Genomic DNA, 72089 nt, shown 5'->3' on the forward strand with positions numbered 1-72089 from the left:
GTGTCGTGCCGTGTCGCGTCGTTACGTGTCGTGCACCGCTGTCTGTGTTCCCCTTGAGCACAGCTAACCAGAAGATAGAAGAGAGGCAACGCTTCCGGCCTGTACCTTGCCGTCACATGTCCTTCAATGCAGTTTGGTGGTTGCTGACAAAACTCGGCGAGAGTTTAACATATGATTTAGATAAGACCCATTTGCCCACTTGTCGGTCTTGTGGACATTGCTTTGCATCTGCAGCCCACAGTTGCGCCTGAGTCCTGTGAATGAAAATATGGATGGATAGGAGAGAAGCCGAGAGCACAAGATGAAACACAATAAGTTAACCAAGTTACTGCTAGTTACTGTAAGTTTCGCCTGCCTTTCGCCAAAGTTAGACTTCCAACTAACACCGCAACTATTTTGCCAATCGCGATAATCACCCTTTGTTGGAACTGGAACTAGGCAACGTACAGCAGTGGAGGCCATGCTCAACAGCCCGCACGTCCTTCCATTTAATCCAAGATGGCAAACACACACCCAATGTAGACGATACAAGTGTCCCAGCCAGCCAGCCAGCCAGCCAGCCAAACTCTCTGGCAATCTAATGCCTAAGATAAAATTCAAAATTTATAATATTGCACAGTTTGCCCGATATAAAACGTAAACTTATGGCTCTCGAGGAGTACGTGCCATATTTTCTGTACTATATATATATTTGTATGTGTGTGTGTACCAGAGCCAGCCACTTCTAACTCCCAACCCTTGCTACATAGAGTCACGAGCTCGTTATGCTTGTGAGATTTCATTTGTGTGTTCAGCAATAAGGTCCAACCCCCAAGTACAGTGGGCGAAATAGAGCAAAGAGCAACTAAAAAACAAACGAGCGATACGCAGATGTCTTCAATGCTTACATTAAGATCAAGTTTACTTTTTATAGCAATATACATAAAACTTATGAAACCTCGACTCGACGATATCTGATGTCAGTGTGCCAAGTACAGCAACAAACCCAAGACTTATCTTGGCTTGTGCCTAAAATAATTATATGGAACTTATGCAGAAGATACTTAGTGTGGAATTACTATTGAGGCACGAGATGTGTAATGCACAGAAAAATAATTTAATTATTATGATTATTAATTGTCATAGTTATAAAAATAATATTAAGATGTGAAGTGAAAAATAAGTTTCATATCTGAGATACATCAATGAAGTTTGCTATGTCCGAGTTACTCATTCTCTCTGCAGATAATACGAATCCTTAACACATTCTGAATACGCAGATTTATTAAGTTGATTACATTGAGAGAATCTTTTTTTACAAGTCTTACTTGCCGTCCTATCTATTGCAGCCAAGTCCCTAATATGTTCCGTTTATAATTTATTATTATATTTATATTATTATTATTATTATATTATATTAAGTGCTTCTACTTATTTCTATATTTAATTCTATATAACAGAGTCTGGAGAATCGTAGACTGTGTCTATTTTTTTATACTTTTTGCGAGCATCAACTGGAGTCTTAGCCATCGTATCCAGGCCTATGTAAATATGTCTGTGGGCATGCGTTTTTTCTCGCCCCCTAATAATAGGGGTTGTAGCAGCGGAGGTGGAGGCGTACACACACAAAACGGCCGTTACAACCATAAATATCATTTTTTTATTGGCACAACCCTAAATGGCGGCATTTGGCAAAGCAAATTCCAATGCAAAAACGCTCGTCTATACACGGAGGAAGCTAAGCGATGCAGGAACAAAAACATTGGGGGAACGGACTGACAAATGGACATATAGTCAGGCGGGATCCGCATAATGAGCGTCAAGGGCGGGTTTATCCCTGAAAGTGGAATTCGGGCTTGGGGCTGCGGTTGGTTCTGGTCGCATAGACCACCTTTAAGAATGTGCGACAATTTGTAAACGCAACGAGCCGTGTGGAGACATTTCCAGCATAGCCCAGCTGGAGATGGCGAAGGAGATGGAGATAGAAACGGAATCTGCTGGCCACTGTATGAAAATCTTTTGCCTTAGAAATCGCACAGCATAATGGTACGTGACTTTATGGCAATAGCTGCCCATGCTTGCCAAGGTGTGCTAAACGCTACTCATGGCCAGCCGCTGGGAGGTGTTGGAGCTGCAACAACTTTTGAAATTTGCACGCTTCGTTCAGTCACTGCGCAGAAACTGAAACGCAGGGAGCAAGCGACAGACAAAGACGACATAAACGAGGGGAAACAATTGCTTGAAATTACAGACGCCATTGCGCCATTGTTGGCAGCAGCCACATACCACAGGGCATCCAGCAAACAACCCCCAGCCCTCAGCACAAACTTCTATTAAACTTACTTGCTCTTCCTACCTGTTACCCCATGGAGGCCATCAGCGCTTTTCAGTTGATTGTTTCCTCGCTGGGCGAACAGTTTAACCGCAGCCACACCCTTCGCCCGAATCGATTCAAAAGTTACCCTTCCCCTACCCTAGCCCAGAGCAACTGCTGCTTGATTCTGCATTTTTTACCTCTGCTCTGTCTTTGGGGCGTAGTTTCCAAATGAGTTTCTTTTTCTCTCTACTCAATTATTTTCTTGCATTTGGATTTTGCTTTCTTTCTTACTTGTGAGTGAGACTGCGCGTACATTTTTTTATTATTTTTTTTATCACTCATTGGGGATTATGTCTTGATGATTGAAGTTAAATTTAGTTTTTAAATTAGTTTCACCTCGCACTGACTTTGGATGCAAATGCCAAAAATGTACTCACCGAACTTACATTCTTTAAGCTGAGTTAGATTCATTGAAAAAAGCAAGAAACACGTTAACGGTTCCGCCGTTTAATTTCACCAATCTCTAATCTAATCTAATGGTCACAATGATTGGCGCATAGCCGAGTACAGCTGCAGCACGGTCCGAGTTTGTTTGATATCAAAGTAATTTAAATTTTGGATCCTTCAATGGGTATGTAGCAAATGTGTTTGCGGTTCTTTGAGCGTATAACGTGTCCCAGTCGTAGCTGGGGTGGGTGCAGATGCGGGCTCGGGATTTGGGTGAATGCTGGCCAATATTGCGTCAACGACTTGCAAACAAAATTAGAAAAGAAAACCCAAGCGGTGGGTAGCATATGCTGCTGAGTGTGCGCCGGCACCAAAATGACTACACAAACTTTTCAAATTAGATTTCACACCCAAACTAAACATAAGGCGGAGACGGGTACTCATCTTGAGACTGAGACGTCTTGAAGGTAAGGATGGGCCAACAAGCTCAAGATGTGGCTAAAACTCAACTTGAACCTGAAGCTGAACCCGAAGCTTAGGCTGAGGCTGAGGCTGAAGCTGATGCTGAGGCTGACGCTGACTCTGATACTAAGACAGACGCTGAAGCCGAAGTGGCAGCAGTCCGACACTTGTGCTCAGAGTATTGCCACCGTATTTGTATTTTAGTTTAATGGTTTAGATGGGGGGATGCTGCTCGATGCTCAGTGTGCGCGACAGCTGTGATAAACTTCAAGTGGAAACTTAGAAATGGACACAATTAGTGTGCAGTTTATGCGCCATGCAGCAGCAGCAGCAGCAGCAGACAATGACATGATTGTCCTGCTTGTGTCTTGTCTATTATGTATCGTGTCTTGTCTGCCTCGCATTTTGAATGACCAAATTAGATTTGCCACAGCCACTCCCTCGTCGCCTCCCTCATACCTGTCTCTACTCTGTCTCTGAGCAATTTACACATTAAAAGCAGCGCGTGGGCAGCAGTCACACAACACCCACATATACATACAAGTACAATGCATATGTATGTGTACTTGTGACGAAGCTAAGCTCGAACGGGAACTTCTTCGCCCTCTCCCACACAGCCATTCATATTTGCATCCGTCTGGAAGTCTCATTGTGCTACGTCAAGCGCATGGCATTAAATTTAATGCACCGTGGGGTTGGCAGCTACTGCTGCTGCTCATAAATGTAAATTATGTGGCTTGTCCAGGGCATTTCTAACAGCTTCATTGTGAGACCACCACCAGCAGCAGCTTCAATGCCTATCCACATCATAAATCACGACAGAAAAACTATCGTTTGATAATTTGCGAAAAATGGGCCTGGCAGACAGCGCCATATTGTGCAGCAAGCAATATATACCATGTACATATGTATGAGTGGTACTATATATATGTAGCACACACACATGCGACACTTCACGCCTGCATCTGTCGCATCCCTAGCCAAAGGGAAACGAATCAGATCGCAACATCGCAAATAATCAAGCAAAGCATCCACCTTCATGTTTCAAATCCGCCCCTGTTCGCTCTCGTAGGTGCGAGAGTGCGTAATTATGCGTTCGCAGTCGTAAAACTTCACCTTATGGCCGCCGCAGCAAGTAAGTTTGGCTGCACCTCATGATTAGGCTTCGTTACTGCTCCCCCTCTCCCTGCCCTAACCGCTGCCACTCGATTGATTTATGCGTGTGTGAAAATTCACTCTACCCCGCCTGCAACACATAAACCAAATGGCTAGTTGTCTCACAATTGAATGTAATTTCATTACACACAACGTTCTCCTGGCAGTCTAAAAACTTACAAGGCGGCAGCTGCGCGCACTTTTTGGCGCGCATACGCCCTATTGGCCGTATAGACTTTTTTTCAAAATGGGGAATGGAGGTGGCTGTGCATATTTATGTGATTCTCTTTATACTAATTCGTGAAATACTAGTTGATGGAAAAATATTGAAAAATGAGATAGATATACATACATATATACGTAATTATATATATATAAAAATATGGGTCATAAGCAATCAAACAAAATTGTTGGCGACTTAAGCAATAACTCACCAATTAGTATACATCTATTTGCTTTAACAGTTTGTCGCAACCATCTTCAAGTGGTCCATTAAAATACCTTGAATTCAAGGAAAAGGCCTAACCTACCCCAACGAGAAAATAGACTTAGCTAATGCACAAAATACGCAAAAAATCAAGTCAATAAAAAATGATGCTAAAGAGAAATGAAAAATAATTGTTATTATTATATTATTCTTGGTCGGAGACACACACTCGTCTGCCTTCTTGCCCTTCTTCTTCTCCAGCCCTCATGGAACAGACAGTCAGTTGTTCGTTCGTAATGCCTAAAGCGCTTAGTTACCATAGAAAACAAATGGCATCTACATCTTTATCTTTTTGTCTCGCTTTCTGCTGCTCTCTTGTTCTTCCACGCTATCTGTCTCTCTCCATCTCTCTCTCTCTATCTCACTCTCTCTCTCGCTTGATATCTCTTATTGTACGTCATGTAAGCTACACGTAGGCAGTTTTGAAGCTTCTTATTTTTAGCTGTTTGTTTGTGTGTGTGTGCGACGTTGTCGCGGCGAATTGACGGACAGAAGCAAAACAAACCATAAACGTGCGTAGCCAGCCAAAATGCGAATCCGAAGACGAAAGCGAAGCCGAAAAAGAAGAAACTAAACGAAGCGCAAAGCAAAAAATTCAACCACAGTTTTCGTCAAAGGGTCGACCTCAAGCCCTGGTCGTCGTCAGCCGTCAGCCGTTAGCCGTCAGTCGTCAGCTGTCCGGTGTCCCCTCTCCCACCCAGCGAGTGCCATAAGTCAATGTCAATGGCACGCAGACAGACAAACTAGAACCCACACATACACACACACAGGGCACGCAACTTTTTTGGGGCAGTGCTTGAAGAGAAGTTCCATGTTTTAAAGGGCCTTGACACGCGACATTCACCTGACAACTGAAAATGAACACAAATTTGTTATACGATGTTTATGGGCGGTGCTTTAAATGCAATAGGGCAAAATGCTTCGATCTGTAAGAGAAAAGTGCAAAAATCAGAATTCACTGCGTACAATCGAAAATAGTTAGACTAAACTTCATTGCAGCCAAAAAATCACACAAAATAAACAAAACTCTTATCATTCAATACTGAGACACGCCATAGAACAAGTTACTTATGCATGTCTTACTTAAAGTCACTCACATTCATACATACATACAGGCGCATACACGAGCCCACACACAAACACACACATACACACACACACTCTCGTGCGTGTTCGCTCTCTTACACTCTCACTCACATTGCAGCTGTGAAATGCAAACTCGTTTTTGCGCGACGCTTTTAACGGTAAACAAAACCATTTATCTATCAACTAAATAATTCAATAGATCACAACAATTTAGCACAGATAACACACGTTTTAAACTAAGGAATTAAGGTTTTAGATACACTTATTACTTATTCAAAGATTATAGCAATTAAATTTAAAGATATAGCAACTTGTGAGTGAAAAGTACTTGAAGTTAATGTTTTGCTGCCGCAATTTTGGGACGTTTATTTTTTTGGCGGATGTTTGCTTTTCAACGTTTTGCGTTCATTTGAAGCCGTCGCCCGACGATTTCTTTTGCGCCGCTTGGTCGCTTGGTTGCTCTGCCTCTGCCAACAACGCCGACGTCGCCGGCGGCTGTAGCTGCGACGCGCACGCGGACTCAGAGGCTTCGCCCGTTTCTGTATCTGTGCGTATCTCACAGATATTACCCCACGGCTTCACCGAGTATCTGTGTGTATTGCGGCGTATCTGTGTGACACTAGTAGACTGCCTGGCTTCATGTGTGTGTGCATGTTTGTAGTGAATATATGTGTGAGCATATAGATGTGTGCGAGTATCTGTGCTATCCATGCGCGTAGCGACTCGGCAAATGTCCCACGTCTGGTACTTTTTGAGCCAACTGCATGGCAGTTATTCCACTAACAACCGTTTACCGTCACCGGTACTTTATGTGCATTACAAATTCGAAATTGGGAAATTTCCCATGTCGTGCGCCGGCAACGGCTGATAAATTTCCCAGCCACGTGCTTGCTCACATTGTTATTGCTTTAACTTTGTTTTTGGCCTGCTGGCTTTGTGCTTTTTCGCAACAGAGCTTTCAGCTTTGTGTATGTTTTTGCTGTTCTTGTACATAGCATAGCCTTGCCCCCGTCGCTGACGCTGTTGATTTTGCCTTTGTTGTTGCCAATCGCCGGCGCGTCTTTAATTCATTTATGGAGCATTTTTAGGCTGTCTGCGACCCATTTGGAATTGGGTTTCTCTTATTTGCTTCGGCCTGTTCTGCACATATATAAAGTTGCTGTTGTTGTTTTTGCAATTAATGACCATTTGAATTATATTTGTGCTCGTAAAATTTACAAGAATTGTTTGCTGCCATTTGCTTTGCACTCATCCTCTCGTCAGAGGCTCCTCCAACAGAATCCAGTTTTCCCATTCACTTTGTACGCAGACAGCACAAATTTTTACGACTTTTCTGTACAATGCGCAAATACTTTGACAATGGACCAACGCCCAACATTCATTCGCAGCAGCATTCTGACCCGGACATAGGAAACCAACCGACCCGGCCCAGCCCGGCACAGCCTGGCCCGGCCATTGCCAGGGAACCGGCCAGAACGTGAAACCATTTAACGTTGGCCCGGGTAAAAAAAATTGGGCATTTTATTATAGGTTTTCTAATTTCATAAATCGTTTGTAAATAATAAACTTTTTCAATCGCCTCTTATTAAAATTCACAAAAATAGTTTCTAAATAAAAATGATTTTCTGGACTTATTTTTCTTTTTGTAATATTTTGCCAAATGCGAAACGTGCTTTAAAAATGTTAATACTCGTTTATATATAAATTTGTAACACAATGCACATATGATAGATAGATATTAGATGGATTTGAACCAATATATCTGATATCTAATATATATAAATATACGACACTTGAGGTCTTGGCCACTAACATGTTTATAATATATATAGGGGCGTGACGGATCAAAAAAGAATTGTAATTGAGATGGAAAAAAGTAATAAGAAATCGTATTAGAAATGGTAATGAATATTTGTCGATTTTGAATCGAAATAATAATTAGTTAAATAATTTAATTAAAGAATTATCAACCAACTAGGCTGGAAAAGCAAAATAAAGTAAAAAATTTCTTCAATATTTATCTTAAAGCTATATCTGAGGAATATGCATTTAAATACTATAACCGAGATAATTGTAGCCTGGCTACAGAGATAATAATAAACTACCCTGAACTAAATGCTTCGACCACCCTTACAGCTTGCAACTGCAACTGTGTAAGTAAATATTACCTACGCGCATGTATCTGTATGTGTGTGTGTGTGTGTGCATTGGTGTGTGTGCATACTTCGCAGGGCTAACCCCTAATTGCACTGCCATAAAAAACTGCAATTTAAGCAAAGGACAACGAATAGGAGTAGCTCTCAGTGAGACGAGAGATGAGATACTGTTGGCAATAGCGCTTGCATTTGACAATGATAACGATTACAGTCTAGCGCAGAGTAGAACAAGGCACCAGGCACCAGGCAACAACAGGATACCAAGGATTAGACATTAGCCGCAGAAGCACTAAAGAAGAAGAAAACGGAACACCCCAACCAACATCAAATTATGCGGAACTGCATTTTCACTTTTGGAGCAGAGAAGTGGACTCGATATGCACTATGGGGATCGGGTCAAGTAGAGGGAGACTGAAGCAGCATCTGTTTCTGTCTGTTGCCAGTTGGCAGTTAGTCGTTATGTGTGCATACAACGAGTGTCCTGCGTCGCGCCTCTTGCCTCCTGCCTTCTGCCTTCTGCCTCCTGCATTTGCGTCACTGTCAAGATGCAAATTTTGCTAGCACATGATATCGAAATCTCAAGAACTGCACCCAATCAACTGGAAATTACCAAGCGTCAAGTTAAGTGCCCTGCAGCAGCAGCAGCAGCACCAACTCACAGTGCGCAGCTGAATTGATAACAGATTCAGTGAAACAACGACAACAATAGCAGACAGCAAGAAAGCTAGGAACAACAACTATGAAGGGCGATAAGCGGCGCAAGCGGCTCGCGGCTTGCGGCACGCGGCCCGCGGCTTCGCGGTTGTCGACTGCAAAACTTGGAGCCAGCTGGTGGGTCGGCCAGTGCTTGTGAACGACCGTCTAGCGTGGGCGTGGCAGCAGCAGCAGCAAACAAACTGTGCACTATAGTGCACCCTGTTGCGCCAACGGCAGCCTGCAAATAAATGCCGTTGGTGAGCTAGTCGTACCGCACAGAAAATCCATAGCCGGGCGAGACGAGCGAGTCAGAGCGATACAACGTCGCGTTAGAGTGAGGGAGGCAGATACGACTGCTGCGGCCATTTTGGTGGGAGCAGTCCCGCTATAGGTAACAGCAACAACAACAAAGGCGCAATCATCTACAGCAGCGGCAAAACAGCAAGCGTCAACGTCAAAGTCGACCGCGGCAGCACTCGCAACTGCAGCTGGTCAGCGGCCCGGTCTTTGGAGACTTTGCCGCAACTTCAGAGCGTACGCTCGGGTCTGTGAGTAATGGAATTTGACGTCTGCGACTCTAGAGAATCTACTGCTGCTGCGGTCTCAGTATGTGTGAAGCTTGAGCGAAAAGTTTTGAGTGAAAGAATGGCAAGTGCCCAGAGATTTTTTCCAGAGGTTTTCACTCATTCTCCCGACTTGAACTTCATTCAAAAAGTACATTTGGACTAAAAATTGATTTTTCTTCCTTTGACTTGATAAATTGTAAATCAGTAAAAAAAATGTAGAATTGTTATCAAACATCGTAGGCAAATTGCATTGCATTGCTGACTTTTAATATGTTTTCGTCTCCGACTAATTAAAGTTTAAACCTTCTTCTCGTTTCAGCTTATTATAAACTATATTTAGGTCTTATTATTTTTTCTATTTCATTTTGCTTTGTAAAGTTTGCAGATTAAGTTCATAAGATATCCGGATTATGCCTATAAAAAACACACACAATAAATACACAAATGGTTAGTATACAAATTTATTAACTATATAAAAGATATATGCATATATTTAATTCGCATAAATATTAGCATGAAATCTGTGGGCGATGGGTGACATAAAATAAAAATAAAATCTTGAGTCATTTGAATTTAAGTTTCCAAAAACTATGAACGCTTTTATTTACTCCAATAAAAAACGAGACAAAATTAATTCGATAATGATTTAATCCCTTCCGTCGGCTTTTGCGCATAAATCGATCATTATTATGCGAGTCTTCTCAAATAATTTCCCGCCTTAAGCCGCTGTTAACATGGCCGTAAAACATGCAATGTCTAAAAGACCGAAAGTTCCGTCCGCTCTTCCCTCTATGCTCACTCTCTCTCTCTACCTCTCTCTCTCTCTTATAGTCAGCGACTCAGATTTGTCGTCTTAATTTGATCAATTTGATTTTGAAATAAAATTCTTCTAAACTTTCGCATTCAGATTAACGTTTCGAAATTTTGCTTCACGTGTTCATAAGTCGATCTGAGCTCTGAGTTAGTCAATTTCATGAGCTCATTTGGCAGCTGCAGCCATTTCTAATTTAATTTAAGTAATCAACCGCAAAGATGGTCGACGCTCTACTTTAGCCTGGGGCTGTTGCCCATTTATGCGATTCAAAGTGAAGCTTTATTTTGTAGTTATACTCGTTTACGTAGTAAAAAAGAGTATATTGGCTTTATCTGTATCTAGACATTTTGAATATATGCTGATGAGATCTTTTGGCAATTTAAATCACTTATATAATACAAATAAATATATATGGAAATTGAAACTTGGTCAGATTTTGTGACAGTCTAAGAGCCAGGATCACATTGGCAGCTAGATTTCTGTTGACTTATAAATAAAGTGGGCTTAGGCTCATGGTTTTAATTATGTAATAAAATGAGGTGTTCGTGGACCGTAAGCGAGCATTGCACAGTCAGTTGTGGTCAAGTGCAACGTTCTCACTTTTTTTGGCTTGACTGGATACCGCACAGAAATTACCCGATTTGTGTAATTCTCGCTGTGTTTCGATTGTCTCAGCACATTATGAATGGGCCGATAAAATGCATTCATTATTGCTATTAGTTGACCGTAAATTGGTGAATAAATGTGACACAATGTCGGTCCGATCTCCGCCCTCTCTTGCAGCCGTATCCCAAAGCTAAAGCGCGTCATTGGTGGAGCCGATGCGAATCCAAATCGCGGTGCGACTGGCATGGCTGATGCTGTTGGAGCATGCTGACAGAGACGTTATTCCAGTTTTAAATCTGCTACGGAATGCAAGGAGGGATGCTGGAAGGGGCATAGCAATTAATACAATGCACTTAATGCCGTCATAATAAGGTGTTTTTATTATGGAGCAAAGATCAACAATATATTTGAAAACACTTAAACCCGCTGATACACTTGTCTGTTCTCCCATAAACAAATAGCTAGACCCGCCCATGAGCAATTTGTGACGAAAACAAGAAATCTGCAAATTCCGAGAAAATGCATATTTATTACAGTTTTATGGTGCGTGATTACCCCTACGTGCAGCCACCCTAAAAGCAGAAAAGTGCCCTGAAAAAACATTACAAGGCCTCCTAAAGCCATTTCGGGTAAGAGTAAGCAAATGAAACACATTCAAGTAATTCATTATGGACAGCATTTGTAAATTTGTAATTGCTATGTGCAATCGTAAATGTAGTTATCATCGCTGAGTTCGAGCTAATTATCAGGCATACGCAGTAGCTGCTTATCATCAGCTAATGAATTTAAATGTCACTTAAATACGGATTTAATTACTTTATTAATTCAATTAATTCAATTTGATTCTCCCCCGTCTGAGGCTGACAGCCGCCAGGGGACACCTTGCGATCAGCTCGTGGATTCTGCATTATCAGTTCACTTTCCACTCGCAGTCCGCAACTGCGAAAAGCGCTGCTAGGGCGAAACAAAAACAAAAATAAAAAGCAAAAAAACACTAAAAAAATTAATAAATTGTTATAATAAAGAAAAATCCATTAAAATGTTTATTAATATGTTATCAATGGCATTTGCTCTGGCTCATTGTTTATGCAGCCCTATAAATATTAAATAATCATTTATAACGGAACGGACACTCGAATGGTTTATGATCAGTACAATGTGTATACTAAATTAATCTGAGATTCGTCTGTAAGAGTCCGAAACATTCTCCGACTAAACGATTTGGGTGTTGTTCCCTCTAAGAACAAGTTATTGCTGCCTAAAAATGTATTTTCTTTTACTTATTTGAATTAAGATATGCTCACAGTATTGGCAGTAAAAACAACTTTATTTCCTTCATAATATTTCTTTCATATATCGATCATTTTCAGTATTTCTAAATATCCAAAATTAACTCAAGCAAAATAGACTTTCACGCGTCTTTTTATTTTCCCCCAAGGCCATTTGTTAGCTTTAAACTTACCACAGGCTACATAATAGTATTCAATCAGAAAAGATTTATTAACTAACCTTTGCTCTTATTTTATGGTAATTTACTATTCACAATAATTGTAACATTATAAAGATCGAAATAAGTGAAATGCATATAGAAATTCAACTTATTTAGTTATGCTTATTGAGATATGGTTTCTTATTCTTTTTATACATATGTGTAAAGAAACTACATCTATCTTTGAGTATGTTCTAATACTTCTTATGTAGGTGATAGTAGAGTCTGAGAATTGTTTTCTTTCCTATTCCAATAATTATAAACATTTCATAACATTCAAAGAAATTATCTTTCATTGTTAGTTAAATTGACAGAATGCTGAATGCTTAGACCAGTTATAAAACAACAATAAGAATCAAGTAAAAGCTGCATAGAGTCGTCTTTGCAGCAACTTTCCACAGCTGCTGAACTTGTGTTCAGAAACCATTCTCGAAATTCATTTTCGGGCAAATGAATGTCGCCAGCATTGGTAGAGAGAATCTTAAAGTAGTTATAAATAAATAGCTAAAGGTGAAAAGCTTTAACAAAGGTTCAAAGCATCTATATGCAGACACGACATAGAGAAAAACAGATTAATACTCAATTCATTTAAGTCTGCATTGGACATATTATTATGCAATAAATCATAGACTCAAATTTGTATTATTCACATGATTATATATAACGTGCCTTCTATGGAAATATATATATATAATATATTTATAAATAAATAAATTTATATCATAATACCATCAACTACTAATATTACACAATCTTATAGGTTTAGTTTCATATACAATTCTAAATATATATATATATATAATATATTTATATATACAAGGAAAATATACATGTATAAAGATAATCGCCATTGCTGAGTAATGCATCTTAAAGCTGTATAAATTATATTAATGCGAGAATGCGAAGTTTATTAGAATGAAATTTGGACTCAAACTATAGATCAACAATATTATGAGTTGTCATGCATATAGAACATGTGCTAACTTCAAACATATACCTCGAGAGTGTAGATGCTGAGTAAAACTAATAGGAGGGCTCGTGTCGAGAACACCCGACTAGCAGAACTCTGGCCGAGCTGCGTTTCAAACACGCCATACAGCTGACATCTATGCATACATACACAAACCGTAAAATATTCATATTTCAAAATGTCCGAGTCTGTAGCTTTTGAAGGCGTGTCAAAATACCTTTTAAGACGCGGCTACACATGACTAAATATTTCAAAAGGCAAGTCTCTAACTGCGATGGCGACAGCTAGAACATTGCGCAAATTCGTTCAATGCGAGAGAAATTGTTTTATAGAAGTGTTTGGCTTATATAATTTGGCTTATATAATAATGTGAACAACTAGCGTGCTCGGGAGAATTGGAGTCGATCGAATTTAATTAAATGCGGAACAATTATAGCTGAAGTAGATATTGGCAACATTTCCATTTAACAATATTAATATGGCAATTCACTCCACTTCACTTCGCTCGCTACTTCTCAGAGTGCGGCATGGCATGGCTTGGCATATGGCAGGCAAATGTCCCATAAATTGTGAGCGAAACACGAACTTGGTTAGAAAATCGTTAGCTAAGTGACAATTAAATAAATCGAAAGATGTCACAATGACAGCTACAACGACAGTGACTGCAGCTGGCGAACAACTCTTTTTGTGTGGGACTCGAACCTGCAGTCGCATTCGGATTTGCATGACTCGAACTTCGAGTCATGTATTTGATGTGCATAGCGTTTATTTGGCTGGCAGCCAAAGGCCCAGAAGGAGTCGAGTGGCCGCTAGGCTGAGGAGGCGTTGGCGATTCGCGATTTAGTTTGTTAGCATTTCGCACGCATCCTACATAAATTAGCGAGATTTATGCGACAGTCGCTGCGCTTAGATTTTACTGGAAAATAAAGCATTAACAAGGCGCAGGGAGCGCAGGAAGCGGGCACGTTGTGGAGCCGTCGTCATCAGAGCACATTGAACATAATGATAGCGCATGGCACACGAGATAGCAAATCGATAATAAATTAGACTCTTTGGCGACACGTTTCCTCCGCACCTGCAGACACACCCAGAAAAGAAAAGTCACAGCCATCGCAGTCTCTCGCTCTATCTGTCTCTCTTTGACACTCTCTATCTGTGTGTCTCTCTTTCTTATTCACTCTCTTGCCGACTAGCTTTAGTTTTCTCGTTCTCGCTCTGATTATGCACAAACTCATTTTGTAGTCGACAAATCGATGGAATATGCAAAATATTGTTTGGATATTTAGCCAGCAACAGCCTGAGACTGCGCCGCAGCCTCAACCTCAGCCTCAGCCTCAGCCTCAGCTAGCTAATGGGATTCGCCTAACCCAACAGATAGCGACAGCCACGAGCACAACAACGAATTAAGAATCCTCTTGGGGCTTCAACTCTTTCGGACGGCCAAGTGACTGTTAATTTCGAGTTAACGTTTTCTTTGTTTTGTTATTGGTTTACTAAAATGAAATGCAAATGCAGCAGGGCCTCAGCCAGATTTCGGGTCCACTTTTGATATTCCCGTTTGAAAACTAATATTGTAACGCTATCTATATCTCAAAAATACCCGTTCCGAGCAAACTCTCTAGCAAGTTGGTCTCTCAGTTTATTCTTTCGTTTTCCAGATTTAAATCGGTCGAACATGCTGCAAGCACAGACGTTTATGTGACAACCTAAGCTCTGAGCGTAACACTTTAAAAATGTTTATTAGCATTATACTATGAATATGCAAAGGCTGGCAGAGCATAAGCCAAAGCAAAACAAGACACAAAAGACAAAGCTATTCTAATTTTCCATTTAAAACTTGCCGGGTCAACATTGTGTTGCTTTCCACACTTGAGCCAATAGACTTGCCGCGCGTATTGCTCCAAGTGACCAAGGCTCTGCACTTGAGTTCCTTTTAATGCCTCTGTTTCGAAAAGTCAAAAGTCAAATATGTATTATGAGAGACTGAAATTGTGTAGGAGCAGGCGTTGTTGCCATTGGCAGCTGGAAGTGGGGAGCAAGTGGGGAGCTCTGGGCACCCCTCTCTCAGCACTTGGGCTTAATTGAAATTTGAAATATTGTATTATGTGTGCGCCGTTGAGGCACAGTTCATAATCGAGCCCCGAACCAAGTTCAAGAACTCGATTGTTGTTTATTGAAATAATTATTCAGCCGAGTATAATGAGCAACTGGCTCAAGTGGTATTGCTCGAGTTGGTGAAGGTATGCAGCACACGCCCTCCAAACGCCAGCCAGCCCACAAACAATCCAAACTAGCGTCGCATGCACTTGAGCATGAAATTAATTGTGTATTCGTATGTACTCCGAAGTTGTCGTATCACGAAATCATTATTAAATTGCCCTCCGTATTAATAATTACCTGCAGACGCAGTTCAACATGCGTTTTTAATTAGAAATTGCTTTGTTGGAGTTATCGCTTCTAATTCAAGTTTTCAATTGTGAAAAACCATCAACATTTTGGAAAATTAAGATCAATTTATATTTCTAGATGTATAGTTGTTCCTTCATCATGATAGGTAAACAGACCCGATCGATATAAAACAGATTTAATCATTAATAAAATGAATAATTAGGAAATTCTTTTTGAATTCTGAAAGATTAGTTTATTTTTAAATATCGATATTTCACAAATAATATTCAGAATTCAGGCAAAAGAAAGAGCCAGCTGAATATTTTGAGAATATTTCGAGAATATTTCAAGCTACAAAAACAAATAAAGTCAAGTCCCAAATACCAAGACAAATATGTTTAATGCTAATTTGATTGCGCTTTATTTATTTATTTATGAATTCCTATTTCGTATGTGAAAAGGCGGAACGAGTGGTCTAATTATACATCATTCATATACCTATATTAATTATTAATTATTTTTATTGTTATTGTGCTAATTATAAACATTATGGTTAGTCACACTGCTAGAGACTTGATATATGGAATAAATACTCGCTTGGTGAACCCAAGATCAAACAGATAAAGTGGCTACATTACGCTGATTGGATTGATTCTGTTATATTTTGTGGTAGACTTGAAATCTGGAATATATATACCCGTGTAGACAACCCGCAATTAAAAAGATAAGGATCGTGGCAAGCCTTAAGACTCTATACTCTCAAGTCTAAGAGCTAGAAACTTGAAAGTTTGACTATTGAGTTATTGTTGACCTCCTATATCAATGCACACAAAAATGTATATTTAACAAATACCCTGTAATTTCCGCATCTTTGGAGCCGTGCGTTCGTCTGTTTTTCCATTCATTTATTCGTATGTATGAAGCCACCCATCTGGGAGGCTAGAGGAGATGCGCATAGCCGAAGAGAAGTTGGTCCAAGTCCTAGATGCCTTAATTCCATCTGTTTCTTTTGACAATCAATTTCAAAATTTGTACAACTTTATACGACTACTTGTAAGATATGGAGTAAATTCAAATACTCAGATCAGAGGGGGTTTCTTCTAGTGGGGCACACCAAAGTCTTCTCACTTATTTTAAATATAATTATTTTGGAATGTAGAAGATGCTTCTATTTTAGCAAAGATTCGACTTTCGATTCGATCTTTTAATTTTTCAGCTCTTATAATCGGCAAACTCGTACCTAAATGAAAAATGTTGCGGATTTTGTTCACTCAAGGACACTGGCTGCATGCCGGACTAGGTGCATTAAGGGTTATGGCGATGTCATGCGTGTAGGACAGGTCCCGTGGTGTAGTTAAGCGAGTCCTTGAATTGCGCAATTACGTTTTTTACTGCAGCCGCATGAACTACCTGTTAGCCTTTCGATTTTCACCTTTCGCTTGTTCCAGAGAACATCCTTTCTCTGCCTGAGTTTTTTGTGCATGTCGTCCTTGACGTGATGCGGGAATTAAGCCGCCTTTAGCAAATTCATAGAACTAATGGCCATCAAGGTGAACTTGTTGCAGTCACATCTTGTGCTAAGAAAAAGGCGTTCAAATCCATTACTGGAAAAGAAAAAAATTAACTTGGAGGAGCGATTCGCAAGGGCCATTCGCCATTTGGTATCTGCCATTTACCAGTTTGTAAAACGGAAGTGAACAACTTAAAGGGCTGCCAGGGAGCTCAGCTCAGCGAAAAAACAGGAGTGAACTCCGTTCAGCCATAAACTCGCCAAACAAAAGGTGAGCGACTGTCGTAAAACGCGGCAACATGGTGTGACATTTTTTCCAGATATACCTACATGCACACACACAAGCATGTGTGTACCCATATCGTTGAGTATTACTGTTGTCGATGTTGCTGCTGCTGTTGCTGTTGCTGTTGCTGTTGCTATTGCCATCGGAGTCGCTGCATCCATATTTCGAGCGAAGGCAAGGGGTGTGAGTTGTCAATGCGGACGCTTCAGTTGCCATGCCGTGACTTTTGTTTGCCATTTTATTGTTACGCCAAAGGATTTCCAAAAGCATTTTAAAAGAGAATCCTACATTTTATGGCCCTGCATAACAATTGGTCAGTTTAACCCTTCAATGGACGATGTCGTTCGAGCTGCCTGGCGTAAAACTAAAAACTCGAAACGTCTGTTTCCTTCCACAACTTCAGTCCAGTCCATCTGGCAGTTTGACCGCTCGTCTGTTGTTTGAAGTGAACACAACACAAAGGCAAGACATTTCTGAATACATTTCATAGTTGTGTTCTGAAAAGTGAAAACTCTTTTTCCTCTTTTGATTTATGAGTACAAATAACCGGAACCCAATTGCGAAACACAAAACATATCCTCTTTACCTCTTTCCAAATGATTTGCATAATCATTAGACAAACTGACTTATGCACAACTCCTTGAAACATATATCCTAACTCCATTTCTGTTCATCAATCTGATTTATATATCCTAACTCCATTTCTGTTCATCAATCTGATTTGTATTTAGTTTAAGGCATAAGCAATTCGTTTTAATTGCCTACATTTATAAGACTCTTTGGCACATTGAGGCAGCTTGATGAGTTTATCCCACCCAAGCACTCATAATGCAATATTTGCCCTGCTGCTCAATCACCTTAACGACCCGGCGTAATCTCAAGCTAGCGCGCACGCACACGTCAGAATTGCTTTGTGGTCTTCAACTGAATGGGCACGCAAGAGGAACACACTACTGTGCAGGTATTTTTTTATTAATGCAAAGTAATGCAATTTATTTTGTTATGTTAAGCGACCGCATAATAAGAAGTCGCTTTAGTGCAGAGAATGGGTGCACTAACTGCTATCAGCAGACGCTGTCTTACTGCAATTCGTGTCTTCTCTAGCCACAGAGCTGATCTCTTATTGTGGTCGGCGTTGGCAATTGTTTCCGAAGCAATTTGATATATGCGCTGCTCGGTCTCGGCTCTTTGGTGTTGCAAGCGCGAAACCCAAGCACGCAATATCTGACTGAATATAGAATCCTAGTAAGTCTGCTTGAATGCAGAGCTGCAGACATTTAAAATTCGGTACTAAAACTCACTTTTAATAGATGGAGGATCTAGCATAAGTTGAGCATTTTTACTTGTTGACTATCGACCAAGTGTGAGCCTCTAACAATTCAGTAAAAATCTATGACAGACACTAATCGATGATAAATAATTGAATAAATTATATCAAATTCAAATGGAATGAAAGCAATATATATATGCAAACTAAGGTAAATTAACCTCACGTAACCTTCTGGAACGATTTTTAAAAGTATAAATTATAAATCTTAAAATTCGTTTTTTGATTCTGCCCAAACAAACAATAATTCGGCCAATCGATAAATAAATAAAAAATAGGCTAAGGAACATTTTCGAACTTGTATCTTATAATTTGGGTCAGGGCGAGGGCAAAAGCAATGCATTAGGGTCGAATGCCAGTAAAAAAGAGTTTGACACCGGATGACCAGACGATGAGTCAATGGCCCAAGACGACTCACTCCAGCTTAAGCCCGCTGGCAACGTTGTCTTGACTGCTTATAGAAAAGAAATAAGTAAAGGTGAAGGACTACAAAATACCCCAGATTCGAGGCCTTCTTCTTAATATACACAAACAGAAACAGATACGTCCCAATGTGAGAATAAGAACAAGTATAAAGATGCCAATAGAAACGTTCTGCACTTAGGGCCCTTAGTCTAAACATTTCTCAAATTGTATTGTAAGAAAAATATCGAATTTGATAGATATTATAGATAGATATAATGGGATGAGGTATTGAAAAAAGATTATATATTTTATATATATTTGAAGGTTCATCGATCGGCGAGTGCATATAGACAGGCAAGTGGACTCGGCTGTATAAACTCAGTTTTCCGTCCATGTTCAGTAGACTCAAAGTCAAGAAAACACCCCCGTCCTGGCCCAACCACACGGCAGTCGAGGCAGGCAACCACAAAACTCGTTGCTTTACGCAGCTCGGTGAGCACGACGAGAGCTGAGCGCACAGATTTAAGGGGATGAATTCTGTTTGGCAAACTCTCGTTTGAATCTATTTATGAACATTAAAAGTGGCAAACTAGAGCATGGCCGTCAGAGCCAGCCATTCCTATGCGGCTTCTCTTATCACAGCCATTTCGAGTCGCCGCTGCTGCTGGGACTGCGGCGGCTGCGGCTGCGGCGGCTGCCATTGTTGCCGCGGCCATACCGCCGCATTCAAAGTGGTTGATCCGGTTTGTGGTGCCCTGACCGGTAGTTTGCTCAGTGCTTAGTTGCTTGACTCATTGCTCTGGAAAGTACACGTTGGGGAATCTTAAAACCACCATGCGCAGTCCTAGTATGTAAGGTCACCTGACGGCTTCCGGCTATGCCCCCAGTCACCTGAGCCGCATGCCCACTACTGCCTGCATAATAAAATCAATGAATACAAATTGTCCCACTGGACCAGGTGACATTTTCTGATTATGCATGCACACGTGGTTCTGTCGGGTTAACAGCATTGACTTCTATGGGTAGTGAACATGCAAATCAATTTCGATCGACACCTTCAATTAATTCACACTTAATTCAGTAATTAGATACCGTTACTAACATCAAGTCAGCTTACCAAAACAATTAGTAAAATATTTGTTGTTGAATTACATTTTGTGCCTTGAGCCAATTGAAAATAGTAATTCAGGGTTTACTGGCTTTGTTAAAACGTATTTAGCAGATAGAAGGAGGCGTGGTCGACAACAAAATATATATATTCTCGATCAGAAGGAGCAGCCTGTCTGCTGCAGCGCTGTCGGTCTCTCCGACAGTCCGCATTTATGAATGCGTCGATATCGAAACAAATAAGTTCTAAGGAGTTACAAGTTTTTACGGAGGTCAGATACGTGAGCTTACGAAGTTTCTTTGTATATACATATTTTTCAGAGACGCAGGACGAGTTTTGCCTGGCCGCGAACACTCTAATTCGAATCCTCTTTTGTGTACAAAAGCTATCTTCCCAATATATAACCACAAACTTTAAGGCTGAATATTTCTAAAATTATTTTATATTGAATAGCTCAATTTATAATACATAATATAATTATATAATTTATTATTATAATATAATTTATTATTATTATTAATTTTATTATTATTTTTATTATTATTATTTTTTTTTTTTTAATTTTAATTTTAATTTTGGTGAGAGGACTCGAAAACTTTGAAAAATACAGGGTATTTAAAATTAAAATTCACCAACAGTCTTATGATAATCGAATTTTTAGATTCCTATCTCCGAAACGCCTTTTTGGCACAGACATAAAATATACTCATGAATACCTTCGTCTGTTTGCACGGCAAATCCGTTATGAATACTCAGCTGAAACTGGGGTCTTTGAATGTATGTATTATATATCCACAGCCAAGGTGGCGCAGATAAGATTAAATGTTTAAAAGTGTTCTATTTTTGTAATCGAAGTTTAAGGAAAACACATTTATGTAAATATAAGAGGGAATCATTTGATCTTGCCATATTCGTCTAATATTCAGGGTATGATATCAGGCAAATATATTTATATATATATATATATATATATATATAAGATATATATATATATACTGCCCCTACGTAAGAAGTTCCGAGGGGGTTAGTTGAGTAAAGCCTATTTTTGGCAGTCATAGACAAACAATTTGCAGATTTTGCATTGGAATCACAGTTGAATTCGAATAGATTATATAATGATGTGGACGCTCCCTGAAAGCTTGTCCATAGAATGGAAGAGTTACAGGCTTAGTGGTTATTCTTATAACTTTTCAGCACTGCTTCATTAGTTATAGTCGAAATTCGAAATATGCGAATTCTGTGATTAGACCCAGACAGTGGATAAGCATCGCGCATATCAACCATAAATATCGCTCAGATTTGTTCCGTCTGCTAGAAACGTATGTTCAAAATCATTATACCCTGACCATATGTGAGTGAAGAAATATAATTTTCATTGAATAGTATTCCCTCGATTAAATATAATTACATAGACTGCACTGTAAGCACACGCAAATATCTGATAGAGTGCTCGAACGCCCCAACAGTATGCATACATAGCGAGAGAGCGCAGTTCAATCTTGAATAGCTCTGGCCCATCTGAACTGGATACCTAGTCAAGCGCCGGCGTGAGCTCATATCGTTTTCTGCTGTGTTACAGGCAACCCCTGGCCAGCCTAGTGCGGTCCCATTCTAGATGCACATTCCCTTTTTGCTCGGAAAGACTATAGAACTGACGCCAGACTTGCATTCTACGGCATAGACGTGATGCTTGTGAACTCATCAAATACTATTCTGGCAACATTTTCAGCTTTTCAGCTTTTCAGTTTTTCAGTTTGCATCTGAGGAATGTTTGCGATTCGGATTCTATTTGTTCTTCTGTTGGGCTATTCGAGCTGGCGTTTAGCTTCAATGGGGCGCTACGGCAACAGAAATCTTAAATTGTTGCAAATTGTATTTGAATGATTGAAGCTCTCGTTCGGACGTGCCATTTTAGAAGATGCACCCAAGTAGAATTGTGGGAGGGAGCAGTGAAAGCGGAGCCGCGAAGCAGGCACGTGGTCGTGCCGTTGCATATGGGGTAACAAGTATCTGCGCATTATCGTTCGACAGTTTAACGAGTTCAAACACACATTACTCATGAGTGGCTGGGCTTGTGGCGGACCGGAGAATGGATATGCATTGCCAATAAGAATGTTACGCAAAACCATAATTAACAAACATTCGTCGAATCGGCGAAATTTGTTTTACGAGCTGCTAGTACCGTCTTCTCCTGACTCTGACTTTGATTTATTTGCCCACGGGCAGACGGCGGACGGCGGACGGCGGACAGCAGACAGCAGACAGCAGATGCAGGGCAAAGAGTTTCCGAGGTCGCTAAGCCATTTAAAAGGCACGTCTACAAAGTCATCTCAAGCCGGCAGTCGAGACTATGATTTAACCGGGAACACGATATTGGGAAGTATTAAAATTATAGGAAATCCTTTTGACAACTCACATAACTCTACTAAGTCGTTAGTCCGACATATTTCTGATATATGTCCGCGTCTAATGAAGCCGTCAGGTCGTTGTCACCAGACATATGCCATTTGTCCGGATTGAAAACTGTCGTTCTACGTGACTTACCTTACGAATTGCATCCAATGAGCAGAGCGTCCAAGTGAGCATAATGGTTCTACGTCTATACCCATAGTAGCTATACTACTGAATACCAAATGGCCAAGGTGTTAATTGAGCAAGGGACAAATGTGTACCAAAACGAGCCACAACAGAGTAAATGATGCCAATGTCTGTAACTAAATTAAAAAGAGTTATCATAATAATTATAGTGCGCTTTCCTGGTAAACCAACATTAAAGAAGTCATTTCTATATTTACAACCTTATTTATTTTATACTATTTCTCGTTTTATTTCATTTTCCAATTGCTTGTCAGCAGACAGCTGGAGTATCGTGGGGAGTGACTGACTATGAGACAGCCTGAATCCGGCAGATCAGCTCTTTTAAGCATACTAGCTTTTATCTTTGGCTTTTATCACGGGCTTTCATGTATCTGCCCACTTATGTGCCTGTGTGCACTTAACTAAAAATAATCTCCGATTTCAAAACAGTTCGACCCGAGCTCTCAAGAAAAGACGTCGTCCATGTTCAAGTATTGGTATTTCGACATTCAGAGTATCTCCTAGTCAGTCACTCCCGTTGTAAGGACTATTTTATTTTTTCCGATAAAAGGAACATGAAAAGAGCTTCCAAATCTTAGAATATGTTTTCAAATCATATTCAATATAATATTAGGGACATTGCGGGTGGGTGTAACTGACTTTAAAATACACGTCACGCCCAAAAAAGTAAAAGAGAAGACAGCAAAGAATCGACTTTTGCAGTTTCGCAACCCTCCAGCCGCTGCTTCTCGCGCAGTCTCCGGTTTGCTTTTTCTCAAACACTATGGCAAACGGCTTGTTGAAGAACTTCCATCTTAATTTTGTAGTTGTGGTGGCCAATCTATCTATTTAGAATGAACTTTTAAAGCTTACGTTCAACGTATTCAATGCGCACATCAACATTGAATTACAAAGTGAAGATGAAAGTAAATGATTATTATTTGTTTATCCTGATCCAATTGAAAACGAGAATTCAGAGTACAATGGATTTGTAACGACGTGAGCGACGTTATAAAGTACATACATATATTCTTGATCAATCAACGAACTAAGTTGATCTTGCCTTGTCAGTCTGCCCGTCCGTACGATCGCAGCGCTTTCGTAAAAACGTGGATCTTGAAATATAAATATATTCCTGTTTATTAGCACAAGAACTAAAGCGGAGCGACTGATAATAATTATTATGCGAATGCCGATGGAACCGAGGGAACATATTCAAAATAATGGAAATAGCTTATAGATTATTATAGATTGTTATACTTAACGAAATGTGAAATATACACAAAAAGATGAGTTTTGGAATCGACGCGTTGAAGCTGACAGACAGGCGCACTGTGGTCGTTCGGCGCTTGATCTTCATAAAGCATATTTCTATAGGATCTGATATGCTTCCTTTTAGCCTTGCTATTCCTTTTATCCATTATTATTCGAATAACAATGCCACAAACACTTAACGTAGATCAAGATTTTTTGTGGAAATGATCTTCATCTGCTGCTAACAAATGTTGTATGCTCATTGCCGTTTCAGATGCCTTGAGCCTTGCGAAAGCTATAGTAGAGCACAGGTAATATTAGCTCGCCTTGTTCACCAATCACCATTCGACAAAGGCCGTCCCTCGACCCTAGTCCTAGCCATTTATCATCTTATTGCTGTCTCGCTTATCTATTGGCAAAAGTGATTTCTTTGCAACTGTAAACGCCTTCTCGCTTGCACCCAGTCCTCTGCACTTTGCACTCTGCAGCAAAAGATAATAGCAAGGACGCATTTGAACTGCTTTGATTGCACTGCTTGACCGACTGCAGGTCGTTATATAGTTACGTGCCGGTACGGCATATCGCTGCTAGATGGCGCTGCAGTCAATGAATTTGCACTGCCAAATTTTCAAGGGACGCTGTTCAACAATGTATGAAATGGACGTTATGTTTTATAAATTGTAACCGGTGCACTTATTCGGATCATAGTCCAACTCGTGAATGCCCATTGCCATTGCAAGAAACGTGTTGACTGCCAGTTGTAAGTATTAGAGGGCCGTGTTTGTCTCCTGACACCACTTGGCCATATTTTACCGCTTTTAAGCAGCGCGTAAATACTCACGCTTACTGCAAGAGTCCATTAAACGCTCGTAAAAACTTTACGATTCTCAATATGAGATTCTCTTAATACGGGTTTTTATTATATTGAAATCTCCTTTCCCAGCCAGCCCATCAACATCGACTATGTCTTGAGGCAGTCAGCAAACATCTGAGACCCGGCAGCTTCGCCTGACTTTGCTCGCTATGCACTTTGCATCAATTCGCTTTCCCAACTGAAGAAATGCTGAAAAACAGCTTCAGGTATCAACCAGCCGCCTCTAGCTCCCAAAATTCCATTCCATTTCGATATATTCACATGAAAAAGGGGCGTGTGCGTATTTTAATGCCTTGTCGAGGCATATAAAACACGCTCCGTCGCCGCTCCGCCTAAATTATGTTTATGTTAGAGCCAACACAAACTCTCAGAGGGACGAGCCTGGACCGAAAAAATATTGAATAAGTTTTACAAACTCAACGCTAGTTCAATTAAGCAATCAGTAAAAAAAGATATAAAAGACAAACTACTTATAATTTATTGGTTGTATTGAAATGTCTAAGAGATGAAGAGATTTTAACAAACTAGTCAACCTTTTAGAGTTACTAAAGATTAAATATCTATCTATATTTCCTATTTTGTCAAGTATCTATCAATTGTTGTCTAGGCGTTATTCATAATTGCAAAATATCTCTTAGATGTTCAACTCTCTTCAGTTTTACTTAAGCCACAGAATTTTGGGACAGGTTATTATAACTAGGCAAATATGTCAACTCGAAAATTATTTTAACGTTTTTGTAACAATATATATGTGATTAATATATATTTATATATATATTTATATATATATGTTGCAAATTGACTCTTAATTTTTAATTATCATTTTACTCTTGTCAACAAAAAAGTAAAACGTATTCATAGAATTATTGCCGATATATATATTTACAGCAGCAGTAAAAATAAATATTATTTACATACCCATATTCTTAGCTAATATATAATGTGTTCTATTTACAGCTGCACATAATTATATGAGGCATTTAAGCTCCGTGTGTGGTAAGTAGGAATGTTAAGTACTCTCAAGTACTCGAGATGTTCTTCGTTTTAACGACTGTTTTCTTCAGCTTTTAATTAGATTTGTGATTTATATTTTTCATTTGCGTAATTTACAAAGCGGTACATCATTGGTGCAATTAAAATGCAATAAATGTGGACAGACAGACAGTGGCAGAGGAAACAAGACGTTCAGGCACTTGGTTGGGTTTCGTGTAATTTTTATTAAGTCGTTTGAGGAATGCACCGTCGACTCGAGAGCGGTGCCAACTGCATGGCTAAAGGCTGACACATAAACCCACATTTCTGACAGGGGCTGCTCTCTACGTTTACTGCTGAAAGCGGGAGCGCGAAGATGAGGAAGACCTGCAGCTGGAGCCATAAAACACGGCTATGGGCGAGAACGTCGAAGGATTAAAAAATGATTGCGTGACAAAGCATTTTATAATCGTCATCTGATTCACTTAAAAACACATTCATCGCCGCCACGCTGACTTGATGCCGGAGTTTAGATCCGTAAGCGGGTAGTGATCCGGATTTGGGCTGAGGCGAACCGCAAGGGCCAAAACAAGCCATAAACTGCCGCAATAAAAGTGTATCAAATTAAGGAATAAATTTGATGTGCAACAGCAGAGCGTTATTTTTTTACAACTATGACTCCGAGTGCTTTCGCGCCACAGAGTCGAACTTCAGCGCCATTTCACTCAATAGATTCCGAGTGCCTGCCAGTCAAGTCTGTGTCGCACTCTCACTCAATTGAGTTGAGTTTTCAGTGGTTCTTTCAGCAGTTGATGCTTATCTCAAATTATGAGTTGCATGCCTGCTGAAAAAAGGCAAGCATATATAGGTACTATTTGAGGGATTTTCATATTGCGATACGTGAACTTATGCACGGTGTTTTCTCAGACAAATTAAAGATCAAATGGCTTATTGCCAACCTTCGCTATCGCTACTTTCCGACTCAGAATGAACTCAGCCTTCTAAAATCACATCCTTTTTATTATTATTTCATTTTGATTTAATACTCAAATCATTTTTTTGTTCTTTGGGTTTTTCAATTAAAGATATATATGTAGTTGTCCATAGTTAGTTCGGTTCCGTAATGCTTTTCTTTTAATCAGAATTGGGTTTTAATCAATGCCTTACTCCACTTGTGTCTTCTTATGCATTTAGATTGAAGCCGTCTTTATAAGAGGGCCTAGATGCCGAACAACTTGACTTCTTATGGTCATGTTCACAGGTTCATGGCAAGCACATGAAACAGATAACATCCACTTGCCTTGGAGTGTTTACGATCCTAGCAAAAAGTCCCGTGACCCGCCTCTGGCTTCGGCACAGGTCCAAGTCCAGGCGTCAGTCGAATAGTGTTTTATTGTGATTTTGTTCATTTTTTTATTATTATTTGCAGCTGTGCTCTCTCACCCAGTTTCAATTTTATTAGTTTATTACGGTTATTATCTTTTAATGACAAGCGCGAGCGCCGCCACTCGCCACTCGGCACTCGCCGCTCGCCGCTCGCATTGTTGTTGCTGTTGGTCTTTTTATATCACAGTCGAGTAGTTTACATACACACGCCTCTGTGTGTATGTGTGTGTGTGTGTGTGTACTCCCTCTGGCTCTTTGTTGTTATTTTCATGCCCAGTTATTTAGCAATAACGTGTGAAGTTGTTTTATTATTTGTTTTGATTATCAAAATTGCCGGTTTGCATTTTCCGGTCGTTGGCCGCCCCTTGCACGGCGCTCCTCTTCAATCCATTCACGTTCCGGTGCTTCATGCAGGTGCCGTAAATCACGGCGTGCCTGGAGCAATCAGACTGCACTCAAAATGCCACTCAACATAGAGCTCGGAATTATACTCACACTCACTTAAAGCCACAGCAGCAGCGCGACTTGTGACTGACTTGTATGACCAATAAAGCAATTAATTTTAAGCACTGCGAGCTGTGGACTGTAGACTGCATACTGTATACTGTAGGCTGTAGACTGTAGACCCCCAGCAGATTCAACTGGCTGGGTAGCCATAAAAATTGCAATTTGGCAGGGCGTTAAGTGTGTGGAATATGGCTGAAGAATTGATCGATTATTGAGCTCTTAACGCCAACGCAAAAACAATTCTCAAAATAATCTGATTTCTTAATTCAATAAGTGTGTCACGATTTGAAAAAGTTAAAGTTACCTTTCGATGTATTAGAAGCACTCCGAATTGTACTTCAAGAAGAATTCTAAGATAATTTTTTTATTGGTCGTTATTCTTTCAAAATCTTTTTGAATAACTGCTTAGCTAAGTTTCAAGAGCAAAGAAACTTGATTTGAGTAATTCAATAATCTGTTAGAAAAAGGCGATTTTCTATGAGATCAACCTATCTTGATTTTAAAGCTCATCAGACTCCAAATTTGAAGTTGAAAAATTCAATCAAAACTAAATTATATCAAATTCATATAACTTCATTCAAGCATTTACAGTAATATAATAGGTAAACATAGTCTGTTGGAAACACAATAGTATAATAATATATTTAGTATTTTTTATATTATATTTAATTATAAAATTATCTATCAACATATGATAAAATATACTCAATGTAATGTCAACTGCAATAAAAAAAATTTATTTGAAAGAAATATGTAAATATATATATGTATATACAATTTGAGAATATTTCCCTACTCTTAAAAATAAAGTGAAATAAAATTAAATAAACTTAACATTATTAGTTTTTTCGTCTTGTATAACGGTGTTCTCTTTATCCATAGAAATACTACAGATATTTAACGTACATCTCTTAAGGATTGCAGAGTATTTTAAGACGAGTCTAATATGATATATATAGACCACATAACGGTATATGATATGAAAGGTAAATGAAATATCTGAAAATATATTGAGTTAACACATATTTAATTCGAGACAAAAGTACCGTATTCGTTACTTAATGATCATTCCCTACAGTATATATAATTTACTAGTTATATATTGTATGATGATATTGTGACACATACTGCCCTTTTGTCTGTCTTTTATACTAAGAGAAAAAAATCCGAAACATCGAGCAAGTGGCTAAGTTCACAAATTGCGAATTCGTTACATTTCCGCATAAGTTGGACGCCGAAAAATTATATTCTGTTGTGTGATCGTAAATTTGAAGTTTTTCATAAAAATGTCATAACAGTAATTTCAGTGACAATGGCTGAATACAGAATACAGCAATAGCACGATAACAACTACAAAACAAAATGAAAATGAAAACAGACTTTGACTGTGTCGGCGTTTTTCATCTCTCGAATTTATGGATTTTTTTTCAAATTTTCGCTTAAGGGTAAAAACCACACACACTCGCAAATTTGAGTTTGAGAGCAATAGAGAGAGGCATGGCTGCCGGAGAGGGGTGACAGAGAGTCCTAGGGACATACGAATTTTTATGAGTGTAATAAAAGATTGCTATAAAAATTTGCAATGTCTCAAATTTGAACTAATTTATAATAAAATACCAGGCATAACATATGTATTTGTGAACGTGTAAATAACGCTTTCTGTTGTAGATGAAATCACTCAAACTTCCATATGTAAAACCAAAGTGTTCAACAGAAGACACGAAATATTTGTCCGCTTTTTGGCGCGCTTTTGTCACATGTGCCACATCGCGCACAAGAAACAAGTAAATAAAAAGTTGTAGGTATAAACAACCTGAATAATACAAAATAATTTAAGCAATAATAACATTTTGCCAAACAAAGCATAAAACACTTAAGAAAGCGTTTCACTCGTTCTCTCTCTCTCTCTCTCTCACTGTCTCGTACTGAGCTTAAACCCTTGCACTCCAAGAGATAGTTTTGCTCATCACTTGCTGTTGTTGTGGCAATTGCTATGCTCTGTGTGTGTGTGTTTGATGTGGGCACTCAGCGCATACGCATTCGCATTCTCACGTTATAAACATCAAAATTAAGCATCCATTGGCTGCGCACTAAAAAACCAGAAATCGTATAAGAAAATTCCACACAAAACAGCTCAAAAATCTCACTCAAACTCTCTCTTTCACTCAATTGTATTGTCTCCGACTCAAACTGAACGGCCATCATGCCTCAGCGCACGCATACACACATCGCACGAAACGCACACATATACGCTCGCTATATGTGTGCATGTATACATGACGAGCAAGAGCAACTGCTGCTGCTGCTGTTGCTATTGCTGCTGCTGCTGCTGTTCCGTTTATTGCGATTCGCTGAGAGCGAGCGAGACAAATAGCTATGAAGTCTGTATTTCTTATTGCCACCGCTGTGCTGTTGGCGTCGGCAGAGGCATGAGACTATTGACTGCATATTTGCGTGTAAATGCGCGCCTGCATTTGTGTGTGTGTGTGTGTGAGTCTAAGCGCAGCGCTTGAAATGAATTGCTGCTGACTGGGCGACGGCGACACTGCCTCTGCGTGGCCAAAGCTGCGGCCTCAGCCTCGCATGGCTTTTGTATTGCGCCATAAACGTTTCGCTGCTCGTAACGCCACAACGGCCGACGCGGACACAGCGCCAGCAGCAAAGACCCGCACCCACTTGTACCCGTCTACCCGTACCCGGCAACGAAACGGAGACAGCGATCCAACAACACGGGCGTAGCAAAACCCCAGTCAAACGTCGACAGCCAGACAGACAGACAAACTCAAACCCAACTCTCCACTATCGACGCAGTCGCCAACTGCTGCGCTGCTTGCGCCTCTGCCAGCGTTGGCAGCAAAAATTACCAATTACACGAAATTTTTATACTCTTTTAAAAATTTCGTTTTATTATAATATTTATTATCGTGGCGCGCAGTAGTGTCTGCGGAACAGCGCTCGCAGCTCAACTCAACTCGGCTCAGCTCAGCTCAGCTTGACTTGGCCGATCTCCGATACGATTCGATCCGTTCCGTTCCGATTCGATTCGATTCGATACTCCACGCGTTCGCCTTCGCATTCGTACTCTCAATCGCAGTCGCAGTCACAATCGCAATCGCAATCGCTCTGTTTATTATTTTGTGGCATTCTTATTGTGTTTAACTGTTGCCGCTTATTACGGGCATTAGAGTGCGGTTTATAGTGTGCACCGGTAGCAGCAGCAACAGCAACAGCAACAGCAACAGCAACAGCAGCATCAGCCACGGCAATAATCATAAGTATATTTACACACTATCATAAAATCCAATCAAATAGCAATCAATCAAGAAAACTACATACTTTAACTACAACTTCAACTTTACTTTGTTGTAATCGTCCGTAATTCCTGCGTGTAAAATACAAAAAGAAAACTGTCACAACAATGAGTGCACATAAATATTAAAAAGTCGTAAAGTTTTTCAACCTACCTGGGAGCCGGAAAAGTGTTTTATGCCATTTAAAACAAAGCAATTAAAATCCAATTCCCCTTCAACTATCCATCGACTACAGCTTGCCACACGCACTCGAAAGGTCGTAAATCTGAAAAGAAAACGCGTCGGGCTTTCTACCCACGCTCCGAAAACTGTGACTGTGAATCATCGCAAGAAAAATCCAAAGGCCATAAAAATATAACGCCCCAGTTGATCCAATCCCTCGAATATCCCGACCAAGACAACTGCCGACTGCTGAGTGCCAAGTGCCAAGTGCCAAGTGCCAAGTGCCGTCGCAGCCATTAAAAATCGCGCGCCTATAAATCAAGCGACGGCAGACCGCGCCTCGAGCATTTTCCGTGTAATTGATGGCCACAGTTTAATTACTTTTACAACAAATAAACGTCGCACATACACACTCACACACACACGCACACACACATTGGAGCAGCTGCCATTACAAAATTTAACAAATTTTGTTGCGAATTCGCCTTGCAACAATTTCAATTGAAACGCGTTGCACGCAAATTGGTCGCCAAACTGTTTGCTGAACAGACATAAAACGCACTTTTCTTAGACAGATTAAACCCAGAGAGAGCCGCTCGATCAAAAGGTAAAAAATCGTTTTCACAATAACTCCTTTATAACCCAAATGAGAAAGACCTAATACCCAAATAGTCTAACTACCTACACTGAAACCCTTTACTAATCTATTACTAACGTTGCCCCGAATCTAAATTCAAAATCCACTAACCTCTGGCACCGTTTCTGATGATTTGACAGTCATGCTCAGGCGAATAGAAAAACAATATTTATTTTCCATCTGAATATATATATTCACATTGCTTTATGTGTTTTTTGTGTTTCTTTTTATGTGTATCTGAGAGGAAAACGCCTATAGATTTTTCTATCTGTTTTTATACTCTGTTTGCAAATATTTTCAAGAGCTTATCGTGTCGGCTATTGTTCATGATTTTTATAATTTATGTGTTCACAGTTCCCTCTAATTTAAGTGCATTTTAATTTAATTATTTAGCGATTAATACAAAATTAATTGAAGAATTATTAAATCATGGAACATTTTTTCAATATGAAGAATATTTTTCTTGATTGTAGGGAAGTCCGTTCACATCGATATTTGTTATCTGCTTAGCTCAATACTTTCATTCGAGTGTTTCGCTTCTCTTAATCCTTATTTACTTTCTCCGATCTTTCACATAAATAAGACTCGCCTTAGGCGTAACCACAATTCCCTTCAGTGGTCCTTGAAACGATATTTATTTCACTCCTGCTCAGAATTCTTCGAAACTATATTAAACACAGTTGTCGTGGACAGGTAAAATATAATTTGAATCGTCTGCTTATGTTTCAGAATGAAACTAAGGCAAGCCATTGCAAAAAGATACAAAGTTCAATAAGGGAAGTTGCAAAAGTGTCCTTAGGAAAATCCATTTCTTGGCTGAATTCAAACAAAATTTGTTAAAGAACACACAAAGAACATACACATGCAAAAAGAAAAGCAAACAATAAGTTTTTATCCATTGATTCAGATAATATAGCTGCCAAATCGCCATATATTCAGGCATCATCAGCTAAATGTACTAAACCAATAATAACTCAATCTACCGACTACCGAGGCAATTCGGCAAATTGACAAATTCTCGACCAGAGAAAAAGATATGTGCAATGTCAAAATTTGTTTTCGATAGTATGCTGCCAAAGTACCCACAGTTTCAGCCATTTATCAGTTCGCACTTAACTACAGCACCCACAAATTCGTCATCAGCAGCAGTTGCCGCCGCCCTCGCCGCAGCAGCCGCGTCAGCATCGAACGTCTCCTCACCTGGCATTCATCCGGGCAGCAGTGCCGGCAACAGCCATTTGCAGTCGTCGTCGCTATCGCCTAGCTCCAGTGGATTGCAGCTCGCCAGTCAACTAAGCCAACAGCACTTGAGTCAGTCATCCAATTCGCCGGTCTCTTCGTCGTCGCCCTCTTCGGCTGTGCAGCAGCAGCAACAGCAGCAACAGCAGTCGCAGTATTCGTCTCTGTCGGCCGCTCTTCAGCTTCAACAGCAGCAGCACATCAACAAGTTAGCCGCCGCAGCAGCTGCGGTTAGCTCACAAGGATCTGTCTCTAGTCTTGGTGGCCACCAGTCGCTGAGCCACGCCCATCAGCAACTGCTGCTGACACCACCTTCGGCGGGCAACTCACAGACCGGCGATAGCAGCTCATCGCCCTCTCCTGCGACCGGCTCCTCGTTTGCCATACCCACCAGCAAGATGTACCCATACGTCTCCAATCATCCAACCAGCCACGGCGGCCTATCCGGCATGCCCGGCTTCTCTGGTCTCGAAGATAAATCATGCAGGTGAGCTCAATATAATAGCACTCGAACGGGCTACTATTACTTGTTCATCTAAAGTTATATTAATACAATTACAAATACAATTACCAAATATTAAAATGTCTTACTAATAGGAGATATTTCAGATTACATTTTCATGTCATCATATATATGGTATTCCCATTCAGTAGACAGTAACAGAGATGACAGTAAAGAGATGAAATACCAACTACGTAATTATTGACTGATCTTCCAATTGATTCTTATATGGAAAGTAACAAATATCATGGGCTCAGCAGTTGAAACACATAAAGAATATTTTCAAAAATGTATTTTGGTAACGAAACAAATAGTTTCTTTGATATAAACATAAACAGTTTATTTCAAGATCTACAAACGACTTGAAGAAAAATATCAGGTTTTAAAATTTTCGATAAATGAATTCATAGAATAATTAGCAGAGGGCGAAAGCTTAGTTGAATGGAAAGGTCTTACCATTGTTAAACTCAACTTAACTCTACATTCAATTTAAATCTGCTGTTTTCTGTTTAGACTAAATTCCAATCATGTCATCGATACAATTATCGATGCCAATTATCGATACAATTATCGCATCGAAAGGTAACTTAATGTTCTATGGATTATTATTAGCTATCCGCTTTCCGTTGTCATAGTCAGTGCCCGCTGGAAATGTGCTTTTTAAAGAAATCAGAACAAGAAAGTCTGATCTTTAGATTATAAATCACATTGCTTAAATTGAGTTTATTAATGAGTTATTGAGTCAAGGTTGTTAGAAGTGCAAACCTTCAACTTGACCCAAAACACGAAACCCGAAACCATAATCCTCATTGGGCCACCGCAAATCCATTTGAAGTGTGCTCTAATTATCGACAAGTCCATTGACCATTCATAAAGTGTCTGTTTAGGACCATTGTATTCGAATGACCACTGGGAAAATTAGAACAGCGCTGCGGTGGTGCCTGCTGGCAATTTGTCGCAAGCCGCAAGCCGCAAGATTCGCACGCACATTGACCTTCTAGCAGGGCCATTTGCATATTTGCTCGTAAGTAAGAGGCGGGTCGACGCCGCGGGTGTGACGTTTACGGAATTAGTGCAACCTGAAATGAAATCACAGTTGGTGTAGGCGAGACATGGGTCTGGTCAAGTCCGCTGTGTGTGGCTCATTAGCATCAAACTAGTTGACTTTTATAGGCTAGATGAGGCTTCTCGCTCACGGACACACGTACACACATACGCATATGCTAATCGCCTATCGCTTCTTTTTGCTTTTCCAGCAGGTACACAGACACCGTGATGAACAGTTACCAATCAATGAGCGTACCTGCGTCGGCTTCCGCCAGCTTTGCACAGTTCTACCAGCACGCAGCGGCAGCCTCTGCGGTATCCGCGGCCAGCGCAGGAGCCATTGGCGTAGACTCGCTGGGCAACGCTTGCACACAGCCCGCATCCGGCGTTGTTCCTGGAGCCGGTGGTGCCGGACAAAGTATAGCGGATCTACCACGCTATCCGTGGATGACGCTCACAGGTGAGTCGCTCGCTGAGGGAAGCGATGATTAAGAGTGAGAGAGAGTGAGAGAGAGAGAGAGAGAGACAGAGAGAAAGAGAAAGAGAAAGAAAAGAATAAGAGAGAGAGAGAGAGAGAGAGAGAGAGAGAGAGAGAGAGAGAGAGAGAGAGAGAGAGAGAGGGGAGAGAGAGAAGGAGAACAAAATAGTTAAAGAATGATTAAGAGTGAAAGAAAAAGATGGAGAGAGGGGAGAAAGTGAGAGAGAGAGAAATAGTGTGAGAGGGGAGGAGAACGGAGTGAAAGAGAGAGAATGAAAGGGAAGCCGGAGAGAAGGAGAGAAAGCAAGTAGCAAATATAGAGAGAGGGAGCGATAAAAATAATTAAGTGGATGAAAAATTGGAGAAAGCACAGTTTGCGATGAAGAGAAGAATCAATTTAGAAAAAGAAAATGGAGTAGTAGAAAATAGGAGTAGGAGAACAAGGACACAAGTGCACAGAGAAAGAGAGATGCATCAATAAAGTGAGATAAACATAGAGGGATAGAGTGAGGAATGGCAACCAACGAATGCTACGAATAGTGGGTGTTGGCTTGTTAGAAACCAATTTATTTAACATAAATGTACATAAAAAGTTCGATTAGATTGTGCATAAATCAAGGTGGCGCAGCATGAGAGAGGGAAGGGGCCGAATGATTTGCTCTCGAATCCGGCCATTTAATGTATACCTTTATGGCCATTCGGGCTTATAAACAATAGATAAACGCGCTCGTTCTGGGCCAATTCAAAATTCATAATAAACACTTTGCTGGCATTGCCAAGTCGTTCGATTCGCATCAGTCTTCCAACAAATAAGATATACAAAATAATTTCGGACGGGTTGTCGGAGGCATAGATGAAATGACGCTGAAACTGGCTAACAGACAACCGAACAGAGCGCTAAAAAGTGGCGGCAGTAAATAAAATTGAAAATAGTTGAAAAATGTGTGTGGTGCTTGCTGCTCGTTGTTGTTGCTTCTTTTTTTTGTGAAGCGGCTCGTCGATTTGTAATTTAAATAGCTTCAAGGTTGCCAGACAACAACATACACACACACACACACACACAAGCACACACTCACTCACACACACACATATTTATATGCTCAGATGTGCCCCCGCGCATACAAAACTTGCAATCACTCAGCGTCAGATACTCGGCAAAAGATACAGATACATTTTGTTTTTGTTGCCATGTCAATGCTTGCTTTTCATTTATTGTTGTTGCTTTTTTTTCATGTTGGGGTGAATCTTTTTTTATGCGTTAAACGTAGTACAATATTCGCGCGAAACTTATGTGGGTCAGCTTAATTTACGCGAGCTGCGCTTTGTGCTTCGAATTTTATACTTAGCTGATTGATATTTGTATCAACATGATTTTCTTTAATATGTTCAGTTTTTCCCCACGATTGTGGTTGAGTTATGGCATTTGCAAAATTATGAATATAGAGTCAATTATCAGATTTATCAAGAGACCGATTATCGTCAATTTATTATTAATTATTTAATAAAATACGAGCAGCAAAAGGTCATATAACATAGTTTGGAAGATATATAATTTCCCAAACTTTCTTTAAGCATTTTTATTTCAAATCAGCTTAAAATCAATGTTGAGTATTTATTTACCTCAACTACAAAATTATGCATAGCACCATCAAAATTCGAATCAAATGAGAATTGGATCCTGCCGATTTGTAACGGTAAAGCTAAGACGTCATTAAACATTATTGAGCCACTTGCAGTTTTTGTCATAAGAAATAAGAAAACAGATCGAGTACTTGGGAAATCTGTTTAGGACAGGCTGCGACTTAAAGATAAACTGTATTTCGCACAATGAAATATTTTGCATATCTTTAGCTCGCAGCACAACAGCATAAAATTGTCAACGAGATCATAGAATAGCTGCGATGAAAGTAAATATGAGCATGACGCCATTATGGCAGCCAACTGCGCGACACATCGTCGCTGTCACACACACACACACACACGCACACATGCAACTCACATGGAAACAACAATTCAGATGCACTTTAATGAAAGAGGGAGTGCAAGAGCGAGAGAGAGAGAGCGAGAGCGCGCATCGGTGCGCAGTCAAGAGATGGCAAATGCTGCCATCCTTGGCTCTTTACCAACTCGTACTCCACTAAACATTAACTTTCTCTCTCTCTCAGTATCTACCTATCTCCCTCTGCCTCTCTCTTCAGGCACTAACACAAAGCAAGACGTAGTAAAGAGCAACGGCAGCCAGACCCGGACGCAGCTACAGAATGCTTTGCCAAATGCAATTTAACTAATGAATTTTAATATTTTACGCCAAGGCGTCTGAATGAATTTTCATTTTCACATCGTTGCACCAACCAACAGCCAGACAACAACAACAACAACAGCAACTTTGCAGATTGCAAGCAGTAAGAGGAGCAGTTGCTGCGCCTGATTGTGTTGATAAGAAAGCAGAAAGAGGTTAACTTTTCTTAATTACCTGGAAAAGCAACGCAAGCGTATTGAAATTTGAAAGTGCACTACGTGCATTGAAGCAAAAGAAGTCGAGATGGGAACAGAGAGACAGAGAGAGAGAGAGAGAGAGAGAGAGAGAGAGAGAGAGAGACTGTCTCAAAACGTGTTACTTAAATTAATTTATAAATTCGTACGCATAAATTCTGAAATCACGAAGCAACAAAACAGAACACAGAATACCCTACCCAGCGTACTCAGCCCCTACTGACTGCGACTCGGCACATTTGTACATACATATACGTATGCATATATATTAGAGATTGTCTGCTCGTATCATAAAATGCCAACAGCGACAGGGCAACTGCACTGAAATTTGTGTATTTTAATTAAAAACGCGCTGGGCTAGACGCCGAGCAGCTTCATCTGCTTATTAATTAGGCGTCACGTCGTCGTCGTGGTTGTCGTTGTCGTTGTCGTTGTCTTTGTCGTCGTTGTGGTCCACTTTGGACGGAGTCGGCGCAACTGTTCACTGGTCATTGGCCACTTTGTTGGTGGTCTGGACCTTGGAGTAGGAATGGGTGTTGCAGTTGCAGCTCAGCCTTTTCTAAATGAAGCTGACAACTTAGTTTAAAATGGTTTGATTGAGTGGCTTAGGCTAAAGTAAAAACCACAAAGAGTTAATGGAAGAGAGTACAAATCGCAAGTTATGCAAGAAAAGTCTAAAAAAAAAGATTGGCACATAATTAGTGAGGTCATCGGAATGCAAAAAGGGAAAGGAAAAAGTAATGTGTGGCTGGCTGAATATACATGTGTGTGTGTGTGTGTGTGTGTGTGGCTGAGTGTCTGCATGCACCATATGTAGTCAACACTCCTTTACTAAGCTCAAGGCTAAGCGCGTAATTTGACATATGCAACTCACAATTGCTAACTTCTTTAAAAACTCAGAGCAATTTATTTATTTAATTTCTTTTTTACAGATTGGATGGGAAGTCCCTTTGAGCGTGTCGTTTGTGGCGATTTCAATGGTAAGTACCTCTCGTAAGACCCTTAGTGAGCGAAACCCTTGAACAAATGCCTCAAATGGCATTGGGCAATGGGTTGTGTGCTTAAATATGAATTATAAAGTATGAAATACCTCTGCCTTTAACATTTTTCATAATTTCCTTTTTTTACGCCGAAATGTCCTTGAAAAGCATATCTTTACCTGCTGCTACACCGCTAGATGCCAGCGGCCAGCTGAACCCTTCTCGCTTCATTCGTCACAAGACTCACTCCTGCTGTCTGCTGGCTGCCGTCAGTGACTCTTGCAGCGACCTGTCATAAATCCTCGGGCTCAATCTTTTCAATCCTATTGAATGCCGATCGTTTTGTTTATTGAAGTCATTTTCTGGCTAGCATCTTTCGCATAGACAATGGAAACATCCGGCGACTGAAAACTAGCAACTAACAACTGTCAACTGTCAACTGGCAACTAGCAAGCAGCAAGTAGCAACTGGCAATTGGCAAATGCATTCCATTCTGATACTGTGAAAGTCGCTGGAAACGAAACAGAAATTTGAGTGCCAATATAGCATGCGAGTCAAGTGTCGGGCAAGATCGTAAATCACTTTGATAGACTGCTCGGCGCTCTGTGCTTATTAAAATGGTGGCACCCAGGCCCCCCATAGTACGGACCAGCAGCGTGTGTGTGATGCCCATAATAATGGCCGTATCTGAATTGGGCACGTAACCAAATTCACAAAATTCGAGGCGCTAAAAAGTAAGCCATAATAATGAGTGTAACTCGGCTCGAATCAACTCGACTCGACTCAACTCAACCCAACTCATCGCGAATCGCGTCGAACTCAGGCTTAGCTCAAGTAAACGCAGTTTATTGCGATTGATCAATTTAATTGTCGACGTGGATCGTGTTGCGTTCTCTGTTACGGCAGTGGTTGCTGTTGTTGTCGTTAAATTGATTTTACGAGCGTTTTATGATCTATTTACGATTTTACGGATGGTTTTGCGCCACGCATAGCGATGATCGCCGATGTGACTACCGCAACGTTTACGGCTCTGATCCATACTCTGAGTACCGAAACGATCGCTGCTTAATGTGCCTGATAATGGCGTTGCTTTTGCTGCCCGATATTGAGCTAGGGGCAATCTCGGTAACTTTCAAGCTTTTTTCATCCATTCCATGTGCAGCCAGAGGAGAGTCGCTGCGACTTTCGCCTTAATTACTTAGTTCAACGACATCACCTATAAAATGCTAGTATCTCAATGCAGAAAAAGACCGTGATCAACAATAAAAAAACACGAGTAGCCCAGCTCATGCTCGTACACAATGGGAGTCATAAAAAGATTAACGACTGCGTCCGCCATTCGATTTGGTTTATATGTGACACGTAACAATTTCGTTGCCCCGATTGCACCAATTAGCCTATAAGGTTCTATATAGCCACTTTAATTTGGGAATTAATTAATTCGAATTAGAAGCATTTTATTTGAACCATATAAAATTATGCTCATATGTTATTATCGCAATTGAATAACATAAGACAAATGAGTTTTAATTCAATTGGAATATGATGGAATATATATGGAATCGTGAATGGCTAAGGTTACGTATACGCAGAGTAGATCAACTTCATTTTACTCTGACTTTAGCTACCTTCAAAATTCTATATCGTCCTAGCTGGACAAAGTTTAGAAAACGTTTAATTGACGCTGAATTCCAAGCTGCTTGCCAGTTTCAATTTGAAGTCCAATTTGACGGGGCACCGTGAAAGAGTCTGTTCATGGCTCCAGCGACTTGAGTACGTGCCAAAGCTTCGCTTTTAGCTTCACAGATCGTTTGATATTCGAGTTGCCTCAGTCTGTCCCCAGATCCGCACTCTTTAGCTACATACACACATCCGATCGCCGCTGGCTTCGTTTGTTTGCTCTGTAAATAAATCACAGCGAGTGCTATGGGAGTGTTGTCGGAGTCATTTTCGCAATTTACAACACTAACAGCGGCTGTTTGACAAGTAATTAACTCGCTTTCCATCCAATTGTGTCTACAGATGTTGTAGTTTCGTTTCTTTCTAAGCGTTTGGCCTAAATTACTTTTGACTTTTCCCTCTTGTATACCCTGCAACCCTTAGAAATGCAGGCTAAGGAAGGTATAATGGCATTGTTAAGGTGTTTGTCACGGGCATATGGAAGTCTGGTTATATAAACTAGATTCTGCCCAATTACAGAAATTGATTGCCATGAACTGTGCTAAAACTCGACTTTGATATAGAAATTCTCCTCGAGTAGAATAATATTAATTACATAAAAGCGTCGGGGTATCTGTTAGTCACATACTCCCGATTGCAGCCCTTGAAAAATGGGAATCGCACTGAATGCATAATCAGTAATTTAGAACATATAACAACATTTTTACTATTTCAACAATTCATTTTATAAATATCGATTAACTACGTTATAAAGATCTCATTTTAAAGACTCGCGGAACATTTTCCCATTTTCCTCAAAATACAGAAAAATCGTTGTCAAATAATCAATTGAGCAATATTTTTCTTCGCATTCGCTCTTTGTATATATCTTTTGAAATTGTATAAAAGAAGAATTTACTTCACATAGAATTTGTAAGCACTTCGTACTTGGGGAAGTGCAAGTTGTAGACAAACAAGAAAAGCCTTTGTAGTTTGTTAGTTAATGTAATTAATTATAGGTAATGCTGATTGAGGTGATGTGATCCTTGGAATATGTTCAGCGATTCATTTAGTTTGGCTTATCACCTTTTTGGCGATAACATGAACAGCGCGCTAAACAATTATATTCATTAATTTTATTAATTAAAACATGCCATAATCATAACTCATGATACGAGATCGCACCAGGGTTGGGGTCGCACTGAGGCGGCATTGAATCAAACTGACAATCGCCACAGTTCAGTTTTTGTAGTCTCACTTCGAATCGTAACTCTGTCAAAGCGGGCAAAGCGACTGACTGCACAGCACAATGCGCTTGCTTCAATTTCATTTTCAATTACGATTACGAATACTATTTCGATCTGGCTGTAGCTGTGCTGCGGATGCCAATGTCATTAGCAGTGGATCGAACGCGTCTCCGGGTCTACAGCATCTGCATGAGCATGTGCATCTGCACCGTGTCTGGTGAGCGCAGATAAACGCCGCTTCAGGCCACGGCCTACACGACCTAAGCGACCACTTAACGCTTAGTCGGCTCCTCAGTCTTTTTCTCTCTCTATCCGCTTCTGTCTTTGTCTCTGAATCTATCTATTCTGTTTGCTTACTTGCCAAGTGGGCGGCATGGACAGAGAGGGTAGGGAAAAGCGGTTCACCCACAGTCTGTTCGGACGGTGCAAGGGTAAATTTATGAGGCGCGATAAGCGAATTCCATTTCGTTTCGGTTTTGTTTAATTTCCGATTTTCTGTTGTTGTTTTTTTCTCGCTTAATTTTCTTTTCTTTTTTTTTTTTGTCGTTGTCTATCTCACATTCTCAATCTCACTCTCTCTGTCTCTCTCTCTCCCTCTCCCCTCTCTCTCTCTCTCTCTCTCACTCGCTTTTGAACTGTTCGAGGGCGTGTCGCAAGCAGGGAGGCGGGGTAAATGTGCGACACCGTGTTATCGGCACGTTTCGTGGCGTATTTTTTTCCCATCTCCACAGCTACAGAAAATTTGAAATGACACGTTTGCGAGTGCGATGCGAAGGCAAAGCACAAGCACAAGCACAAGCTAAAGCCAACGCCAAAGGCAAAGCCCCGCGACACCCTGTGCCAACATAAAGTTTTAACTACCCCGTGTGGCTGTTAATCTGCGGTTTTAATGCCCAAGTGGCGCAAATTGGCGAAAGGGTTCGAATTACATGCAGCATGGCAGGGCACGAGCGAGAGCAGTGGCTAAGTGGTTCACGAGCAGCAGAGAGTGTCAAATGAGCGCCAGACAGACAAATTGCCGGAGACTGGAGAGATTCGCCCTGCTCGATTTTAGACTGGCAGACATGTAAATTTGCAGACGAAATCAAATTAAAAGCGCACACGTTCCAGCGACATTACACACAAGCTCAAACAGACACTCACACACACACGCACACACACATTTGGAATTTATTCGACCATTCGCACATGTCACAAATTCTCGATGCAAACTTTCGCAATTTAATTAATTTTAACTATAATTTGAACTTAGCTAAATCCTATCAAGTTTTATTTGTGCTTATATATTTAAGCCAACTGCTGCTGTTGTAGCTGTTGTTACTTCTTTGTTTTAGGTGCTACTTGTTTTAAGTCGTTTTTTACGCCTCGCGTGCCGCACTGCATTTCCAGCATTTTCAGCATTTCCCACCCATTTTCCGCATTCGCACTCTGCGTGACGGTCTCCATTTCAACTGACTTTTCTCGCTTGTTCGCCTTTGTAATTGTTGCTGGGCCTCTTCGAGCCAACATTAAATAGTGCAAGAAGTCGTTACAATAAATATCATTGCGAAATTATGCACGCCGGTTAATGCACTCAACAATTGTTTTTAGTTGTCTGACATTAATCTGAGAAATTAATTGTTATTATGCGTGCTTGAGATACGATTGCATTCATTATCGTTAGCGTTATGGACCATATATAAAATATATATATATATTTATATTATATATATATAAGCCAAAAAAGTAAGAATGTTGCTGTCGGACAGTCCCGACTGCATAATACTCGCTCGTTAAATCATTTTTGGTAAGTCTCTTGAGGGAAACTGCAGAAACTTAACTGTCAATTTGGAGCTGTGGATCCAAAACTTGGTATAGATATAGTTAGTACGATTTGCCTCGTCTTCAAGCGGTACATAGCTCTTAATAAGCCAATATGGTAGCTGAACCGTAATCTAGTCCTTACATTTTGAGCTTCAAGCTTTAATGCCTTAGAATATACAGTTTTACCAGCGCTGAGTAGGCGTGGATACATAATAATCAGTTCTCGCTTCTTAGAAGGAGTCATTTTGTGACAAACCCTCAAAAACAGTGTAGAGGAATAATTGAATTTATAAGTGTTAGGATAGTCGGACATCGAACAAATCCACTTTGTGGACGAGGATATTAAATAATTAATTAAATAAAAATATTCATTCAGGACGCAGCACGTGTAAAACTCTTGTAGAATGAAAGTTGATATCTGAGAGACTTTTAATTAAAATGCCACAGTTAAACTGTTTCTAAGACAACATGCCCTATAATAGTTTGAAATACATTGTTAAGCATGCTGGGATAATTTTCTTTATGCAGTGATCATTTAGATAATCTCTGCTTTTTGGATAAACGTATTTTTATATTTTTATGATGCTCCATGAGGCAGACGTAGTTACTTCGCATAATTATTGAGGAAGCACTTGAAAAGTTTCAACAAGAGCTATAAATAACTGACTTATGATGTTTCATTGTCTCTCACCACATCCCTTCAAAACTTGTTTTATTCTTTATCCCAATTATGAAAATCGATTGCTGCTAAAAGCGGCGCGACGACTGCTCTTTTACTTTAAATGAAGTCATTCTAACAATTTATTTAATTAAATGTATTTATTTAAATGTTTAAAAAACATATATACATGTATGTTTGCATGTATGTATGTGTGAATATATGTGCATATACATGTGTGCCTATGTAACTTGATAATGGCACCTGAAGCGAGCACCTCAACAAAAGGTTTTCAGGGTTGAAACTCCATTTTATAATTGAAAACCAGCCATTGCCCACATACACACAACGTCACAGCAACACACACACTCAAAGTCAAAGGAAATGGAACAAGTAGATGCGTTGCAGTAGATGTATATATTAATAGTTGCTCAATAAGTGAAACGAGTATATTGGCTTTGAGCAATGCGCTTCTTGCTGTGCACACGTTTGCATTAAAGTAAGCCAAGAACCAAAAGCTATATATATCCGCTTACAAAGAAGCATGACAAAAGGAATATTCCTAAGTTTTTTAGCCAAAAATCCAAAAAATTAATTTTGAAAACATTTTGTTTTTGGACACTGAACGTGTATTATGCAGTTGGTCTAGCTCGACTGCAGCTTATTTACTTTATTCGAGCGACACTAATTACAAGCAGCAAATATGAAATTATGCTAATATACTTTTATCAGTGTGTGAGCAAGTATAAGAAGAGGCAAATGTATCCAGCTCTGGTCGTCATAGAAGCAACCAATCAGCTAGATATTAATTTGGTAACCTTTGCAAGTAAGTCTATGCGTGTGTGGGAGTGAGTGAGTCCAAGGACCACACCTCAAAGCCAATACGACATTACCACAGAGAAAAGCCCCGGCAATTTGAAGTTACGAGTATTGTGCGCCACGGGACGGCAGAAAATTCTATACGACGGGGCATGGGATATGGATCCTAGAATGTACGCAAGTAGGTATAAGAATGAAGGCTAAGCATGAGTTATGTGCAGGGTTAGGTAAATATAGAACCCGCAGCAAATGCATCGATCGATCGATGCTTTTTATATGAATTTAAATGTCACGTTATCGCAGGGACTGGGGAACGATAGACGAATCGTGGCTGGGGAGAACGCGTCCCGCGCTCCCACTGAAAATAGTATTTTAATACGTCATCGTCATGAAGGCGAAGTGGCACTGCTCAGCCCACGCAACTTAAGTTATGACCGACATCTGCTGTTGGCTGTTGGCTGTTGGCTGTTGACTGTTGGAGTTGCTCTTCGAAATAGAAATTCGTAATTCGTGTTTGTTTTTACCAAATAGGGTCTGGCTGGCGGAGACATTGTCGATGTTGATATCATCGTGTGCAGTGAGCCATAAACGCATTGAGAATGCTCGAGACTGCGCACTTTTTTCTCACTTGAAAGCGGTTGGCGCAATTTATATGTGTTTTCAATAAAAGTCGATATAATGTTGCCAAGGTTCACAGAACGCACAAATGAACTTGGCAAAAGCAGCAAACAGCTACCCAATGAAGGCAATCAATTTCAATTCAATTTCTTCGCCTTTGCCAAAAGCCAATGAGGCGTTCAAAGGGCAAGAGACCAGAGACGAGGCCAATTGCAGTTGCTTCAGAACCTTTTTTGCTGTCGCTTTGTTGTTATTGTTGTATTGCTCTTCGTCTTCATTTCATCACACTGAAGCTGCTGCGGCAGTGACTGCCAGACAAAGGCGCCGAAAAGTGTTGATGACCCGGCCACACCTACACACTCGCACACACACACACACACACGCAGACACAGACACAGATAGACAGACCGCACTTCGTTGTCATCATCGAATGTCAGTTGATTGTCATGTCGATTCGCAGCGATTTTAATCGCAGCTGATACGCATTAAACGCCTTTCATTTGCAATTAAATTGCTCCAAACAAACACACACACACGCTACAACCGACGACTGTGTTCAACTTGCGGTCAGTTGACGCCGAATGCTGGAGCTACAGCAACAGCAGCAACAACTACAACAACAACAGCTACGAGACTAGTAACGACAGTTGTCAAGCACAGGCTGTCATTGGCAAAAATCTTGCGGATTACCAATTCTAGACGCCTAATGCCATTTATTGGCCATCGTTACAAATGTTCCAGCTGGCCGATTGCTAACCGTGCTTTCCCTCTCGCAGCCTTTGCCCAAAATTAGTTCGCACTCCCCTTGGGGAGGCCAAAGCAAATTTATCGAAACTTTCAAGAGTTCGCCCTCTGCTTTTGGTCGCCTTCTTTAGCCAGTTTTTGCTGAATCTTTTTACCCTGCATTGTATTCGAAAAAAGAACAATTTTATGGCAGCTTTCGACAAAGTTATCTACCATTAATAATTATATATAGAGGTATATATTTTTTACCATGAACAGGCGGCTTATATAAATAAATGTCGATGCTTAGGAATTATCAAAACTGTTGTGTAATGGTATTCGCACACATTTAGTACATTAACTTTAAGAATTCTATATTATATTATTTGAGTTCCTGTTGGGGATGTTTCATACTTTGCAGGGTGTCTGCTAGTCGCCCAGCATTAACTAACGTCTTTTAGTGGTTGTTCTGGAGTGCTTTTCTTCCGTTTTCTCTTTTAACTTCTGGCCATATATTTTTCACATTTATGGCGGGTATTTTGTCTTATCACACCCTCGTGTTTGCAGTGCGTGCAAAAATATTTCGTCTTCGTCCTTGTTACATTCGCTTTCTCTCTTCTTCTTTCTGCTTCATCTTATGCACGCTGAGGCTTGCAACTGATGTTGATTGGGTGAGTATTTTGGGTAGGTGGTGCTGGGGCAGCTGGGATAACCACCAACGAGATTAAAAATGCCATAAAGACAGTAAGGGTGAATGGCTCTAATGGCAGACATTGCGACGTTGTTTTCGCTGTTGTTGTTGCTGCTGCTGCTGTTGTTGTTGTTGTTGATATTCTCGCTACCTTCCTCTCACATATCCTTCGCCAATTTTACAGTCGTGTCCATATTCGTATATGAGCACACTTATAAACAGACGCAGCCATTTCAGGCAAACAGTGGAAATCGCCGGAAAGTAGAAGTTCCCGTTGAACAAGAAATAATGGAGACATATATATATTCTTATCAGTTTCATTGGGAAGCAAATGACTAATGAAACGCACATTTGAAAAATGTTTTGACTTTCAGTTATTTGAAATAATGCATCGATTATTGCAAATGTATTTATTCAGCTCCAATTACTAAACAAGAATCAGAACTTAGATTTTGAAGTTGGACTTTGAATGAGATAGATATTAGAGGATATTTCGGTGACAACTGGCAGGTCTTTGGAAAAAGATTGTCTGGTTCTGCGCAAAGAAATGTCATCAACATATGATAAAAATATAGTATTAAATTAAGTTCTTTTAATCGTCATTGTAACAGAACCCACACAAACATTTTGCACACTCTATGTCTGTATGTGGCATATATGAATGTCTTGCAAAGAGGCACAGAATTCACCCTAAGTTACTTGTCCTAAACTGGCAGTTAAATTAAGCAGCCAGAAGCGAACAGCCAGCAAAGGCGACGGGACTGGCAAACAGACGCAATTGCAATAATGGCGCGAAATATTTGATGAGAATATATTAATCCCTGAGGATCGAGCACTTAATGCTTGATAATATTTGCAAAAGGCAAGACTCCTACCCCGTGCAAAAGCCAAACTAAGAGATAGCGATATATTTTCTAAGATTAAGTACACAATTAGCAATTTATGCAGACACTGTGGGCCGTTGTTGCCGTTGCCGTTGCCGTTGCTGTTGCTGGCGTGGCTGGAGTTGAGGTCCCAGCGATATGGATGGGGATAAAGAAGGCGGGACAAGCCGAGGGCAATGCTTACGAAAACAACAACATTAGCAACGCGTTGCACATAAATTGCACAGAAAGCATCCCCGACTCCAGCAGCCCAACGTTGGCAGCTTTGCCACCCCTCGGGAGCAACACCCCATCCGATCTACCCTGACGCAGCTTACAGTAGAGAATGCCACGGCTCTGATTAAACTTAAATAAATTTAATAAACATAAATTATTTGCAGTAGCAACAACAGCAGCAGCAGCAGCAGCAGCCGTTTGTGCCACCCTCTTTTGACTGGCAAGCAAATGTCTCGCTTACCTGCCCCGCCCACACTCAACAATATCTTTGTCCTTGCTGTCTGCTAAAAGCCGACACAAAAGGCGCCAGATGTTGCTTAGGTGTTGCGCCTTAGCCTCATCAGGGCGCCAGTCGCCTCTAAGCAGCTCTTCTTTGAAAGTTTAATTAGTATTTGCATATCCTGATATATATACATATATATAGTCCTATATATAGTCTCTGGGGAAACCATTTTGTTTTGTATTCAACGAAAAAACGCAGCAATTTGTGCTAAATACTCAAAAGATCGTCTTAAGACTCGTCGAATCAATGAGCCAGGAGATAGCAGCACAACGGGCTAGCCAACTTGGAACCGGGGAATATTGTTGAGGAGCCAAAAATATTTGGAAGGCGCGTTGTTAATTTTGTATTCGTTAAGATGTATATGTGTGTGAGTTGTATTCTTGTTAAATGCCTGCTGTTTGTTTATATATCTTTCGACATTCCATCCGGGAAGTTCGTTTTCAAAATGCATAACAAATATAAACAAATCAGCATAAAACATACGAAGCCCGACGCAAATACATGCTTTAAGTGTAGAAGGAGAAACTCTTTAGACTTCGTACTTTTTTTTTTTTGATTGGAGCTACAATATTTGGAACGTTTGTAGAACCGCAAGTAAATTGAAACAGATGTTATGAATGCTAGCTTATATTGCTACTACGATTTAAGATAATAAGTCTATAAATTATATTTAGCAAATATTTTTTGGCTTCCTTTAAAACCAGCAGCAGTCAGAAAAAAAAACAGGCTGTTGAAATCAAATGAAAACAAATATGGAAACTGCTATAAATATTGCTCATGCAAAGATAACAAACAAATTGATAGAAATCTTCTTCAACTGTCGGAAATTCCGTAGCGAAACAGCAAAGTCAAGGAATTTATTGAAAATGTGTCTCTAAACATGGAAGCATTCGCCTTTGCAAAATTAAAAAAAGTAACGAAAAAAAAAACAAAGAGCAAAGAATTTTGCGACCGACTGCATAATACTCAATACAAGTCTCTAGCTCCAATAGCGCCAAAAATAATACAATTCATGGCTGAAAAATATATTATTTAAAATATATTAAATATATTATTATTTCGGGTGTGCCCTTCCCCGTAGTGGGCAAGTTAAAGCCGCGGATACACACTAGAATAAATATTCCAAACTTCAAGCTTCAACTGCAGCAACTTCTATGCTTTGCATTTATATGAATAGATGGACGGATAGCACGGCAAATAAGACATAACCTTATATACTCCTTTTACTGCGTGGCTGAGTATAAAATCACAATTGACAACAGCAAGACGTAAAATAACACAAACCACAATGTTTCAGATGTTTATGTCAAACGATATGTAAATATGTTTGTTATTAATCGGAACAATAAGAAAGCCACAGAAAATGGAAGCAAAATGTTTGTTTATACTTAAAACAATTTCGTGTCGCTAGATAAACAAAAAACCAATGCTTTCGTTGATGTCGCCGTCCCCACGGACACCGACACACACACAGCACACAACATAAATGTGTGTGTCTAAAATCATATATACTGTGTGTAAACTAGTATTGAATAGACACACATACATGTTTATAAATCTGACACACATAACCTCTTGTCCGCCTTTTAGTCTACGAACCTCTCTATATAAATTTATAAAAATATATATTTATATATGCATATGTATATGCATGTGCGTGTGTGCTTGTATCTTTATTGTACGCGCTGAATTGTTTTTATGATTTTAATGTCATCATAAGTTTCAGACAGCTTTTTTATGTGGTTAAAGCTTGTTAATAAGCGCCGCTGTTTATTGAACAATTACCTTTATTATTGTTATGAATATTTTTAATTGTTAATGTCATTGTTATAGATCGACCAATTGAAAATAAGCAAGACAGCGGTGCCTGGGGACGCCTTTCCATTAAGAGGAATCTTACCTCACCTTGCCGCTGTCTTACCCTCTGTCTCTTTCTCTCTTTCTCACTCTCTCTCTCTCTCTCTCACACTTACTTATTGGATTTTCTCATCCCAGATTCGCAATTTGTTAAGCTCATATTATCCTAAATTGCCTGCTAAGAATCATCGAGCCATTAATCAATATCAGCGTCAGTTTATGGTGGGCTAATAGATTCTTAATTACAAAATGAAAATTGATTTTTTACGGAATTGTGCAATGAACCGGTTCAGTTGGAATTGCTTTGCACAGAGTCAACTGGTTTTCTAGTTACCGCTAATTAAATGCACAGGAAATTCATTGACTTTTATCTGCACAACTGAGTTGTAATTCAGTAGAAGCCGCGGATAAAATAATATCAATTAAAATCAAAACGAGTTTCAATCATAGTAAACACAGAAAGCTTTTTTTAGCTAATGTTACTAATATAAGCATTAAATTAATGGATGCATGCATTATAATTGTAGAGATTCTAATGCCTATTTCATCGACTTTAATAATTTATATTATTAACTTTTGCTACTAAAAACTTGAAAAATCTTCTTTGAAGTAATAAAACATTTTGTGAATATTAATAATCGATTTTATATTTCAAATGTCTTAAGTAACTTTATTGAAATTAAAAAAAAATTAAGACTACTACAAAAAAAAATATTTAGTTATATATGTTTAAAATACAAATATTAGTATCAATGACCAGTTTGAAAATTTGCTTTCAATTACTATAAGAATGCAATTTCCACCAAATTTAGTTGTGATGTTTCCATTAGTCAAAGAGCGTGATCGTTTTGTTATTATGAGTCAAAGTTCATTAAGTGCAAGCAGACGAGTTGAGTCGTCCATTGACGGCCATTAAAAAAATTAAAATCAATATGTCTCACACATTTGAAAAGATAGACTTCTGGTCCTGCGCTCTCTGTCGATGCCGCTGCCATTCGACTCGATGCAAACTCCACTCTGTCAAATTCCGGTTTCGCTTGGCTCGCTCAGCTGTGCGCCGACTCACCACCGAACGGCAGCGCCGAAGTCGACGTCGCTCTGCCAACAGCAGCGACGGCAACGGCAGCAACAACAGCCGTTGCCATGACGACGCTCCCGCATTCTTCATGTTTTCGTATATGTCAGTGTATGCGTGTGTCTACCTGTCCTACACAGACAATGCGGCAGCCATATTGGATTCCAGCACTCCTTTGCACAGTGTTGCCATCTCGCTCGCTCCTGTGCGCCACCTCTGCGAGTGTCGTAAATCTCTTTTAGGGGCGCGTGTGTCCTGGGAGTCGTGATTTATGGGACGAATTGTAGCTGCTCAGCGTAGCGTGTAAATAATTTAGATTAGTTTACCATTTGTGTTCTCTGTCTGCTGCTTACTGGGGTTGATTAGAATTCAAGTTGTTTCGAGGGGACAAAGTTTCTGCTGTCGAAAAACTTGAATGTTTTTTATGGCCATTTGTATTCTTCAGAAATGCACGTGCAATTAAAGCAATTGAATTGATGACAGTCAGAATGAATTCATATATATACTACTCATAGTATATATTATAAGATGTTTTCAATCGGGTTTCAGATTGGGCTTACATTCTGGCTCCTGAAGTTAACGAAACCCATCCTGCGGAAAATTAAAAAATGTTTGAGCTAGGATTTATGATTTACAACTACAGTGGAAGTCAGCACAAATGCACCTTTCAAAATATTACGCAAAATGTGTCCCTTGTTTTGTACGCGGCACTTCTCAACTTGCCCAACCATAAAAAATATGCCGCTGACGTGAAAACCTTTTTTAAATAAAAACAAAAAATTGAAAGGTGCTGTCATAAAACAGCAAGCGGGAAAAGTGCTGCCTGACCATGCAATTTGTAGATAGCAAAATTTTGATTTCCGAAACATAAACACGAAACACATTCCCATTTCTACTTTTCCCTTTTCTGCATCATCCACGCACTATCGCGCAAAAAATTCGCACAGGTAGCGTGAAAAATTACAAAAAAAATAAAACAAAAAACATTCAGACAGACAAAGCAACAAAGAAAATCGAGAAAAGTGAGACAGAAATGCATGGAAAACGTTTCACTCAACCCAGCGGGAGTTGGTGCTGCAAAAGCTGCTTCTCCTTCACCCTTTACATGCCGTGCAATCGCCATTGAAATCGGAACCAGAATCAGAACCCGGCTAGCTGTCTGTCGACCCCCAAGGGAGCTGATGTCCTGCCGCGATTCGCTGTCGACTGACGTCATAGCTGGCCTGGATATCAAAAATTATTTATTTTGTTTGTGTTCGATATTTGCAGCAGATATTTGCTATGCATTCACAATTCCGTTCGCTTTGCTGCGTTGCCCTTACCCATTCGCGACTCCTTGGTGCGAATTAAGCAGTTTCCAAATGAGCAAGAAAATTTGTTGTTGCTCTGGCTACAAATCAAGTGGCTTAACGGACACAAGCCTTTTCGAGCCAAGACTCGTTCTCATATGTGTTGCTGTTGCTGTAGCCGTACAGCGAGAAGAAATTCCGTTTTTGGCAGCCAGACAACATGTTTCGCAGCTCGTTAAGAGTATTCGAGTACCAAAACAATCGTGACTAACGCGACTTTCTTTGTTCTCTTTTTTTATTTGAAAAGGCCCCAACGGCTGCCCCCGTCGCCGCGGCCGCCAGACGTACACACGCTTCCAGACGCTGGAGCTTGAAAAAGAGTTCCATTTCAATCACTACTTGACGCGGCGCCGGCGTATAGAGATTGCGCATGCGCTTTGTTTAACCGAGCGCCAGATCAAGATCTGGTTTCAGAATCGGCGCATGAAATTGAAGAAAGAGCTGCGCGCTGTCAAAGAGATTAACGAACAGGTAAGTTGCCTGGAGCAAGTCGATTTGATGGATTCAATCGGCAGCACAGCAAGTTACGTCTTTAACATGCTTCGTCCTTATCTTCACATTGCAGGCACGTCGAGATCGTGAGGAGCAAGAGAAAATGAAGGCTCAGGAAACTATGAAATCCGCCCAGCAGAATAAGCAAGTGCAGCAGCAACAGCAACAGCAGCAGCAACAGCAACAGCAGCAGCAGCAACAGCACCAACAACAGCAGCAACAACAGCAGGATCATCACTCGATCATTTCACACAATCCGGGACACTTGCATCACTCCGTCGTCGGTCAGAATGATCTCAAACTTGGCTTGGGCATGGGTGTCGGAGTGGGCGTTGGGGTTGGGTCTGGCCTTGGACCGGGTCTGGGAGCTGGCCTCGGTGGAAATCTGGGAATGATGAGTGCCCTTGACAAAAGCAATCACGATCTTCTCAAGGCAGTTAGTAAGGTCAACTCCTAAATGGCAAGTGGATCATTCAACTATCATTACCGTTACCGTTACCGTCACTACCACTCCTAACAACCTATGTCACCGCCATCGTCATCGTCGTCGCTTGATGCCTTGAGTTTGGCGTTTTTCGTCTCTTCTGTGTAATACGAAAAGCAAAACAAAACAAAGTTGATAACTCAAATACGTAAAGTTTTACATAGTAAATAGTCGTTTAAGTCTACATATAACGCATAGAAATATATAATCTTAAAGCCAAGTACATATGTAAATCTATACAGAACAGAAGCAAGATCAATGATGTCCGCAGTGGATCACAGACAATTTGTTTAGGAGTTGACTCATATTAATATTTGTAATAATGTTTGTAAAGGCTTTCGCAAATTTATATATTTAAATACTTCTATTCACCCATTTCCGCTTTTTATACTCTTTTACGTAGTAAAAGGAGTAGTTTGGATTTATGGAGTGTTCGTCTTGCTATCCGTATGTCTGATATTCAAGCTGGAGATGGATCGGAAATCGCATGGGGAATGGTAAATCGGGAAAAGAAATATCTTGCGGCACTCTTAATCTCCTTTTCAGATAGAGATATAAATCAGATCAATTATCAAAGTATCAATGATAGCAATTTTTATTTCCAAGCTTGCCTAATCGATAGTCCAAATGGCTTATGCCTATACAAAATTAATCAGTTATTTGTCTAAAAGATTGGTAACCGTTACAAACAACTCCTGTTCCACTGGGCACATCATCGTAACATTAATGAATCCCTTGATCTATATGAAATAACGGTAAATTGATTAAGTAATGCTATAGGGCAGAAACGCTGAATCGTATAGACTCACAGGAGAGCAAGCAACGAGCGATTTTTATAGTCAAATGGTCATCGGCCTAATGGAGGAATTAGTGAGTTTAACTGTAAAATTATTTACGACTGCTGTAGGATTACATAGTATGGTAAAAAAGTTTAACCATGTTTACAAATACATGTATGAATTTACAGATATATTATAGTAGCCCATCGTACTTATGGGTATATATAGATACGTACGTACATTTTTGTACCCACATAATATTTATTGGAAACTGTGTTTGTTTTTTAAATGAAAAACTCTTCCAATATTGATTTTATTGTGTTGCATGTTTTTGCTGTAATTTGTTGTGTATGCTTTTAATGCTTTTCGATTTTGCTAAGACGAAATACAATAGTTCCGTCAATGCCATATTAATATTAATTATATTAGCAAGTAAATTTAAGAATTCGAAAACAAAAAGTGAACAAACGTAAACTAGAAATTAAACTAAAATTATTAAAAAAGCGCAAACAATTCCCCCATATGCAAGAACTATTTAAGTGTACTGTAATGTGTAAAGAATGGTATGCAACATACCCAAAAGCATAATATCATGATTTCAAATACGTAAAAATAATAATACGATAATAACTATAATACAACCAGAAAACAGAAGTCGTTTTGCCAGTGACTAAAATGTAAAAACAAAACAACACAAAATCAACTGAAAATATATTGAAGGTGTGTACCAGGCGTTGTATGTTGAACGCTAAAAAACTAAACTACAAATAAATCTGAAATACGTATTAGCTTAAGGTTGCAACAACAACAACAACAACAACAACATCAACTACAACTACAACAAAAATTGCAGTGAAACTAATAAAATCTAAAATACAAATAATGAAAACACTGAGTAGGCCAAGTAAGAGAAGCAGAATCCAATATACGTAGAGTTTTAACTTCCCAAAATTAAATTTACGTAGCATAAACGATAAGAGAATAATAAAAAAGTTGAGTTAATGTAATGCAAGTTAAAAGTAATCGAAAAAGTATATATATTTATTTATCATACATGATGTGAAGAAAGTCTTAAACACACGCATATTTACAAATACAAAATAAAGCAAAGTAAATTAACGACAAAAATATATTACAAATATTACCTTATATATACTTATACATGCATATATATATATATATATACATATATATGTATAAATATATATATATATATATATATATATATATATATATATATCATATTGATGACTATATTCATACGTATGTAGTATTGCATTCACATTTTGCACACATCTATCTTCACTCCGATTTCATTTTAAATTCATACTTCTTTCCTTGGCTTTTGTAGCAACGCCCCCTTAATTGGTTCAAGTGATATTATTATACTATTTCATAGACATGTTAATTTCTTATTGAATTTTGTTATGCATTGGAAAACCTTTTGCATTTTGAATGAATGAAGATCTTTTGTGTTCGATTAACTTTGTTTGCCACGACCTTTTTGTTTTGAAATATTTTTGGAAGATTCGAATTAAAACATATATTATAATTGTTTAGTTTAATGGCCTAGAAAATGTTGCGCATTTTGTTTAACACACGCTATTTACATATATATTTTTGTTTGAATTTTAATGCTAAGATATCTTTCTGTTAGTTATAGTTTAAGTTTAGTTGTGACAAATTGTGTATTATATGATTTTACGCGATTTTTAAATGAATACGAAAATAATTAAAAAAAACCTTAGAAAACTTGTTTCACTTATTTCGCACGTATCTGACAATTAACAACAACAATAACAAAAGCCCATCCAAGACATTGACACCGACCTGTCAGAGTCACAAAATTTTACAAGAATCAATTAGTCTAACAAAACACTAAGAACTTATATACGTAGAAACAGCAAGAAGCCTAGTTATTAACAAATAAATAAGCGAAAGAAAGAAAACAAAAACAAAAACAAAAAAATATAAATTAAATAAACAAAAATAAACAACATTTTATTCACTCAGCGAGCAGTTGAAATCGACATTGATAAAAAATGTCTACACACCCGGCATATACGTAATTGAATGATATTCAAATTTAATGAAGGACTTACAAATATGTATTACAGAGGTATATGTACTACACATATGATTAGACAACAACAAGATATAAGCACCTCTTGTAAATAAAAGGCAGTGCAATGCATATGTTATAAGATACCCCCAAATTAGACGATCGTAAATATTCGCCGATTACATTTGAATGGGCTTTTGCTCGCTCAAAATGGTTTAGTCATTCGAAATACGCAAGCATCATATATGAGAGTTTATAAACTATTAAAATCAACACATAAACGACGCTGTATGACAAATCTAATCTTAAGCAAACAACAATGAAAATTACCAAAAATAAATCATAAATAAAACTATAAATAACAGTCTGTTATTCGGCAACTTCACAGGTTAACAGCACTTAATTAACAAGAATCGGACTATACCTTACCATCTGACCCACTTTCCCCTACCCTCCTCATGTTTCTCTTTCGATTCGAAATGTGGTAGAATTTTACTGAAACATAATAGAGCTATTCTCTTTAGAATTAAAATTCACCAGTGAGCCATGTATACTTCTTGGTTACAAAGGTTCATAAAATTTAGAAATTTATTTCCAATACAAAATATGAGGATTGATAAATTGGTATTTGTCTACATTCATCCGTTTATAATAGATGACGATGTGTATACCGTTCGCCTGTCCGTGTGATGATCATTGAAGTCGTATACTGCATAAGAATACTACAAAAGATTTTTTTTTTCTGTTTTGAAATCAATTTCATCAAACCTTAAAGCTAGACCACGGTCTTCCTTTTAAGCCACGCCATTCAAAGTTATCGGTCCTGATGTCATTTTTTCCGTCAAATTTAAAAACTTTTTCTAATAGTTGTAAGTTAGAATAATAAACGTAATATAATCTGATAAGTCTGCCATTACTCCTCACACCACGCACTTTCAAGCTTTACTTCGGGTCGGCTTGCTTTCCACTTTGAGCAAAATGAGAACATATCAAACAAATTTTAATTCTTTATAAGAACATAGGAACACAAACAAAACTATTCCATGTTTTCTATAACCATCTATTTCTGAGAAGTCTTAATTCAAGGAGAATCACAAAAGCATATTTAAACAAACAATAAATACATTGTTCACTTGATAAACGAGTAAAAGGACGTCTGATGTGTCCTACACATAATGCAAATCATTTTTAGAATTTAAGACTGAGTTTAACTTATGTATTCTACTGATACGGAGACCCTTTATTGCCAACAGTCGCTGTAATTGTTATTAAAGCCGGACTGCGCGCTAGTGCCTTAATGGCTAATTTATGTGTCGTAATACTTACAAACGCCCACTGCCTTATTTGGAAGCAACGAATATTATTAAGGCTTCGCATATTACGGAAATTGATTTAGCTGCCGTCTGTGCTAAAATGCGAAATGAAATAATCGTCTCGAGACGTGCAACGAGGACTCGGTACTGCGAATATTTATGTATATATTTTGGCTTATGCAATATTCTAGGTTTCCAATTTGCAACGTTTACCACGTACAAGATAAATTTTGCAAAACGTCTTTAATTAAATTTAATTAATGCAGCAACAACTCAACGGATTATGATAATAAGACTTCATATAACGAGGCCATTTATGGCAAACTACCACATGTGTGTGTGTGTGCCTGTGTTCTGAAAGGACTAAGGCTCATATGTGAGTGAGCAAGAAAGAGAGAGGGAGAGAGATGGGGTGGGCGAGGGCAAGGATGCCAGACGTTGTCCCGTTTGGAGCAACGACAGCATAATGGCTGCGTCAACGAGCTGCGTCTCTGGCGCGGCGCAAACCAAACGGAAACGGAAACGGAAACACAAGCACGCATAATGGCTCATGTATGCAATAAAAGAAAGTTTCGAAAATGCCAAAATGGCGTTTCAAAGATTGCCCCATTGATGATGAGTGGGCGGCGGTGCAAAGAGCGGCTGGGTCCCGTTGGTATGTCTACATATTGCGATGCCAGGCACGTAGTTTGGCATAAGTTCACATTTGGATGCTGTTATTAGAAAAGTTTCAGCGCTAAACTGGCCCCAAAGACGATCATCGAGGCGATAAGGCACCATTTCAAATATAATATTCCACTACATATGAGTGCAGAAACAAAGCACGTTAAAGCGAAGTTTATACATAATATGCATGGTAGCAACTGACCATTTTGAATTAGGCTACCTATGGGAATAGGCTAGACTAAAATTGACTAATAATTATGCAAAATAAATTTTATAAGCTGAAAATCGAAACTTATCTACCAAATATGTTTTAAATATATTTATATATTTAATGGAATCGGATATTTTATTAAACAAATGGGAACGGAGTCTTCGCCAAAACTGTAAACTTAGAGAAAAACTTGTCGACAATATATAAAAATGCCATTTGCAAGTTGTCTCATCTGATTTACTGTAGTCATGCCTGTCATCTTAGGCGAAAACCTGCCTCATGCCTATTTACAGCTTTATAAAATATGCGTGTTAGAGGTCATATTGCTGGAAAGGGTCTATGTCGCAGATAAAGAACATTAAATTGTAAAACAACTGTTTAAGCGAGTAAGATCTAGTCGGCAGTAGTCGACTTGGAGATACTCTGAACCCCTATCGACCTGTGTAAATGTGTACATATACAAAATACCGCCACTTCGTGTTTGTAAATAAAATACAAAAACAAAGGCCAAAGTCACCTGGAGTTGAACACAGAACTCCTCGACAACGCGCACCGCAGGAAGCTTTACTAAACTTAGAAGCTGAGAGTTCAATCACATCTCAATCGCAATGGAGATTCTTCGAATATTCAAGAATGCACGTAGTTGAATGGATGTTTGCACATGTAGCAAGAAATGTGCACGCTTGGCGCTGCTTGCCACATGCTGCGGCAAATAGAGCAAGTGTTTTGCTTAACGGATGTCAATGATTTCAAAAGGGTTAGCATATTATCTACATATTCGACTTTATATTTGTCAATTGAGTACAAATGCAAACTCATTAATATATCGGTTATATTATCTACTGGACCTCCATTTGGAGAATTCGATCAAATTTAGAGCCGGTATAAAAATATAAGAAATGTCAAAATTGTATAATATATATATGAAACTAGGAGCAGAGTCAATTTAGCCCTGTTCGTTGGTCTCAGAACATAGAATTCTTCGTAATTGACGAATCTATTTTAAATAATCGATCGCTATTAACGTTTTAATATTATCGATTTAAAACGTAATCGAAATTCAATTAATATATTATGTCTTGTTCATGGAGCTGAAGTCTCCAATTTTCGCATTTCCTATGTAGTTTCATATATTTTTTATTCTATTTTGATCTGTGCTACATTTTTATAGCGCCTCCAAATTTCACCAAATTCGTTAACATTCAGTTCCAAACATGGCCTGTTTTACTAAACTGACAAATATTCCAAGAGACAACGCAGATCACATGCTCAAAATCTCGTTGAAATGTAATAAAGTAGTAACTTGGAAGTTACTTTGAAGTGGAATAACAGCGTTCTCGTCGGCTAGAGACTTGAAATTTGATATGTGTACTCGTGTATGCCACACGCATTAAAACTTTATCTTTTTTTCAGTAACTCATTTCATTACCTTATTATTGATAAGAAATCGGTAATTAATGTACATTTTTTTACTGTAATGAATACAGAGATTTTGTATGTTTTTCTTCAAATTCACAAAAATATACTTCAAATACTACAGACTTGTGCTTGGGCAAATACAAGCATCCGAATGTCATTATTATTATTCAACAATTAAATTCCAAGACTTGTTCAGGGTATCTCCTAGTTCAGGGTATCTCCTAATTGAGCCGTCTCGACTAAAGCTCTTTCACCAGGACTCGAACCAACTTAACTGTCACTGCATATTTGTAAAAATGAAAACAAATCATTTTTACATATATGCAGTGAGAGTCAAGTTGGTTCGAGTCCTGGTGTCCTAATCTTGAGTTCTCTTTTTTTCTTTTACACTGATCCCATTGCTTTTTATACATGGTAAAAGTTATACAGAATATTAATAAACCCAGATACGACGGAGCTCAGGGTATCTCCTAGTCGCGCCAATTTCTTCTCGTTTTTTTAAGATTATATTTCCAAAACTTTATAAAATACAGATTCGTAAATGTATCCACATCCACATGGGCGTAAATAACTATGTGTTTCTATTGGGATCTTGACAGTACCTCAAGTCTCAATTTGGACTTATATTTCTAAAACTGTGTGAGATATGTTCTTACCACACCCCTAACGAGCGTATATCTAGCTAGTATATATATATATATATATATATATATATATATATATATATATATATATATATATATATATATATATATATATATATATATATATATATATATATATATATATATATATATCTAGTATCATAAATATCGGAGGCATTTTAGCGAGTGTTCCCACTAGTATATGTTCCAAATTTAAAGTCCCTCGCTTCAATATCGATTTGCGTTCATACGGACAGGCGATCAGCAAAATGGATATTGCACAAAACCAATATACTTCTTCCCTTTGTGAACGAGTATAAAAAGAATTCAGTCATTTGAATATATGTGTGGATATGCATGGAGAGAATGCGTACTTCTGTGTTACTTATCAGATTTCAATACTTTTCGCCATATGATATTGCCATATTCTATTGAATATGTGGAATATTACAAAAAATAAAAACTCGAATGGTATTGTTGAATTTCTATATATACATATATATGTAAATATATATATATGAATATATATATATATTTACAACCACACAGAGCATCGTATTTTACCGGATACGAATTCGTTCCCGAATTACAATATTTTGACATCGGTAACAAAGCTACGAAACCGAACGCTGATCCTACTTTAAATTCAGGTATTGTTTAGACGTCGTTGCTGCGGCATATGCACGGCCTAATTACAGCGTGCCACAGATGTTCTCTTTGCCACGATGCTTCCGTTGCCTCCACACTCTCGCAGTGGCAACAGCAGTGCGAAATGGCCGCGGCGTTCGGCAAAATGTAATGTTTGGCAATTACAGAGCGCGTTTCGTTTAATTGAAACATTATTTTGCATAAATAAAACCGGGTAAGGGCGCCATTGAAACAGGGTGTTTTATCCCTGTTTCAATGGCGCCCTTACCCTAATGCTCAGTCAACGCCCTCAACGTGGCCACCATTAACGTGCAAAGGGTGTTTTAAAAATGCAAACAAATACGCCCCATACCAGGCCTGTTCCTTTCCTCCTGCCTACTGCCTCCTGCCTCCTTCCTCCTTCCTCTTGCCCTTCCACTGCCTCATTTTTGTTTCCCAGCTCAATTCCATGTGCAATATTTGCAAAAAAACACGTAAGGACATTATAGTCGGGTGCAACCGACTAGATAATACACGTTCATAACCCAAACTAGCTAGGACAATATTTAATTTATGAGTATGTTGAGGAGGTTAACACAGAGCAATTTGGTAACCCAGCTTTATATATGAAAAAGAGAATCTCTTTTTTCGATTTGGAATATATATTAAAAGAAGAAAGATATAATTAAATATTATATCTTTTCATTCATAGGGTTTCAAAAACTGACTCCATAGCTACAGTGGGGACAAAATATTTACATTTATGCAAGCTAACGGACAGGTGAATATCGCTCACAAACAATATACCCACTTCAAGCTGTGTGAAGGAGTATAAAAAGGGTCCGAAACTTTGTCGTCGTCACCCATTTTCAACAAATGACAACCTGTGCCCATTGCTGCTGCTGCTGCTGTTGCTGCTGCTGCTGCTGCTGCGATGATGCGTCGCGTGTATCTCACAGCTCATTGCGAATGCACAGGTTGATTTTATCCCCTGGCACTTTTTCATGTTGCTCATAGAATGCGCAGGGGTAGGCCGCTTTCCCTGTTATATAATCTATACATATATATATATATATATATATATATATATACATTTATATACATATGTATATAATTTTTTTTGCGAAATTGCACAGTCATTGCTATACTATAATTTATTAACAAAATGAAATGAACTTTTGTCTCGCGTGGGGCGCCCATCGAAAGCCCCTGGCGCACACTTTTCACTTTTCAATATGTCTGCGAGCTGACAATATGTAATATTGAAGAGCAGCAGATGAAATGGAGTAGCTTTCTACGGAGTACATTTTTTTATAATTAGAACAGTATTTTAAAATCCTAAAGTTATATTAATTAATCATATATAGCCCAGTAAATTACAAATAAACGATCGTCAATGTACTTTAATAAGCCACTATGAAACAAACCGACAAATGCGCAGCGCATTCAAATGAAACACAATCTTTTTAATGTCAACGAGCCATTTCAACCCCCAGAAAAAAACTAAAAGGCTGTTTTACTATAGCTACTTAAGACTTTTCCTTCCATACAGCCCTAGCACCATCCCGATAATCAAGGAGTCTAACATGGAAACCGTGTTTGAGGGCTGAAAGAGGCCGGCAACATTGCAAATTTTTGTTGATTTAATAAAATTGCACCCGCGAGACTAATTTACATGGAACGTCCGTAGTCGAAAAAGACGCCGAATTGGTTTTACCATCAGGTACAACGCACAGTGGAACATACATAGATATTCGTAAACAAAAATGTGTTCAAATTTGAATGAAAATTATAAATCAAATACTAATTTTAGTAAACCTACTAAGCAAACAAATGCGAGCATTGGTAATGTAGAGTCTCTTCTAACTCAGAAGTTGTCACATTTCTGATAATTTGCTAAAGAATAAAAATGCTTTTAAAATTGAAAAGCCTTTTTCTTGTGCATCTCATTTAGTCAGATGCTTCAAGCTTAAAATAAGTTACATAAAAATGTTTCTGTGGTTGAGACAAGTTTCCGACATATGATTTGATCGGCCGTTCTTATTTATTAAACATTCTTTTGTTGCATTTAATGTTGCACTTAATGTTAATAAAATATTATTAAACATATATTTTATATGTTATTAAACATTTAGGACAACACAACATTTAAATACCTTTCGCAGCTGAAATATATAAGATCTCTTAAATTTTAATTCGTAAAGTTTGTCAAGTTTGCTTGACTTTTTCTAATATTGACAAACGATAATATAGCGAAAGCGGAAGTAAATCGACTATTTTTTACAATTAAATATAATATATAAAAATATAAATAATATATTTCACTAAACTTACTTATTATGCACTTACTTCACTCTTTAACTCTCTTCAAATAAAAAATTAATTATTTAATTTATGCAGCTTAAAATTAGTTTAAAGCGAATGCACTTTAAAATATTTTGATTACGTACTTAAATTCAGAAAACTGCAGTAAAGAGGAAAACGAGCGCTTCGCATGATTTTTCGATAAATGCTTAGGACAAAGCTGTGTTTCAGGATTTCAATTGAAATGTTAGAGATAAATATTTCGTAACAAGGTAAAATTTACATACTCGCTATAATAGTCTACATACTTTTTAAAATATCTAAATTGAATCATTCGTAGCTCGTCTCCACAATTGTTATTTTCCCAAATTCCGTCATCATTTCAAACGAAAAGTGCACCGATATAATATATATATATATATATATATATATATATATATATATATATATATATATATATATATATATATATATATATTTTTTTTTTTTTTTGGCTATCTAACATGCTGCGTGCTTCGGCAGGTTGATTGCTGTTGCCAATCATCCCCATTGGCAAATTCACCCTCGTTTGCAGCCCACTTTTAGATTGTTCTGTGCTAAGTCTGGCTTTTGGTTGATCATACCCGTATTTGCTTATTTATATTGCAAAATACCGTCGACCACTATTCGCATATTCACATTGTGCCAGCGTGGCAGGCGCGAAGAGCGATTTGCGCGCAGTTCCCAATTTGCCAACCAATAAACATGCCTCTGACTCTGACTCTGACTCGGACTGTGACTCTAACTTTGAAAAGCTCAACAACTGTTATGGTGCCAATTGTTGTGATCTGCGATAATTTATGAGTTTCCTTCAGACTTCGAGGAAATTCCTTGATGCCACATCTAATCGCATTGAGATGCTCGATAACCATTTGTTTGTTGTGCCTACTAACTGTAATCATAACTAGGACGAACCACCTTTAAGTAGCCGCCTCACTATTCTCTGTCATATTGCTCTCACTGCCACTTGAACAGATGTCGTAATGGCAGCAAATTTTTACTTTTCAACTAGAGAAAAATATTTAATAAGGCATTTTTTTGGTTCAGACGGACACACAGACAGAGACGGACTGAGCGGCCTGTACCTGAGACAGAGAACGGCCGTGACGTATCTGTCAGATTAAGGAAAGGTCATAAAATGTGGTGAGCAGGGATGACAACAGCACCAAACCCAAAAGCAACTAACGTTGAGATACGGCCATTGTTCTGCCCTTAATGTAAACATGGCAGTTGGTTGGGCATGCCTTTTGGCTTTCGTTTTCCATTTCCCATTTTCCCTTTCCCCCAATCCATATCTCTTTCCTGCCGCCTGCGTTGTGTCTTGTACAAGTTGGTTATAATTTTAATCGTTTGAATGTGGCAATTTTCATTTATGCTCTGCTCCTGATGTACCTTGGCCATGTCAATTTGTGTCTATCTATTCGAAGCACTGGCGAGTGTTAGAACTCCATCTCGATTTCATTTTGCAATTGAACAACATTTACGACTGTCAACAGACATAAAACTGTCTACTTTCTCGGTGGCCCGTCGGCGCGACTCCAAGTGCAGCACTTTGAAGTTGATCCTGGCACGGCTTCTGTGCTGCGATGATCTCTCAGCACCTTCGACAATTTCCGCTAGCCCATCGCGAGCGACAGCTATGACTCCGGACGGCACATAAAAGTGACTTTAACGGCAGTAAACAGTTCATAAAAACTGGCATACCACATGTGCCCACAGGCCAGCTCAGCCGCCTGTTAACCAGGACGAGCTCTCCGATTTGAATATTTCTGCAAAGAATGTTAAGTGAGCGATTTGAAATATTTAGAGCTTGACTTCACACCGCCAAATCAGGCGGCGTGGTTCGAACTTTCCGAATTTCAATTGTCTGCCAATGTTGTCGATGGAAAGTCGAAGGACAATGATAAATAAATTGAGTTGTGATTATTTTGAGGGTCCACAATGTTTAACAATGAATTATAGCTTATAAATATAATATTTCTTGCTACAAATTGTGACAAAATCCTTCAATCAGTGTTATTTAAAAGATAATTATTATAACTAGCCACGTCTTTGGATGGATGTTAGACAATTTGTTATATTACAATTCATATAGAAGAACTTTAGAACACTATGCCACTTAGCATTGATCAGCACATCTCAGTAATAACAAAAAAGAGGGTTCTAGTTGGGGTGCCCGACTAGAAGATACACTGATCTCAGCCCCATCTGCAATTTTAAATATTTTCAATAGTTTTTTTTGTTTTTTTAAGTAAATAAAAACCAACAGACGGCACCAAGATTGAGCATGCAACGCTTATCAAAGATTGTCGCCTCTACAAACACCGCAATTTGCAAATCTCACCTTAAGTAGCAGCTGATAATTCAAGCACAATTTAATCGCAATTCGATTCTTCTAATTGAAAAGAATACACGCATTTGAATGTATGTGTGCACACGAATAGGAAAAATACGTGCCCTTAGCGGTGTTTGCCACATGCATTTGCAAATTGGCCAAACGATTTGTTTAATAATTTCAATTTTACTACATGGATCAAATGAAATTTCAGCATATTATCTACATATTCTATTGGAGTAATAAGCAGCTTAGTTAAAAGGCAAAACCCTTCACAAATTGGCCTTATTTCCAACTGAACTTATATTTAAGAAAAAATATAACAAAAATCAAAAGTGTATAAAATAAATATAAAACTGAATACAAAATTCGGAGAGTCTTGCTGTTAAGCCGTACGAGATACAATTTAATAACTGAATTTTTATCATGTTTTTAATAAAAAGGGAATAACAATAAAAAGGGAATAGTTAGCGATTATTTAAAACAAACTTGATATCCTCGTGCTATACATGGACTTCCAAAAATTAAGTCTAGCTCTTATAGATACAGAGATCGACACGTTCACACACAAGGATAGACGGACGGACGGACAGATGGACAAGACTCAACCGCCGAGTCTTGTCGTCCTGATCAAGAATATATATACTTTACCTTAATTTCCCATTTTCAATGGGATCAGGGTATATAAATAAGACGTTAAATAAAATTGTGAATATGTATTCCATCCTATGGTAACTCTTTGGTCAGAGAATATGTGCAGCACTTGCTTCAACTTGTCCATCTAACTTAGTTCACTTAAGCATTTGTTTCTGATCATAATGTTAATAACTAATAAAGTTTTCTTATTAATATACATATTTTAATATAATATAATAAAATATTTTATTAAATTTTGTAAGTAGATATTACTATTGAATGTTATGCCATTCATTGAGTTACACAAATTAAAATAAAACTGCAAGGTCTTACAGGAATTGTCAGTCTTGCAATTAATTTTTGAAAATAAACAATTTTGCAACAGAAAATATAAAGTGAAAAAGCATTAGAAACTCAGTGAATTATTAAAATATATACATGAGTAGAAATATTCTTTACTTTTAGTATTTACTGTTAGGGATGGATAAGATTACATTTAGTGGAAGCAGCGCTGAGAAATGGTATTTATTGCAATTCGAAAGACAAGCAACCCGCACTTGCAAGCCAGTGCCCTGCCCAGATGCCCAGATGCCCAGATGCCCAGATGCTCGTCCGCCATTGTATACAACGGCCATTCTGTGTACACTGTGTGTGCGTGTGTGTGTGTGAAGCCAGCTTAGAGCTCACCTTTGGCTTTGTACCTGCATGCGTGTGATCCCCAAGATCCAAGATGCAATTTATCTTTTTTGTGGCCTGCTTTATGGGCCATTGAGCGCTGCGTGTTATTCTTATTAGCTGCTTGGTCCCTTTGTATGGTTATTTAACAGTAACAACAACAACAACAACAACGTCAGAAACATTGACGCATATTCGATTTCCATGCATTCATTTTGTTTCTGCCTTGGGTTCTATTCTTCTTCGATTTCTGAGTATGCGCGCCTCCACGCGTTCGTATCCAGTTTTAATTTAAAATGGAATTGTGATTCCGAAGATACGAGACCGAGACGTTAAGCCCAAGCCAGCCAGCAAGCCAAGTGCCTGAGCCCAAGCCCAAGCCTAAGACCGAGCCCACCGAACTCTCTGTGGTTGTCGCTGCCGTCTCCTTCACCATCTCCTTTACCAGCACAGCGCGTTTCGCTTGAAATGGAACGAATGACTTTGTCTGTGATAATTTATGGCCGCAGACCAAAACCAAAACCAAAACCAAAACCAAAAACTTGCACCACAACTGAAACTTGAACTCGACTTTGTGTCAATGCTGTTGCTTGCTGAAAGTATGTGGAAACTCACTCAGTCTCTCAATGCTTCAATGGCTCAGTGTTTCAATGCCTCTGTGTTATTGTGGCTTTCTCTGTTCGCCACAAAAAACTTTTCGCCATCGCTCCTGCCTGTTCCTCGCTTCCTGCTGACTCAGCCCTTACGCTGGCTGCCTTGCGGTTTCATATTACCATGACCCCTTTTGGCCTGAAGAAACTTTTACGTCTATTTAAAGATAGAAAGGGGTACGAGGAGACCTGACTAACGCTTTGCTTCAGTTTTTGGTCAGCTTTGAATTTTCATGTTTTCGGCTCTGTTGAAAACTTTTCAAGAATTAATTAACATTTTTTGTGGTCGTGTGTGTAACTGTTTCAGAACTGGAATTTCGAATCCAATTCGAATTAAATTCAATTCGATTCTGTATGCAAATGTCGCGCATGTTAGCTTGATTATGTGTTAATCTTACTGGAAGCCCCGGTTGCCCCGTCAAAGGGGGCTCTGCAACGTTTTTATTGGACCACAACATGTCGTAGGCCGCAGCTTATCGTTACCATTAATTGCAACATAAATTTGTTTTATTTTAACATTTCGCATCGCCGTCTTTATCGAAGGCGCATTTAACTTATAAGTCGGCGTTTAAAGAGAAACTGCACAGCCTGCTCGGCCTGCTCGGCAGACTGGAAGTAGAAACTTGTTTTAGAGACGTCCAAGACACCAACAGTAAGACAACAACAAAAGCAAAGGCAACGACAACCACAAATGCAAACAAGTAAGAAAGCTTTAATCGGTCTGCCTGACTAGGAGATACCCTGATCCCAGCCTCAACTGCGTTTTTTAATATTTTGAATAGTCTTTATCGAGTATTAAAAATGACAAATAAGAACTGACATTACCGACACTAAGCCTGGAACCAAGCTTGCCTACGCAACGTGCATCAACTCTACCGACATCTGCGCTTCATAACTTAAAAACAAGAAAACGTCCATTCGCCGTCTGCAATCTAAGCAATCACCTCCACTTTGCAGTTTGTCCAAGGATTTGCAAGTCTAAAACTTCTGCAAACTCCTTCACATAATGACCCTATTTCCAACTGCACTTGTATTTAAGAATTTTGGGGAAATTTGGACCCAGTATACAAAATAAAACAAAAATCAAAATTTTATAAAATATACATTAAACTAAATACAAAATTTGATGGTTCTAGCTGTTAGAAATATAATTTAATAGTTCATGTTATCATGTTTTTAATCGATAATAATAAAAAGAGAATAGTTATCGATTAACTGAGCGTGTTATACAAGGACTTACAAAAAGAAATTCAAGGCTCTTATAGATGCTGAGCTCGACACGTTCACTAATACCGACAAAGGGACAGGGATCAATCGACGCGACTTGTCGCCCTGATCAAGAATATATATAAATAGTGCCTGTTACATACATTTGCACAAAACCAGTATACCCATTTTGAATGGGATGAGGGTATAAAAGCAACAACAACAACCGTTGGCTGCTTTTATCTCAGTCGAACCGCCAATTGAATCATTTTTATGGAGCCCATTCAGAGCATTGAATTACTCGCCCCACATCGAAAACTGTCAGTTTGATTGTCCGTTGATATTTAGCTATGTATTTTAGAAGATATAAAATATAAAAGCTCGCGCGGAGAAAAACTAAGAAACCAGCTGGGAAAGGAAATCATAAAATGTCAGATGAGCAAATATTTGTATTATGCCCGATAGCGTTCTTATAGCCATAGCGAGAATTTTAATTTATATCACTTAAAAAGCCACAGTTTTAAAATATAATATAAATAATACAATTGAGATCCTTAATTAATAAATCAATTTTGCTGACTTGAGATCAACACCAAGCTAAATGAAAGCTTTCATTTTAGGCAATAAATAGAAATAATATTATAGATGATAAGCGCACATGTCCCGCTTAAAGTAAAAAAATCGTATTTCCAAAATCTAGTGATAAAAGTTCTTAATACACTGAGCTATCCACCGCAACAAAGATTCCACAAAAATCTCTACTTCAATTTTTAATCACTCTAAAATTAATTTTAGTGACAAGTTTTCTGATCCTATCTACAGTGGCTTCGATAAAAATCGTTTGTGGAAAGCTTTTAATTGTTGTAACTTTATCAAGATAATAAAATTATTGTTGCAAGATTTTTCTGTTCCATTTAATCAAATTTAGTAATATTTTACTACGGAAATTTCAAGACTTACTATAAATGAGTCCATTAATATATATATACATATATAGTTAATATATATAAATATGTAAACAAATAATTATATGCACATAAGGCATTCATGTCATTATAGAGGGCTAGGCATTTCATTAAGATTAAACCAGCTTCATTACCATCATACCATTTTTGCTCATCTCTCGTCAGAAAGAAAGTTGAATTGATTTCTTCGTTAAAGACTTTGAAAATGCGCAAAGCATGAAAATCTTTATTGTGGACAGTTATAAAATTACAGAGTCAAAAAACTTTTCCAAAACATTTATTTTTCCATGTCAAAATGTATTTATTTTTCTCTCAGAATATGTGTTACGCATAACTCTTTGATATATATATAGATAGATAGACATGACGATAGAATATGATCATTATTAGTTAATATATTTATAATAATATATCTATCATTAGTTAATATATTTAATACTTCGAAACGATTAAGAGTCTACCTATTTTTGAGGGGAGTCAGAGAGTATTAAGCAGTCGTTAGTGCCCGTCTAGAATATTCTTGTTATTTTTGTTGTTTAATTCCCGTTCCTGGCTGCAGTTAATTAGATTTTGAAATCGAGTATTAAATGAAATAAAAAAGCTGTGAACATAAAATCTAATTAAGTTGCCAATGACAAATATCGAATAAAGAAAAATATTTACTAAGTACAAATTTTTTAAATAATATTTAACATTTTAATTTAATTTTGTTTTCTCATATTTTGGTGAGAATTTGTTAAACATTTTATTTAATGATCAATTGAAACTCTTAAAATATTATTATAATGATTATTGCTGCTATTAATTACTATTTTTAAGATTGGGATTATTGCTATGACGTGAATTGCTTTGAACACACAAATGTTATTCATTAACATCTTTTGTTATCAATAAATAAAAGAATTTTAATTAATATTAAATCTTTTCTAACTTGTTTTATGACATAAACAATTAATTTTGACGTGCCCATACATAAACACGTCGAGGAGATACCATCAAACCCGACCGATCTGCGTTTCTTAATATTTTCCAGAGCTGCTATCTAGAAAAAAACAAAGAATAACCGACACAAGAAACTCGAAGTAACCTCTACCAACATCGCCAATTCAATGCCCGTACCAGGAGTAGCAAATATATACTACATTAGCAACTGAGAATTCAAACACATGCCAATCGCAATTGATTCTTCAAATAGATAAGGATTCACGAATTTGAATTATATGTGCACAACATAAAAAAAATGCGTATTAACGGATTGTTAACGGACTTCAATGATCTCAAAGTATATCGTTTACATATGGGTTATATTTGCAACTGAACATCAATTTAAAATTCAGAAAAATATATATACATATATACTTTACGGTGTCTGCCACGCCTCCTTCTGCCAGTTATATACATTTGCACCATTATATTCTGATTTTCCATTTTCTATTGGTTCAGCTGCTCTTGCTATATACAACAGATGGCGCTGTAAGTATATTGAATTGTGTTGAACTATTGCTAGTTAAGTACAGTTAATTACATAATTATTACTCAGAAAAAATTATTTGAATATGATATCTTTGGCGCACGATACTCGAGGATTCAAATAGGAAGAGAAATGAGCGCCAACTCCCTTTACTCATTTTCTTATGCCACCCTGCGTAATCGCTCAAAGCTGTCCTGCGGAATCGATGCCACTTCAACGCTCGTTATTGCGTACAGCGATATGGTAACTTTGCAAGTGGCAAGATAATGAACGCTAGGTGGCGATAGATAGCGCCACTGTATTTTGAAATCTATATCTATGAAACACTTGATAAGCTATATGTAATTTTTCCATATACTTCTTATATTCATATATATGATCTTTATTCGTTGTTTAAATGTACAAACATTAAGATTTCACAATAAACATATTTTGTGTTTGTTCACTTCACATTAGCTTTAACGAAAAATGTTTACATTTCGTTAAATGTGGACTCTGAAAATTTTGTTCGAAAATGAAACGTACTTAGCTGTGGCTTTTGGTATATACAAGAGAT

At 38.6% G+C, this 72089-nt stretch overlaps 1 protein-coding gene across 4 annotated transcripts; it reads left to right on the forward strand.

Annotated features, from left to right (window-relative positions):
• The first annotated feature begins 30403 nt into the window (after positions 1–30403).
• On the forward strand, positions 30404–53815 carry LOC111602489 (homeobox protein abdominal-A). Of its 4 annotated transcripts, none has more exons than XM_023319565.2 (6): positions 30404–31652; positions 32842–33660; positions 34935–35182; positions 38626–38673; positions 52803–53026; positions 53121–53815. In XM_023319565.2, exons 2-6 carry the CDS (start codon positions 32978–32980, stop codon positions 53502–53504), a joined length of 1587 nt encoding a protein of 528 aa, XP_023175333.1. In that variant the 5' UTR covers positions 30404–31652; positions 32842–32977; the 3' UTR covers positions 53505–53815. The 4 variants fall into 4 exon arrangements, with proteins under 4 accessions (XP_023175333.1, XP_023175341.1, XP_023175350.1 ...); XM_023319573.2 differs by lacking the exon at positions 30404–31652 and adding an exon at positions 31855–31904 and having other exon boundaries at positions 33057–33660; positions 34932–35182; positions 53121–53811; XM_023319582.2 differs by lacking the exon at positions 30404–31652 and adding an exon at positions 31882–31904 and having other exon boundaries at positions 33081–33660; positions 34932–35182; positions 53121–53811.
• Positions 53816–72089: the final 18274 nt, after the last annotated feature.

This window comes from Drosophila hydei, unplaced genomic scaffold (assembly GCF_003285905.1).
Source record: "Drosophila hydei strain 15085-1641.00,03,60 unplaced genomic scaffold, DhydRS2 tig00008139-arrow-pilon, whole genome shotgun sequence".
Lineage (NCBI taxonomy): Eukaryota > Metazoa > Arthropoda > Insecta > Diptera > Drosophilidae > Drosophila > Drosophila hydei.

Excerpts from the sequence above, each read along its gene's own strand:
- LOC111602489 (XM_023319556.2), top strand. The coding sequence starts at position 32,978 with ATGTCAAAATTTGTTTTCGATAGTATGCTGCCAAAGTACCCACAGTTT. Across the intron at positions 33,661-34,931 it reads CTCGAAGATAAATCATGCAG|CAGGTACACAGACACCGTGA; the intron begins GTGAGCTCAATA and ends TTGCTTTTCCAG. Across the intron at positions 53,027-53,120 it reads TCAAAGAGATTAACGAACAG|GCACGTCGAGATCGTGAGGA; the intron begins GTAAGTTGCCTG and ends TTCACATTGCAG.